Source organism: Poeciliopsis prolifica, unplaced genomic scaffold (assembly GCF_027474105.1).
Source record: "Poeciliopsis prolifica strain line A6 unplaced genomic scaffold, Auburn_PproV2 SCAFFOLD032, whole genome shotgun sequence".
In the NCBI taxonomy this organism is placed as follows: domain Eukaryota; kingdom Metazoa; phylum Chordata; class Actinopteri; order Cyprinodontiformes; family Poeciliidae; genus Poeciliopsis; species Poeciliopsis prolifica.
The window spans coordinates 6,477,751-6,549,839 of NW_026562407.1; the positions used below are offsets into that span (position 1 = coordinate 6,477,751).

Genomic DNA, 72,089 nt, shown 5'->3' on the forward strand with positions numbered 1-72,089 from the left:
CATGTAGATCTGACACTTGATTTGATTTTTTTATTTTCTTTATTCCACATGACTTCCAAACAATGGGCTATTGACTCATTCAGTTTCAATATTATGTTTTTCGGGACAAGCTTGCAAGACCAGTAATGCTAGTTGAATATTGACAATCCTTCACGCTGCTTGAACTGAACCCGAGAGAGAAAAATAAGTGATCCATGTGACTCCTCCTTGTTTTATCACAATCAGCATTTTTATTCGTTGCACAGATTTTCTCGGCAGAATAATTAAAAAGTAATATATAAGACGAAAAAAATATTGTTTCATCCTTGAATAATAATTTAATATTAAGGTGAGGATAATTTTCAAAAACACTAAAAAATTTGGCAACCTATAATATCAGTAGTTCTATCTTATTTGGGGGAGAGGAAGTAAACTAGTCTCCTTAAAAGATAAAAGATAATAATGAGCCCGGAAGGAAAAAAAAAATTAAGATGAGTGAATTGTGTTATGGCCAGTTGAATGTTTTAAATAAACCACCTATACAAATATTCAACTCAAAAAATACAGATTGTACTTAGTTAAAAAAATAAATCTGTTCATTTATACATATGAATGACATAATGACTTAATTTAGTCATGCTTTCATTAGCTTAGCTACTTCGTTGAAGTATCTCCATGTAACTCATTTGATGAAAGAAAAGGAACATGTAAAAACAAAAGTAACAGTAAATATTTTATTTAATAATATTATTTACTTTCTGTTTTTGAGGCGATTACGTTTTATGTTTATTGTTATGTGTCCAAAAATGTGATCAAGACAGAATTGGGATGACAAAATACTTTACTTAAAATACTTGTAAAAAATATCAAAAGAAAATGGATTTAATAAAAAGGGTCAGTTACTACAAAAGAATTATGGATATGACATTGAAAATTGATTAACACAGATTTTTTTAAGTTGCAGAAGAAAGATCAGAAAAGGATGGGGGTTGGAAACGTAATACCACTCCTAATAATCCTAGCAGGTAAGTAAGATTAGACAAAATAAGGTTCATGGTGGGAAGACACCATCCTTAACTTGTATTTTAGGACCAGATGAGCTGCACTAAATGACTTAAATGTCAATACAGAATTAGCATTTAACCCTGTATGTGATAAATGATAGTGATGAATGATCTGTTTTCTTGACTCAGCGGCAGAAATTAAAGCTCAGGCAACCACAGTTCCTCCATCCGCAACTACGGCAACTACAATCACAACCACAGCTTCTACAACCACAACCACAACAGCTCCAACCACAACTACAGCTTCCCCAACCACAACAACAGCTGCTCCAACTACAACAACAACTGCTCCAACCACAACAACAGCTGCTCCAACTACAACAACAGTTCCTCCAACCACAACTACGGCAACTACAACCACAACAGCTGATCCCACTACAACAACAACTGCTCCAACTACAACAACAGCTGCTCCAACCACAACAGCTGCTCCAACTACAACAACAACTGCTCCAACCACAACAACAACTGCTCCAACTACAACAACAGCAGCTCCAACCACAACAGCTGCTCCAACGACAACAACAGCTGCTCCAACAACAACTACGGCAACTACAACCACAACAGCTGATCCAACTACAACAACAGCAGCTCCAACCACAACAACAGCTGGTCCAACCACAACTACGGCAACTACAACCACAACAGCTGATCCAACTACAACAACAGTAGCTCCAACCACAACAACAGCTGCTCCAACCACAACAACAGCAGCTGAAACCACAACCATAGTTCCTACAACCACAACTACGGCAACTACAACCACAACAGCTGATCAAACTACAACAACAGTAGCTCCAACCACAACAACAGCTGCTCCAACCACAACAACAGCAGCTGAAACCACAACCATAGTTCCTCCAACCACAACTACGGCAACTACAACCACAACAGCTGATCCAACTACAACAACAACTGTTCCAACCACAACAACAGCTGCTCCAACTACAACAACAGCTGCTCCAACCACAACTACGGCAACTACAACCACAACAGCTGATCCAACTACAACAACAGCAGCTCCAACCACAACAACAGCTGCTCCAACCACAACTACGGCAACTACAACCACAACAGCTGATCCAACTACAACAACAGTAGCTCCAACTACAACAACAGTAGCTCCAACCACAACAACAGCTGCTCCAACCACAACAACAGCAGCTGAAACCACAACCATAGTTCCTACAACCACAACTACGGCAACTACAACCACAACAGCTGATCAAACTACAACAACAGTAGCTCCAACCACAACAACAGCTGCTCCAACCACAACAACAGCAGCTGAAACCACAACCATAGTTCCTCCAACCACAACTACGGCAACTACAACCACAACAGCTGATCCAACTACAACAACAACTGTTCCAACCACAACAACAGCTGCTCCAACTACAACAACAGCTGCTCCAACCACAACTACGGCAACTACAACCACAACAGCTGATCCAACTACAACAACAGCAGCTCCAACCACAACAACAGCTGGTCCAACCACAACTACAGCAACTACAACCACAACAGCTGATCCAACTACAACAACAGTAGCTCCAACCACAACAACAGCTGCTCCAACCACAACAACAGCAGCTGAAACCACAACCATAGTTCCTCCAACCACAACTACGGCAACTACAACCACAACAGCTGATCCAACTACAACAACAACTGCTCCAACCACAACAACAGCTGCTCCAACCACAACTACGGCAACTACAACCACAACAGCTAATCCAACTACAACCACAGCAGCTCCAACCACAACAGCTGCTCCAACGACAACAACAGCTGCTCCAACAACAACTACGGCAACTACAACCACAACAGCTGATCCAACTACAACAACAGCAGCTCCAACCACAACAACAGCTGCTCCAACCACAACTACGGCAACTACAACCACAACAGCTGATCCAACTACAACAACAGTAGCTCCAACCACAACAACAGCTGCTCCAACCACAACTATGGCAACTACAACCACAACAACTGATCCAACTACAACAACAGCAGCTCCAACCACAACAACAGCTGGTCCAACCACAACTACGGCAACTACAACCACAACAGCTGATCCAACTACAACAACAGTAGCTCCAACCACAACAACAGCTGCTCCAACCACAACAACAGCAGCTGAAACCACAACCATAGTTCCTCCAACCACAACTACGGCAACTACAACCACAACAGCTGATCCAACTACAACAACAACTGCTCCAACCACAACAACAGCTGCTCCAACTACAACAACAGCTGCTCCAACCACAACTACGGCAACTACAACCACAACAGCTGATCCAACTACAACAACAGTAGCTCCAACCACAACAACAGCTGCTCCAACCACAACTACGGCAACTACAACCACAACAGCTGATCCAACTACAACAACAGCAGCTCCAACCACAACAACAGCTGGTCCAACCACAACTACAGCAACTACAACCACAACAGCTGATCCAACTACAACAACAGTAGCTCCAACCACAACAACAGCTGCTCCAACCACAACAACAGCAGCTGAAACCACAACCATAGTTCCTCCAACCACAACTACGGCAACTACAACCACAACAGCTGATCCAACTACAACAACAACTGCTCCAACCACAACAACAGCTGCTCCAACCACAACTACGGCAACTACAACCACAACAGCTAATCCAACTACAACCACAGCAGCTCCAACCACAACAGCTGCTCCAACGACAACAACAGCTGCTCCAACAACAACTACGGCAACTACAACCACAACAGCTGATCCAGCTACAACAACAGCAGCTCCAACCACAACAACAGCTGCTCCAACCACAACTACGGCAACTACAACCACAACAGCTGATCCAACTACAACAACAGTAGCTCCAACCACAACAGCTGCTCCAACCACAACTACGGCAACTACAACCACAACAACTGATCCAACTACAACAACAGCAGCTCCAACCATAACAACAGCTGCTCCAACCACAACTACGGCAACTACAACCACAACAGCTGATCCAACTACAACAACAGTAGCTCCAACCACAACAACAGCTGCTCCAACCACAACAACAGCAGCTGAAACCACAACCATAGTTCCTCCAACCACAACTACGGCAACTACAACCACAACAGCTGATCCAACTACAACAACAACTGCTCCAACCACAACAACAGCTGCTCCAACTACAACAACAGCTGCTCCAACCACAACTACGGCAACTACAACCACAACAGCTGATCCAACTACAACAACAGCAGCTCCAACCACAACAACAGCTGCTCCAACCACAACTACGGCAACTACAACCACAACAGCTGATCCAACTACAACAACAGTAGCTCCAACCACAACAACAGCTGCTCCAACCACAACAACAGCTGCTCCAACCACAACTATGGCAACTACAACCACAACAGCTGATCCAACTACAACAACAGCAGCTCCAACCACAACAACAGCTGGTCCAACCACAACTATGGCAACTACAACCACAACAGCTGATCCAACTACAACAACAACTGCTCCAACCACAACAACAGCTGCTCCAACTACAACAACAGCTGCTCCAACCACAACTACGGCAACTACAACCACAACAGCTGATCCAACTACAACAACAGCAGCTCCAACCACAACAACAGCTGCTCCAACCACAACTACGGCAACTACAACCACAACAGCTGATCCAACTACAACAACAGTAGCTCCAACCACAACAACAGCTGCTCCAACCACAACAACAGCTGCTCCAACCACAACTATGGCAACTACAACCACAACAGCTGATCCAACTACAACAACAGCAGCTCCACACAACAACAGCTGGTCCAACCACAACTATGGCAACTACAACCACAACAGCTGATCCAACTACAACAACAGTAGCTCCAACCTCAACAACAGCAGCTGAAACCACAACCATAGTTCCTCCAACCACAACTACGGCAACTACAACCACAACAGCTGATCCAACTACAACAACAACTGTTCCAACCACAACAACAGCTGCTCCAACTACAACAACAGCTGCTCCAACCACAACTACGGCAACTACAACCACAACAGCTGATCCAACTACAACAACAGCAGCTCCAACCACAACAACAGCTGGTCCAACCACAACTACAGCAACAACAACCACAACAGCTGATCCAACTACAACAACAGTAGCTCCAACCACAACAACAGCTGCTCCAACCACAACAACAGCAGCTGAAACCACAACCATAGTTCCTCCAACCACAACTACGGCAACTACAACCACAACAGCTGATCCAACTACAACAACAACTGCTCCAACCACAACAACAGCTGCTCCAACCACAACTACGGCAACTACAACCACAACAGCTAATCCAACTACAACCACAGCAGCTCCAACCACAACAGCTGCTCCAACGACAACAACAGCTGCTCCAACAACAACTACGGCAACTATAACCACAACAGCTGATCCAACTACAACAACAGCAGCTCCAACCACAACAACAGCTGCTCCAACCACAACTACGGCAACTACAACCACAACAGCTGATCCAACTACAACAACAGTAGCTCCAACCACAACAACAGCTGCTCCAACCACAACTACGGCAACTACAACCACAACAACTGATCCAACTACAACAACAGCAGCTCCAACCACAACAACAGCTGCTCCAACCACAACTACGGCAACTACAACCACAACCACAGTTCCTCCAACCACAACAGCTTCTCCAACCACAACAACAACTGCTCCAACCACAACTACGGCAACTACAACCACAACAGCTGCTCCAACTACAACAACTGCTGTTCAAACCACAACTACGGCAACTACAACCACAACATCTGATCCAACTACAACAACAGCAGCTCAAACCACAACAACAGCTGCTCCAACCACAACCACAGCAGCTGCAACCACAACCACAGTTCCTCCAACCACAACAGCTTCTCCAACCACAACAACAGCTGCTCCAACCACAACAACAGCTGCTACAACCACGACCACAACTGCTCCAACTACAACAACAGCTGCTCCAACTACAACTACAGCTGCTCTAACTACAACAGCTGCTCCAACTACAACAACAGCAGCTCCAACCACAACCACAGCTTCTCCAACAACAACAGCTGCTGCAACCACAACAACTGCTCCAACCACAACAACTTCTCCAACCACAACCACAGCTTCTCAAACCACAACCACAACAACTACAACTACAACCACATCTTCCCCAACCACAACAGCTGCTCCAACTACAACCACCGCGTCTCCAACCACAACCACAGCTTCTCCAACCACAACAACAGCTACTCCAACCACAACAACAGCTGCTCCAACCACAACCACAGCTTCTCCAACCACAACAACAGCTGCTCCAACCACAACTACGGCAACTACAACCACAACAGCTGATCCAACTACAACAACAGTAGCTCCAACCACAACAACAGCTGCTCCAACCACAACTACGGCAACTACAACCACAACAACTGATCCAACTACAACAACAGCAGCTCCAACCACAACAACAGCTGGTCCAACCACAACTACGGCAACTACAACCACAACAGCTGATCCAACTACAACAACAGTAGCTCCAACCACAACAACAGCTGCTCCAACCACAACAACAGCAGCTGAAACCACAACCATAGTTCCTCCAACCACAACTACGGCAACTACAACCACAACAGCTGATCCAACTACAACAACAGCTGCTCCAACTACAACCACAGCTTCTCCAACCACAACTACAGCTGCTCCAACTACAACCACAGCTTCTCCAACTACAACAACAGCAGCTCCAACCACAACCACAGCTGCTCCAACCACGACCACAGCTGCTCCAACTACAACAGCTGCTCCAACTACAACCACAGCTTCTCCAACCACAACTACAGCTGCTCCAACTACAACCACAGCTTCTCCAACTACAACAACAGCAGCTCCAACCACAACCACCGCTTCTCCAACAACAACAGCTGCTCCAACCACAACAACTTCTCCAACCACAACCACATCTTGTCAAACCACAACCACAACAGCTCCAACAACAACCACAGCTTCCCCAACAACAACAGCTGCTCCAACTACAACAGTGGCTCCAACCACAACCAAAGCTTCTCCAACCACAACAACAGCTGCTCCAACAACAACTACAGCTGCTCCAACCATGACCACAACTGCTCTAACTACAACAACATCTGCTCCAACCACGACAACAGCTGCTCCAACTACAACATCAGCTGCTCCAACCACGACCACAGCTGCTCCAACTACAACAACAGCAGCTCCAACCACAACCACAGCTGCTCCAACCACGACCACAGCTGCTCCAACTACAACAGCTGCTCCAACTACAACCACAGCTTCTCCAACCACAACTACAGCTGCTCCAACTACAACCACAGCTTCTCCAACTACAACAACAGCAGCTCCAACCACTACCACAGCTTCTCCAACAACAACAGCTGCTCCAACCACAACAACTTCTCCAACCACAACCACATCTTGTCAAACCACAACCACAACAGCTCCAACCACAACCACAGCTTCCCCAACAACAACAACAGCTGCTCCAACTACAACAGTGGCTCTAACCACAACCACAGCTGCTCCAACCACAACAACAGCAGCTCAAACCACAACCACAGTTCCTCCAACCACAACTACGGCAACTACAACCACAACAGCTGATCCAACTACAACAACAACTGCTCCAACCACAACAACAGCTGCTCCAACTACAACAACAGCTGCTCCAACCACAACTACGGCAACTACAACCACAACAGCTGATCCAACTACAACAACAGTAGCTCCAACCACAACAACAGCTGCTCCAACCACAACTACGGCAACTACAACCACAACAACAGCTGCTCCAACCACAACAACAGCAGCTGAAACCACAACCATAGTTCCTCCAACCACAACTACGGCAACTACAACCACAACAGCTGATCCAACTACAACAACAACTGCTCCAACCACAACAACAGCTGCTCCAACCACAACAACAGCAGCTGAAACCACAACCATAGTTCCTCCAACCACAACTACGGCAACTACAACCACAACAGCTGATCCAACTACAACAACAACTGCTCCAACCACAACAACAGCTGCTCCAACCACAACTACGGCAACTACAACCACAACAGCTAATCCAACTACAACCACAGCAGCTCCAACCACAACAGCTGCTCCAACGACAACAACAGCTGCTCCAACAACAACTACGGCAACTACAACCACAACAGCTGATCCAACTACAACAACAGCAGCTCCAACCACAACAACAGCTGCGCCAACCACAACTACGGCAACTACAACCACAACAGCTGATCCAACTACAACAACAGTAGCTCCAACCACAACAACAGCTGCTCCAACCACTACGGCAACTACAACCACAAACAACTGATCCAACTACAACAACAGCAGCTCCAACCACAACAACAGCTGGTCCAACCACAACTACGGCAACTACAACCACAACAGCTGATCCAACTACAACAACAGTAGCTCCAACCACAACAACAGCTGCTCCAACCACAACTACGGCAACTACAACCACAACCACAGTTCCTCCAACCACAACAGCTTCTCCAACCACAACAACAACTGCTCCAACCACAACTACGGCAACTACAACCACAACAGCTGCTCCAACTACAACAACTGCTGTTCAAACCACAACTACGGCAACTACAACCACAACAGCTGATCCAACTACAACAACAACTGCTCCAACCACAACAACAGCTGCTCCAACTACAACAACAGCTGCTCCAACCACAACTACGGCAACTACAACCACAACAGCTGATCCAACTACAACAACAGTAGCTCCAACCATAACAACAGCTGCTCCAACCACAACTACGGCAACTACAACCACAACAGCTGATCCAACTACAACAACAGCAGCTCCAACCACAACAACAGCTGCTCCAACCACAACTACGGCAACTACAACCACAACCACAGTTCCTCCAACCACAACAGCTTCTCCAACCACAACAACAACTGCTCCAACCACAACAACAGCTGCTCCAACCACAACCACAACTGCTCCAACTACAACAACAGCTGCTCCAACTACAACTACAGCTGCTCTAACTACAACAGCTGCTCCAACTACAACAACAGCAGCTCCAACCACAACCACAGCTTCTCCAACAACAACAGCTGCTGCAACCACAACAACTGCTCCAACCACAACAACGTCTCCAACCACAACCACAGCTTCTCAAACCACAACCACAACAACTACAACTACAACCACATCTTCCCCAACCACAACAGCTGCTCCAACTACAACCACCGCGTCTCCAACCACAACCACAGCTTCTCCAACCACAACAACAGCTACTCCAACCACAACAACAGCTGCTCCAACCACAACCACAGCTTCTCCAACCACAACAACAGCTGCTCCAACCACAACAGCTGCTCCAACTACAACCACAGCAGCTGCAACTACAACCACAGCTGCTCAAACCACAACAACAGCAGCTCCAACAACAACAACAGCTGCTCCAACTACAACATCAGCTGCTCCAACCACGACCACAGCTTCTCCAACTACAACAACAGCAGCTCCAACCACAACCACAGCTGCTCCAACCACGACCACAGCTGCTCCAACTACAACAGCTGCTCCAACTACAACCACAGCTTCTCCAACCACAACTACAGCTGCTCCAACTACAACCACAGCTTCTCCAACTACAACAACAGCAGCTCCAACCACAACCACAGCTGCTCCAACCACGACCACAGCTGCTCCAACTACAACAGCTGCTCCAACTACAACCACAGCTTCTCCAACCACAACTACAGCTGCTCCAACTACAACCACAGCTTCTCCAACTACAACAACAGCAGCTCCAACCACAACCACCGCTTCTCCAACAACAACAGCTGCTCCAACCACAACAACTTCTCCAACCACAACCACATCTTGTCAAACCACAACACAGCTCCAACCACAACCACAGCTTCCCCAACAACAGCTGCTCCAACTACAACAGTGGCTCCAACCACAACCAAAGCTTCTCCAACCACAACAACAGCTGCTCCAACAACAACTACAGCTGCTCCAACCATGACCACAACTGCTCTAACTACAACAACAGCTGCTCCAACCACGACAACAGCTGCTCCAACTACAACATCAGCTGCTCCAACCACGACCACAGCTGCTCCAACTACAACAACAGCAGCTCCAACCACAACCACAGCTGCTCCAACCACGACCACAGCTGCTCCAACTACAACAGCTGCTCCAACTACAACCACAGCTTCTCCAACCACAACTACAGCTGCTCCAACTACAACCACAGCTTCTCCAACTACAACAACAGCAGCTCCAACCACAACCACAGCTTCTCCAACAACAACAGCTGCTCCAACCACAACAACTTCTCCAACCACAACCACATCTTGTCAAACCACAACCACAACAGCTCCAACCACAACCACAGCTTCCCCAACAACAACAACAGCTGCTCCAACTACAACAGTGGCTCTAACCACAACCACAGCTTCTCCAACCACAACAACAGCTGCTCCAACAACAACTACAGCTGCTCCAACCAGGACCACAACTGCTCTAACTACAACAGCTGCTCCAAACACGACAACAGCTGTTCCAACTACAACAACAGCTGCTCCAACTACAACTACAGCTGCTCCAACCACGACCACATCTGCTCCAACTACAACAGCTGCTCCAACTACAACAACAGCTGCTCCAACCACAACCACAGCTTCTCCAACCACAACTACAGCTGCTCCAACTACAACCACAGAATCTCCAACCACAACAGCTGCTTCAACCACAACAACAGCTGCTCCAACTACAACAACAGCTGCTCCAACTACAACAGCAGCTCCAACCACAACCACAGCTTCTGCAACAACAACAGCAGCTGCTCCAACTACAACAACAGCTGCTCCAACCACAACCACAGCTTCTCCAACCACAACTACAGCTGCTCCAACTACAACCACAGCTTCTCCAACCACAACAACAACTGCTCCAACCACAACAACAGCTGCACCAACTACAACATCAGCTGCTCCAACCACGAACACAGCTGCTCCAACTACAACAACAGCAGCTCCAACCACAACCACAGCTGCTCCAACCACGACCACAGCTGCTCCAACTACAACATCTGCTCCAACTACAACCACAGCTTCTCCAACCACAACTACAGCTGCTCCAACTACAACCACAGCTTCTCCAACTACAACAACAGCAGCTCCAACCACAACCACAGCTTCTCCAACAACAACAGCTGCTCCAACCACAACAACTGTTCCAACCACAACAACTTCTCCAACCACAGCTTCCCCAACAACAACAGCTGCTCCAACTACAGCAGTGGCTCCAACCACAACCACAGCTTCTCCAACCACAACAACAGCTGCTCCAACCACAACAGCTGCTCCAACTACAACCACCGCGTCTCCAACCACAACTACAGCTGCTCCAGCCACGACCACAGCTGCTCCAACAACAACAACAAATGCTCCAACTACAACCACAGCAGCTGCAACCACAACCACAGCTTCTCAGACCACAACAACAGCTGCTACAACAACAACTACAGCTGCTCCAACCACGACCACAACTTCTCCAACTACAACAACAGCTGCTCCAACCACGACAACAGCTGCTCCAACTACAACAGTGGCTCCAACCACGACAACAGCTGCTCCAACTACAACAACAGCTGCTCCAACTACAACTACAGCTGCTCCAACCACGACAACAGCTGCTCCAACTACAACAGTGGCTCCAACCACAACCACAGCTTCTCCAACCACAACAACAGCTGCTCCAACCACAACAACTGCTCCACCTACAACAACAGCTGCTCCAACTACAACAACAGCTGCTCCAACTACAACAGCTGCTCCAACCACAACCACAACTTCTCCAACCACAACTACAGCTGCTCCAACTACAACCACAGCTTCTCCAACCACAACAACAGCTGCTCCAACTACAACCACAGCTTCTGCAACAACAACAACTGCTCCAACTACAACAACAGCAGCTCTAACCACAACCACAGCTTCTCCAACAACAACCACAGCTTCTGCAACTACAACAACAGCTGCTCCAACTACAACAACAGCTGCTCCAACTACAACAACAGCAGCTCCAACCACAACCACAGCTGCTCCAACCACGACGACAGCTGCTCCAACCACAACCACAGCTTCTCCAACCACAACTACAGCTGCTCCAACTACAACCACAGCTTCTCCAACCACAACAACTTCTCCAACCACAACAACAGCAGCTCCAACCACAACCACAGCTGCTCCAACAACAACCACAGCTTCTGCAACAACAACAGCTGCTCCAACCACGACAACAGCTGCTCCAACTACAACAACAGCTGCTCCAACCACGACCACAGCTGCTCCAACTACAACAACAGCTGCTCCAACCACGACAACAGCTGTTCCAACTACAACAGCTGCTCCAACTACAACTACAGCTGCTCCAACCACGACCATAGCTGCTCCAACTACAACAACAGCTGCTCCAACTACAACAACAGCTGCTCCAACCACAACCACAGCTTCTTCAACCACAACTACAGCTTCTCCAACCACAACAACAGCTGCTCCAACCACAACAACAGCTGCTCCAACTACAACAACAGCTGCTCCAACCACGACAACAGCTGCTCCAACTACAACAGCTGCTCCAACCACAACAACAGCTGCTCCAACTACAACAACAGCTGCTCCAACTACAACAACAGCAGCTCCAACCACAACAACAGCTGCTTCAACCACAACCACAGCTGCTCCAACTACAACAACAGCAGCTCCAACCACAACCACAGCTTCTCCAACAACAACCACAGCTTCTCCAACAACTACAGCTGCTCCAACTACAACCACAGCTTCTCCAACCACAACAACAGCTGCTTCAACCACAACAGCTGCTCCAACTACAACAACAGCTGCTCCAACTACAACAACAGCAGCTCCAACCACAACCACAGCTTCTCCAACAACAACAGCTGCTCCAACTACAACCACAGCATCTTCAACCACAACCACAGCTTCTCCAACAACAACCACAGCTTCTGCAACAACAACAGCTGCTCCAACTACAACAACAGCTGCTCCAACTACAACAACAGCAGCTCTAACCACCACCACCACAGCTTCTCCAACAACAACCACAGCTTCTGCAACTACAACAACAGCTGCTCCAACTACAACAACTGCTGCTCCAACTACAACAACACCAGCTCCATCTACAACCACAGCTGCTCCAACCACGACGACAGCTACTCCAACTACAACCACAGCTGCTCCAACCACGACGACAGCTACTCCAACTACAACCACAGCTTCTCCAACCACAACAACAACTTCTCCAACCACAACAACAGCTGCTCCAACTACAACATCACCTGCTCCAACCACGACCACAGCTGCTCCAACTACAACAACAGCAGCTCCAACCACAACCACAGCTGCTCCAACAACCACAGCTTCTGCAACAACAACAGCTGCTCCAACTACAACCGCAGCAGCTGAAACCACAACCACAGCTTCTCAGACCACAACAACAGCTGCTCCAACAACAACTACAGCTGCTCCAACCACGACAACAGCTGTTCCATCTACAACAGCTGCTCCAACTACAATTACAGCTGCTCCAACCACGACCATATCTGCTCCAACTACAACAACAGCTGCTCCAACTACAACCACAGCTTCTCCAACCACAACAACAGCTGCTCCAACCACAACAACAGATGCTCCAACCACAACCACAGCTTCTCCAACCACAACTACAGCTGCTCCAACCACAACCACAGCTGCTCCAACCACGGCCACAGCTGCTCCAACTACAACAACAGCTGCTCCAACCACAACCACAGCTTCTCCAACCACAACTACAGCTGCTCCAACTACAACAACAGCTGCTCCAACCACAAACGCAACCACACAACAGCTGCTCCAAGTACAACAACAGCAGCTCCAACTACAACAGCTGCTCCAACCACAACCACAGCTTCTTCAACCACAACTACAGCTTCTCCAACCACAACAACAGCTGCTCCAACACGACCACAGCTGCTCCAACTACAACAACAGCTGCTCCACCACGACAACAGCTGTTCCAACTACAACAGCTGCTCCAACTACAACTACAGCTGCTCCAACCACGACCATATCTGCTCCAACTACAACAACAGCTGCTCCAACTACAACAACAGCTGCTCCAACCACAACCACAGCTTCTTCAACCACAACTACAGCTGCTCCAACTACAACCACAGCTTCTCCAACCACAACAACAGCTGCTCCAACCACAACAACAGATGCTCCAACCACAACCACAGCTTCTCCAACCACAACTACAGCTGCTCCAACCACAACCACAGCTGCTCCAACCACGGCCACAGCTGCTCCAACAACAACAGCTGCTCCAACCACAACCACAGCTTCTCCAACCACAACTACAGCTGCTCCAACTACAAAACAGATGCTCCAACCACAACAGCTGCTCCAACCACAACAACAGCTGCTCCAAGTACAACAACAGCAGCTCCAACCACATCCACAGCTGCTCCAACCACAACAACAGTTTCTCCAACCACAACAACAGCTGCTCCAACCACAACCACAGCTTCTCCAACCACAACTACAGCTGCTCCAACTACAACAACAGATGCTCCAACCACAACAGCTGCTCCAACCACAACAACAGCTGCTCCAAGTACAACAACAGCAGCTCCAACTACAACAGCTGCTCCAACCACAACCACAGCTTCTTCAACCACAACTACAGCTTCTCCAACCACAACAACAGCTGCTCCAACCACGACCACAGCTGCTCCAACTACAACAACAGCTGCTCCAACCACGACAACAGCTGTTCCAACTACAACAGCTGCTCCAACTACAACTACAGCTGCTCCAACCACGACCATATCTGCTCCAACTACAACAACAGCTGCTCCAACTACAACAACAGCTGCTCCAACCACAACCACAGCTTCTTCAACCACAACTACAGCTGCTCCACCTACAACCACAGCTTCTCAACCACAACAACAGCTGCTCCAACCACAACAACAGATGCTCCAACCACAACCACAGCTTCTCCAACCACAACTACAGCTGCTCCAACCACAACCACAGCTGCTCCAACCACGGCCACAGCTGCTCCAACTACAACAACAGCTGCTCCAACCACAACCACAGCTTCTCCAACCACAACTACAGCTGCTCCAACTACAACAACAGATGCTCCAACCACAACAGCTGCTCCAACCACAACAACAGCTGCTCCAAGTACAACAACAGCAGCTCCAACCACATCCACAGCTGCTCCAACCACAACAACAGTTTCTCCAACCACAACAACAGCTGCTCCAACCACAACAGCTTCTCCAACTACAACAACAGTTGCTCCAACCACAACAACAGCTGCTGCAACTACAACTGCTCCAACTACAACAACAGCTGCTCCAACCACAACGACAGCTTCCCCAACCACAACAACAGCTGCTCCTACCACAACAACAGCTGCTGCAACTACAACTGCTCCAACTACAACAACAGCTGCCCCAGCTACAACCACAGCTGCTCCAACCACAACTACATCGGCTCCAACCACAACAACAGTGGCTCCAACCACATCTACATCAGCTCCAACCACAACCAGTCCAGTTCCTGCACTAACAAGGCTGCTGATTTTTAAGTCTAATGAAAATTTCAGCCCAGAGTTGGCAGACTCATCAACATCAGCATTTCAAACACGTTCTGGACATATAAGGAATCGTGTATGTTTACCCTTCTTACTCACGTAACAATTTCAATTTTATTTTTTAAAATTGAATTGATGTAGATAAATAAAGTTAAATGCGGTCTTAAACATATTCAAGCATCACATCATAAAATTTAGATTTTCATTTAAAGGAATATCTATATTTTCTAATTCAACCAATAAAAACCATATATATTCAGTGTTCAACTGTGTTTTTAGCGACATTCTAGGAAATACATTTTCAAAAACTGTATTCTTAACTGGTTTTCTTATTTTAATGTAGCTTGAACCACGTTTCAGAAAAGTGTTCACTTTATTCTTAAGGATTGGAGCTATAAAATTCAGGTAATTAGTCTGGAGTTTGGCCAGGAATAAACACCTTTGTCAGAACTTTGCAGATGTTGACTAAGTATTCTACTCTTTTCCAGTGCGGGATCAATCATCAACTCCGTGGACCTTGAATTTGAGTCATCATCAACTCCTAATGATACACTTATCTCAGACACGTTGGTTACTGAGGCTTCAAATATTACAGAATTTAACATAGATGTTACGACCATCTCTGTCAGCGACCCAGGTAAGAAAAAATTAATATGTTCAAAAAAAAGAAATACTTGCAAAAAAATCCAAAACACACAAACAGAAAAGTTCATGAAAATATTTTTAAAAACGGCAGATCCAACAACAACAGCGGCTCCAACCACAACATCTGTTCCAATTACAACCACCGCAGCTCCAACAACAACCACCGCAGCTCCAAATACAACCACCGCAGCTCCAAATACAACCACCGCAGCTCCAAATACAACCACCGCAGCTCCAAATACAACAGCAGCACCAACCACAACCACATCAGCTCCAACAACAACCACCGCAGCTCCAACAACAACCACCGCAGCTCCAACCACAACCACCGCAGCTCCAAATACAACCACCGCAGCTCCAAATACAACCACTGCAGGTCCAAATACAACAGCAGCTTCAACCACAACAACATCTGTTCCAATTACAACCACCGCAGCTCCAAATACAACAGCAGCACCAACCACAACCACATCAGCTCCAACCACAACCACAGCAGCTTCAACCACAACAACATCTGTTCCAATTACAACCACCGCAGCTCCAAATACAACCACCGCAGCTCCAAATATAACCACCGCAGCTCCAACAACAACCACCGCAGCTCCAACCACAACCACCGCAGCTCCAAATACAACCACCGCAGCTCCAAATACAACAGCAGCACCAACCACAACCACATCAGCTCCAACAACAACCACCGCAGCTCCAACAACAACCACGGCAGCTCCAAATACAACAGCAACTTCAACCACAACATCTGTTCCAATTACAACCACCGCAGCTCCAAATACAACAGCAGCACCAACCACAACCACATCAGCTCCAACCACAACCACAGCAGCTTCAACCACAACAACATCTGTTCCAATTACAACCACCGCAGCTCCAAATACAACCACCGCAGCTCCAAATACAACCACCGCAGCTCCAAATACAACAGCAGCACCAACCACAACCACATCAGCTCCAACCACAACCACAGCAGCTTCAACCACAACATCTGTTCCAATTACAACCACCGCAGCTCCAAATACAACCAACGCAGCTCCAAATACAACCAACGCAGCTCCAAATACAACCAACGCAGCTCCAAGTACAACCACTGCAGCTCCAAATACAACCACCGCAGCTCCAAATACAACCACCGAAGCTCCAACAACAACCACCACAGCTCCAAATACAACCACCGCAGCTCCAAATACAACCACCGCAGCTCCAAATACAACCACCGCAGCTCCAAATACAACCACCGCAGCTCCAAATACAACCACCGCAGCTCCAAATACAACCACCGCAGCTCCAACAACAACCACCGCAGCTCCAAATACAACCACCGCAGCTCCAAATACAACCACCGCAGCTCCAAATACAACCACCGCAGCTCCAAATACAACCACCGCAGCTTCAAATACAACCACCGCAGCTCCAAATACAACCACCGCAGCTCCAACAACAACCACCGCAGCTCCAAATACAACCACGGCAGCTCCAACAACAACCACCGCAGCTCCAAATACAACCACCGCAGCTCCAAATACCACCACCGCAGCTCCAAATACAACCACCGCAGCTCCAACAACAACCACCGCAGCTCCAACAACAACCACCGCAGCTCCAAATACAACCACCTCAGCTCCAAATACAACCACCTCAGCTCCAAATACAACCACCGCAGCTCCAAATACAACCACCTCAGCTCCAAATACAACCACCGCAGCTCCAACAACAACAGCAGCACCAACCACAACCACATCAGCTCCAACAACCACCGCAGCTCCAACAACAACCACCGCAGCTCCAAATACAACCACCGCAGCTCCAAATACAACCACCGCAGCTCCAAATACAACCACCGCAGCTCCAACAACAACAGCAGCACCAACCACAACAAGATCTGCTTCAACCACAACAACAGCAGCTTCAACCACAACAACTCCAACCACAGTTGCTCCCACCTCAACCACAACAGCTCTAACCATAAACACAACTCCAACCACTACAATAGCATCTCCAACCACAACAGTGGCTACATCCACAACCACAGATGCTCCAACCAAACCAACGACTACTCCAACAACACCAACAACTCCTGTGACTACTACAACTACAACAACTCCAGCTCCTCCTCCAGTGTTTGTTGTCGCAGCAACTGTGGTTGAACCATTTGTTGAAGAGTTTAATGACAGATTTAGCGTGCAATTCAAAGCTCTTGAAGTAAAAGTGGTAGCAGTGGTGAGTGGTTCATCCAAAATCTATTGTTATTTAATTTGTTTCATCTGAGGATTATTTTGCTGTGACATTTAACATGTTTTCTCTTTTCCAGTATGATGTTATCTACAGAGCAAGATATGGAATTTTCTTCATCCGGAGTTTTGTCATTGCCTTCAGGTTTGTTTGCTTCTTTTCTTCATTAGTCAAGTCAGTCTACTTGTATATTTTATTCACATTTATAGTGGTATTGACCAACTGGGAACAAAGTGATTTGAAAGACATATTACACCTAATTGATTATTTCCACTACATACGTAGAATTTTAATATTTGAAATCAGGTTGAGCGTTGATCTTTTTTTTTCAGACCTGCCGTCACCAGGTTACGAATGAATGGTACTCAAGCAGAGGTGGGCGTAGAGTTCAATATAACCACACCAGCTGAGACAATCCCAAAGGCTGAAGAGGTTCAACAAACACTAAAGGAGGCCGTGAATAACCCCAACATCACTTTGAATGTCACATTCGACGCGGCTTCCATTCAAATCATACGTAAGAACAAAATGTCAGAAACACATAAATCCAAATATTTAGAGTTACTCAAGTAATCTTACTTTATACTTATATTTTTAATTAGCCTAATTCTCTGCGGAGTAGCATGACTCTAAGTATCTTTAATTTTGTAATTAGGCACATGATTGCTGTAAAGAGTTTATTTCCTACTATAAAAATTTTTGTTTCAAGACCCGAATCCCTTCAAATTCAAATTTTCTGAAGGTCTGATACTGCTATCATTTACGTTTGATCAAAATCATGATATATTGGTAAAATGATCATTTTCGGCACATTTTTGGTCATTACAAATTTTTTTTTTAGGAATCATCTCTGAAAAACATATTTAAGTGTTTATTTCACTCTCAAACTAAAAATACTACAAAATAAATTTGGGGTTATTAAATGTGAACATTTTAATAATTTTCTTGTTTTATATTTTCGGCAATGAAACAGTGAATTTATTGTCAAAAGGAAAAGACAGAAGTTTGAAAACATTGGATTTGACTTTACCAAGTTGCCGACAATTGGCCGTGACGTGTGTAATGCGTCAGTTCAAACTTGAACAGAATCTACACCTGTAAACAATCATCACTCAATAGCCGGGGGACCAGACCTTCTGTATGAAGTGAGAGTACAGAACAGGGGACTGATTTTACCAAGCTATCCTCCAGTGGAACATGACTGGAAAACTTCCAAGCGGAGTGAGAAATTCTGAGGATCTTTGTCATCGCTAATTGTCTTTTAAAATATGATTTCAAAACAATTATTTCATTCATTGTTATTTTTATCACTATGAAGAAAAAGCCGTTGACTTTCAGGTTAATTTTGAAACAACAAATCAAGCAATTCCTCTCTTTATTTATCAGCACAATAGTAACTGAAAAAAGAGTTCAAAGAGAATTAATTCTGTGCAAAATATGCACAGAATGATTTAAAAAAAACACTCACACACTAACTACATAGTTTAATTTCATTATAATAAATTTTAAGTTGATTACTTATTGCTTTCACTTTAACAAAAAATGATTAGTTCATGTCTTGTAATGGTAAAGAAAAATGATACATTTTACATTTCACTTTTTTGTTATTTTTCTGGAAACTAATATGTTGCTTTCAATGCTTGTGTTTATTTGGCAGGTGTACCTGCAACTGCAGCCCCGGTAGTTTTGCAAAACACAACAATTACAACAAATGAAACTGCTGCAAACATCACTACCGGAGCAGCAACAACAAATCCTGGAACATCAGCTGCCAGCAATGCAACAAATGAGACTGTTGCAAACATCACTACCGGAGCAGCAACAACAAATCCTGGAACATCAGCTGCCAGCAATGCAACAACTGTAGCACTTACTACAGTTACAACCACTACAACAACAACCACAACTGTGGTGCAAACACTAAGGCAGCTGACCTTTAGGTCTCCCGGAGAGACCTTTACAACTGATTTGCTCGACTCAACCTCAACAGCATTTAAAAACCGAGCTGCACTTTTAAAGTCCACTGTGAGTAATTTTCTTTTAACTTTGTAACATCTAACTGATCACAACATATTTGCTACATACAGTATATTGAGCAATGTGGAAAGAGACTTTCAAAAAAATGTAAAATTAAAGTATATTTTTATTGCGATTCTACTGAAATATATTCCTCATTCTGTATATTTTGTATGAATAATTTCAATAATGTTCTAAATAACACAACTTTGTTTAGTTGTGTTATTTACACATCGAGCATCGCGATTTGATTCGAACTTTCTTCTTTCTTCAGCTTGAACCATTCTACAGGCGATCATTTTCTTCATTCAGTGATCTAACAGTGAAGTCTTTCAGGTAATTTGTTTACAGTATTCTAATTATTATTTTCTTTTAGTTCTTTTAACTCACATCATATGTTTTTTGTTGTATAGAAACGGCTCTATCATCAATGAAATGGAGCTTCGATTTGCATCTGCATCTGCTCCTACTGGCTCCGAAATTGCACAAGTTTTGGTGAACGCAGCTTCAAACATCACTGCCTTCACCATTGATACTACTAGCATTTCTGTCGACGGAACACGTAAGCTAAAATAAATGATCAAGATAATTATCTACATAAGCCGTTTTGATATCGAACATTTGGTTGACATCGTGTTTTGCTTTCTCAATGTTTACAGAAGTGTCAAGTGGAGCAAGCCACAAGATCAGCCTCATCATGGCTTTCTGCGTGGTCCTGTTGTCATGGATGTTGTCAAGTCAACACTAACATCTCTGCTAATTTCTAGTGGATGATCTGCTTAAAAAATAGAAACAACCCAAGACATCACGAGAGGGCATTTTGTTAAGAGATACAATTAGTCAACATTTTCCAAGCATGTTTCAGCAAATCATCAGTCAAAACCTTTAATACTGCTAAAACCACATTTATTATTTGTTCTACTTGTGAGGATGTTATTAGGATCTTGTTACTTTGGCAGCAAAATCCTGGATCTAGTCTATGAAGAAAAAACTTAATGTATTTCCTGCTTCTATTGAAAGAGTCATTTATGTTGTCTAAAGAAGTGATGTAAGATTTAAAGCTTTTTCTCTCAAAGTAACTACTTTATTCTTACACAAAGTTTAATTATTGTGTTCATTATTTATATATGTATATTTGAAATACTATTTAAGGAATTGCCTGAATAGCTGATTAGTAGGTGATAATTTATGCAAGAATTCTCCATAAATGAATGCTGTGGGATGAAAGAAAAGAAGAACATCTGAAACTTTTGTGATTATTTAGTTTTTCTTTTCAATATAAACTTGTAAATGAGATCGGTTGTTTCTGTATGCAGTATTCCCTTAAGTGTTATGCAATCATATTTACATGTAACTAATGAAGAAATTTAAGAACAGGCACTATCAACATTAAATTACACTCATATGAGATTATTGCAATATTTATCTTTTGGGTGAAAGATGTGTTGAAGGGTATAAAATCAATGTAGCTGTTTCCAATAAAGAAATTGATATGTAAAAGTATTGCTTCTATTCTATTCTGAACAACAAATACGCCACCGAGTCATTGGGCTTGGACATAGCTGAAAAAAAAAAGAAAAGTCAGATTTTTTAAATACTAAATCTGATGTCTGATTTAAAATTTTCTTTTTTTTCTGTTTTTTTAGAAAAGTACAAATCACATGAAGCATTTTCAAAGACATGCTTTTTCTTTCAATCATCCCCTCTTGAAATTTATATGAATTCAAAGTCCAAATAAATACAATCTGTAAACCATGTTTATAAAACAAGATGGCAGGCCTTGGATGGGCTGAAGTGTGGGAGACCAAAGAAATCAAAAATTTAAAATGTCTCCAAAACTATCAATGCATTGATAACATTGCTTTATTGTCAACCCTAGTTCTCTCTATCTCTTTGATACAGATAAAAAGAACATTTTCTTTTTTATGCCTAAAAATGCACCATAAGTAGTTAAAAAATAACCTGTACTCTTTTGAATATGTAACATACATCCCACGAACATCAAATATTTACATCATGTTGCAAGAACTGTAATTCAATTTTTTACTTTTGATATGAGCTTATCACCAGAGCCACAGCTACATCATTTCATTTGTCATTTTTGTGCCATAATCAAACAGTTCATTTAAAATGGTCTGATTTCAAATTGCTTTTCCTTCATTACACTGTTAATACTTTCAATAATATTTTTACACATCCCTACTAGCGGCACCAATAAGCTTAAACATTACTGTAGTTGTGCAGAACTTGTTTTCCTTTCATTTGGTGCATGCCTTGACCAAAAAAGGAGTTTCATGAGACATACCTTCGCAAAAGTAAGCAATTCTAAAACAACACTGATTTTCACAATGTCTCAACTTTTCTTTGGGGCTTTCATGTCAACTTCGTGAGCAATATTTTAAACTAGCTGGTTTAAAATATCAAATTTATACATCGCTTTGTATTTATGAATGACAGACACCATATTTAAGTGTTAAATAAAATGATTGATCAGGTTCTCAGAACTTGAGTAACCCTTTAAAGACTTATTAAAGACTAAGATCATCAGCCACCATGATGTAGAACACAGTAAAGTACCAAATGTCACAGCAGGAGAAGCAGGTAGAAAATCAGAATAACAAAGTTTGTGCACAAACAATAAGTCTCACTTCATCTTAGGCGTGTCTGTCCCTCATGCATTTTTTGTTTTTGTTTTGTTTTCCTTCACTCCTCACAGTGGGTATCCAGAAATTTTACTCCAGCAAGAGTTTTGATATCTTATAGAAGATAATGTTTAACTAATCTTCATAAAATGTGTGGGGGGGGGTACCACAAAGCAGGGTGCTTATGAGACACAAGTGGATCTGGGTTGACATTATTTGGCCCTGCAGTCTGGTTCCGCGTCAATCTTTCCATGACCAGAGGACAGATTCTTAACAAAATACTTTCTTACTCTTGCTTGAGTATTTTTTGGATAGTTACGTGTTAACTCCATGTAAAGTTATGCTTTCTCTTTCTTTTTTTTCTTCTTCTGTCAACTTTCAAGCATTCAGTTTATTTACCGTAAAATAACCTGAATGCTTCATCAGGCTGACCCTGTTCTGCATGGGACATTTCTGGGGACATTTCTGGAGCCTCTCAAGGTCATCGCGGAAAGGAAAAGTGCTTCACAAACAAAAAACGAAAACCAAAGCAAATACAAGGTGTCTTCAACCTACTTCTAAGCTTCTGTTAAAATACAGAATATTAAATAAATGTTTGCTTTGTTTTTTTTTTTAATTATTATTCAAATCTAATCTTTGGACATTGAATGAAGTAATAAAACAATCCTTAGAAAATGTCTATATTCTGGCATTAAAGGAATAAAAACACAATTATTTTTGTATCCGTCAAGTCAAATTATGAGAGAAAGAATTATCATGTTTTTAAAAAAAGTAAATTTAAAACTTCCAATGTCAAACAAAAGACTCTTTCAGTTGTAGGGTTTTCTTTTCTGAGTCAGTTTTGAGAAAATCATGAAGGCCTCCAATAGGGAATGCCACCTTTTACTCGGCTTTTCTGACCACAGGAATCCTTTGTTTGCTGCTGACGTAGTTCATGCACTCAAGCAAATACAATATAAATCTCCTTAATACCAATACTGAAAACATACTTGTGTATTTATGGAATTTCAGCTGATGTTAACACAAGCAAGCTGCTGTCTTGTTTATGATCTTTCTTGCGGCATGTTTGTGGTGGTTTGGCCAGTTTTGCTGCTATTTATATATCAGGATGAAGAGTTTTCCCAAAAACAATTTCTGTGTTCTTAAATAATAGTTGAAAAAACAACAAAAAACTTCCAAATATGTTTGATTTCAAATAGATTTTATATCAAAGATTGGTATGTAATGTTGCATGGTTTTGGATTTAAAGTGTACGGATACTGCTGGTTAAATTTTTCATATTAGTATTAGAGAAAAGAAGTAGATAGTATTATTATTATTGTATTTTAACCACTACACATATCTTAACAACATGGGGCATCTGTATACGTTATATTAAAAGTTGGGAAATATAATATCTTTATAAAATTTTATTCATTCGTTTTTGTATTTGTTTTTTTACTTTTACTCTCACATTGTCAAAAGGACGAATAAAAACGACTGAAAGGCTTTCAAAAGGTTAAGTGGTTTGTGTAACTCTTCAAATATTGTGGAAAATGTAAAATTTAGAACATTTTGAACAGTGAATTTCTGTTTCTTTTTGAACCAGCTGACTTAAAACTGCAATAGCTCAAAAAAATCTAATGTAGCAAAAACTTTTGTTTTAAACTTGAGAAATCTCTTAGTGACATCTACAACAGAAACATCTCTGATTTACTGTACATTTTATTGTCATACTCTTAAACTGACTTAACACATTATTTGTTGTTGAATATAAAGTTTATTCCATTTAACAAGTTTGTGCCAATATAAATTAATGTTACAGTGTTTGAAAAAATTAAACATGACGTCTTAATGATGTATTTGTATACAATGAAGTGTTGGATGTGAGAGAAACACGTCACAGCCACACCTTTGCATTCTTGCCCTTATGAATACTATTCACACAACACACATGCAGTTTAAAAGCTTTTCATCTATGAGAAAAGGTCTGTCTAAATGGAACTAGAACCTATAATTAGTTTTTGAATACATCAGAAACTTTGTCTGTAACTTAAAACTTTGCACAAAACAATCTGTTCAGCTTTATAAAATTCTAGATTTCATAGCATCTGTGCTAAAAAAGACACATATCAGTGTCTTTGAAAAAAAAAGAATAAGAACCTATGGGGAAAATTAAAGTGTAAATTACTAAAACAACCAAGTAATTTGGTAAAACGCCTTATGTAACTATGAAACCCTCTGTCATTAGAAGGTGTCACACCTCTTTGCATAAACAGGACAAGATAATGACGTCTGGTTTGTTCACTTTGAACAAACCAGATTTGACAATAGGAATGCAAACCAAATTACCATTGTGGCTTTTTTTCATTCTTCTGACACCAACAATTCAAAAAAAATTTTTTTCAACCTGCGTCAAACTTGCAATAGACAGGTAATATATAAGGTTCAGCAGCAGATTGGTTGACCAAGAGTTAGAGGAGAAGCAGGAGAGAGTTAGAGGAACTTTTGAAATCAGCTACTACTTTGGGTAAGTACATTTCATAGTCTAATAATGTAAGGTTTTGTAATTCACATGTGCATAAAAATTCAAGGCTTTAGCTCTTCTTTGAGAAAATGATTTTGATGCGATTTGTGTTTAAGTTTCTCGCTGTCATTGTTTAGCTGTAATTTACCCCCCCCTCAAGACAACATTGATAAACAAAAAAGCCTGCTGTGTGAAGTTGCCAATAAATTTCCTAGATATTGATAAAGCTGTAATTTCCATTTAATGCAAATGTGAATTGGAATGAATGACCGGACTTACGTGTATTTATGAGTCTTCAGTATTGGCAAAATGACTAAATATGTAACATTATGTAACAATATGTAACCTGTGGGGTTTAACAACTTTTAATTAACAATAAAGTGTAGATTATCACTGGGAACAAAATTTTGATGACAAAATATAATCTACAGAATACCTTGGCAAACCGTTAAATGACTGTAACATATTTAAAGTTTTTTTAACTACATCAATATGGAAATATGTACTGCTTTTTTTTTAAATGTTTTAATTTTTAAAAGTTTTAATTATTTTAATTTCCAATCATGAAAGAACATTTTTTGTTAACAACCTTAAAAACCTAAAGAAGACATTGAATATGAATAAATACATTTGATGCGTGTTATATTTTGATAATTGTTTGATGATCGACTGACAGATACTCACAAAATGTGTTGAAATTTTTCATTGTCTTCTGGTGAGGCCAGTTGAAGGCTGCTTTATTTTGTCTGTGTTTATTTAAACAGTTTAGAATTTGTTACAGTTGATTATTTACAATTTAAACAATTTATTAAAATTTAGTTATAATATATTGTTTACAATTAACCAAAATAAATATCAGTTATGTTCTTTTTGTTTTTAAAATGGCTGTTTAGAAGAAAATTGAATTTATCTATTTAGTTGGTGGAAGAAATTATTGTCTGTAAAGTTACAAGTGTTGATGTGTTAAAACATTTTAGGACACAGATTGAAAATGGGGCCTAAAGGAATCTGGATGATACTACTAATACTAAATGGTAAGTTCACAGGAGTAAATCCTTAAAACAACTGTGTAAAAATGTAGTAGCAAAATAACAGTGTAATATAATAAAAACACTTTTCCAACATAAACCAACCGACAGCAAGTACAACGCTGATGGTTGCACAGCTTGCAATCACATCTGCACCAACCACGACAACAGCTGCTCCAACCACAACTACAGAAGCTCCAACCACAACTACAGAAACTCCAACCACAACCACAGCTGCTCCAACCACAACAACAGCTGCCACAACCATGACAACAGCTGCTCCAACCACGACAACAGCTACTCCAACCACAACAACAGCAGCTTCAACCACAACAACAGCTGCTCCAACCACAAGCACAGCTCCTCCAACCACAACAACAGCAGCTCCAACCACAACAACAGCAGCTCCAACCACAACCACATCAGCTCCAACGACTACAACAGCTGCTCCAACCACAACTACAGAAGCTCCAACCACAATCACAGCTGCTCCAACCACAACAGCTGCTCCAACCACAACAGCAGCTCCAACCACAACAACAGTGTCTACAACCACAACTACAACAGCACCAACCACAACAGCTGCTCCAACTACAACAACAGCTGCTCCAACCACAACTACAGCTTCTCCAACCACAACAACAGCTGCTCCAACCACAACAGCAGCTCCAACTACAACCACAACAGCTGCTCCAACTACAACAGTTGCTCCAACCACAACCACAGCTTCTCCAACCACAACTACAGCTTCTCCAACCACAACAACACCTGCTCCAACTACAACCACAGCTGCTCCAACCACAACAACAGCTTCTCCAACCACGACAACAGTGTCTCCAACCACAACCACAACAGCACCAACAGCAACAGCTTCAACCACAACAACAGCGGCTCCAACCACAATTACAGCGGCTCCAACCACAACAGAAGTTCCAACCACAACAGCAGGTCCAACCACAACTACGGCGGCTCCAACCACAACTACAGCAGCTTCAACCACGACCTCAGATTCTCCAACCAGAACTACAGCTGCTCCAACCGCAATTACAGCGGCTCCAACCACAACAGCAGCTCCAACCACAACAACAGCGGCTCCAACCACGACCACAGATGCTCCAACTACAACCATAGCCGTTCCAAAATTAATAAGACAACTGAGTTTCACGTCTAATGAAAATTTTACTCCTGATTTGGGTGACCCATCATCAGAAGCATTCAGAGCACGCTCTGACAAAATTAAAAAGACAGTATGTATACAATTCTTTCTCACAGTTTCCCTTGTCATTTTGAAAAACAATTTTTGCTGCATAATTTAATAACATTTTCAGCATAAGTGATGTTTTGTTTTTCTGCACAAACTAACAATGGGCCTTTTTTTACAATTTAAATAAAGACAAACAATGTCTTGAAGACTATAAAACTTATAGCATATCTAGAATATTGTCTCAATATTTGCATCACACCAAATCATTTGAATTATTAAAGAAACCTTTTGTGACGTCTTCGTAAAACAATTAAACAAAATGCTTTAACTATATTAATGTGTAGTAAGTCATATTCTGAAAAAAACCCAACTGCCTTCAATCTGACTTATTTTGAATTCTTTTTTATGTAGCTCGAACCAGTCTTCAAACGAACACTCCATGCCTTTTAGGGGTGGGACGCATTATGTTCAGGTAATTTCTTTGTAGTTTGCCCATCAAATCATGAACATCATCATAAGACACTTGTAGACTTTAAAAAAACTGTTCTACTCTTTTCCAGTGCGGGATCAATCATCACCTCAGTGGACCTTGAATTTGAGTCATCATCAACTCCTAATGATACACTTATCTCAGAAACGATGGTTACTGAGGCTTCAAATATTACAGAATTTAATGTGGATGTTACAACCATCTCTGTCAGCAATCCAGGTAAGAATAAATTAATACGTTCAAGAAAACCAAAGCTGCAAAACAAATAAAAAAACACTAACAGAAAATTTCATGAAAATATGTTTAAAAACGGCAGATCCAACAACAACCACAGCTGCTCCAACCACCACCACTGCTGCTCCAACCACAACAACAGCTGCTCCAACAACAACCACATCAGCTCCAACCACAACCAGCTGATCCAACTACAACAACAGTGGCTCCAACCACAACTACAGCTCCTCCAACCAGCACTACAGCAGCTCCAACAACAACAGCAGATCCAACCACCACCACAGCTGCTCCAACCACAACCACTGCTACTCCAACCACAACCACAGCTGCTCCAACCACAACCACAGCTGCCCCAACGACAACCACAGCTGCTCCAACAACTACAGCTGCTCCAACCACAACCACATCAGCTCCAACCACAACCACTGCTGCTCCAACCACAACCACATCAGCTCCAACCACAACCACTGCTGCTCCAACCACAACCACTGCTGCTCCAACCACAACCACTGCTGCTCCAACCACAACCACATCAGCTCCAACCACAACCACTGCTGCTCCAACCACAACCACTGCTTCTGCAGTGACCACCACAGCAGCTTTAACCAAAACTACAGCAGCTCCAACCACAACACAGTGGCTCCAACCACAACTACAGCTCCTCCAACCAGCACTACAGCAGCTCCAACAACAACAGCAGATCCAACCACCACCACTGCTGCCCCAACCACAACCACAGCTGCCCCAACTACAACCACATCTGCTCCAACCACAACCATATCTGCCAACCACAACCACATCAGCTCCCACCACAACCTCTGCAGCTCCAACCACAACCACATCAGCTCCAACCACCACCACTGCAGCTCCAACCACCACCACTGCTGCTCCAACAACAACTGCTGTTCCAACCACAACCTCAGCAGCTCCAACCACAACCACAGCAGCTCCAACCACAACAACAGTTGCTCCAACCACAACTACAGCAACTCCAACGACAACCTCAGCAGATCCAACCACCACCACAGCTGCTCCAACCACCACCACTGCGTCTCCAATCACCACTACTGCTGCTCCAACCACAACCACAGCTGCCTCAACGACAACCACAGCTGCTCCAACCACAACGACAGTTGCTCCAACTACAACAACAGCTGCTCCAACAACTACATCTGCTCCAACCACAACCATATCTGCTCCAACCACAACCACATCAGCTCCAACCACATCAGCTCCCACCACAACCTCTGCAGCTCCAACCACAACCACATCAGCTCCAACCACCACCACTGCAGCTCCAACCACCACCACTGCTGCTCCAACAACAACTGCTGCTCCAACCACAACTCAGCAGCTCCAACCACAACCACAGCAGCTCCAACCACAACAACAGTTGCTCCAACCACAACTACAGCAACTCCAACGACAACCACAGCAGCTCCAACCACAACCACAGCAGCTCCAACCACAACAACAGTTGCTCCAACCACAACTACAGCAACTCCAACGACAACCACAGCTGCTCCAACCACAACGACAGTTGCTCCAACTACAACAACAGCTGCTCCAACAACTACATCTGCTCCAACCACCACCACTGCTGCTCCAACCACCACCACTGCTGCTCCAACCACCACTACTGCTGCTCCAACAACAACTGCTGTTCCAACCACAACCACAGCAGCTCCAACCACAACCTCAGCAGCTCCAACCACCACCACAGCTGCTCCAACCACCACCACTGCTTCTCCAACCACCACCACTGCTGCTCCAACAACAACTGCTGTTCCAACCACAACCACAGCAGCTCCAACCACAACCACAGCAGCTCCAACCACAACCACAGCAACTCCAACGACAACCTCAGATGCTCCAACCACCACCACTGCTGCTACAACCACCACCACTACTGCTCCAACAACAACCACTGCTGCTCCAACCACCACCACTTCAGCTCCAACCACAACCACTGCTGCTCCAACCACCACCACTTCAGCTCCAACCACAACCACTGCTGCTCCAACCACAACCACAGCAGCTCCAACCACAACCACAGCAGCTTCAACCACAACAACAGTGGCTCCAACCACAACTACAGCAGCTCCAACAACTACCTCAAAAGCTCCAACCACAACCACATCAGATCCAACCACCACCACTGCTGCTCCAACCACAACCACTTCAGCTTCAACCACCACCACTGCTTTTCCAACCACAACCACTGCTGCTGCAACGACCACCACAGCTGCTCCAAGCACAACCACCTCTACTCCAACCAGCACATCAGCTGCTCCAACCACCACTACTGCTGCTCCAACAACAACCACTTCATTTCCAACCAATACTACAGCAGCTCCAACTACAACAACTACATCTCCACCATTAATAAGGCTGCTGATTTTTAAGTCTGATCAAGTATTTGACTCAAATTTGGGAGACCCATCAACATCTGCATTCAAAACACGTTCTGCAAACATCCGGAATCGTGTATGTTACTATTTCTTACACACATTACAATTTACATTCTACATTTTAAAAATTAATCCTACATGAATTTCTACTTTATTGTATGATTATGAAAGATATTTTTTGTTTCTCTTCAAACTAAAAAGGTGAATTATGTTTTCTTCTAAATTAAAGATCTTTTAATGATTAAAATTATTATAAATCCTCCTGCTTACCTACAATGTGTCTAAAGTTTCTCAAGTATAAAAACATATAATTTAATTTGTCTATATAAACCAATGTAACAAAATGTATTCATTGTACCAATGTTTTTAGTAAGAAATATTCGGAGAAGTATATTTTCAAATTTTGTAAACTTAATTTTTTTTAATCCATGTAGCTTGACCCACTGTTCAGAAGAGCTCTGCCCTCATTCCTAAAGACTGGAGCAATAAGATTCATGTAAGTCTTTGTAGTTTGCTCAAGAAATTACAACTTTCTTATGAAACACTTTTTGACATTCTACTACATTACAGGTCAGGATCAATTATCAACTCTGTGGACCTTGAATTTGAATCATCACCTACTCCTTATGATATACAAATTAGAGAGGTTTTGGTGAACGATGATTCAAGCATCACAGAATTCAACATATTACAAGAAACGGTTGCTATTAGTGACCCAGGTAAGAAGAAAATTTAGATTTAAGAAAATTTTACATTTATGAAAATAATGAGACAAAGAAAGCAATGACCACACTCTATGAAAAATAAATATATCAACACAAAATTAATGGAAAACTTGTTTGAAAATGAGCTGATTACATTTTTTAAATTAATTACAATAAAGCAACCACAACAGAAGCTCCAACCACCACCACTGCTACTCTAACAACAACCACAACAGCTCCAACCACAACCACAAAAGATCCAACAACCAGCACTGCTGCTCCAACCACAACCACTGCTGCTCCATCCACCACCAAAGCAGCTCCAACCACAACCACTGCTGCTCCAACCACAACAACATCAGATCCAACAACCAGCACTGCTGCTCCAACCACCACCACTGCTGCTCCAACAACAACCACAACAGCTCCAACCACAACCACATCAGATCCAACAACCAGCACTGCTGCTCCAACCACAACCACTGCTGCTCCATCCACCACCACAGCGGCTCCAACCACAACCACTGCTGCTCCAACCACAACAACATCAGATCCAACAACAGCACTGGCTCTAACCACAACCACATCATCTCCAATCACAACCACTGCTTCTCCAACCGCCACCACTTCAGCTCCAACCACCACTGCTTCTCCAACCGCCACCACTTCAGCTCCAACCACCACTGCTGTTCCAACCACAACCACAGGAGCTCCAACCACCACCACATCTGCTCCATCTACCACCACAGCTGCACCAACCACCACTGCTGCTCCAACCACCACCACAGCAGCTCCAACAACAACCACAGCAGCTCCAACCACAACCACTGCTGCTACAACCACAACCACTGCTGCTCCAACCACAACCACAGCAGCTCCAACCACATCCACTGCTGCTCCAACCACAACCACATCAGATTCAACCACAACCACATCAGCTCCAACCACCACCACAGCGGCTCCAACCACCACCACTGCTGCTCCAACCACAACCACATCAGATTCAACCACAACCACAGCAGCTCCAACCACTACCACTGCTGCTCCAACCACTACCTCTGCTGCTCCAACAACAACCACATCAGCTCCAACCACAACCATTGCTGCTCCAACCACAACCACATCAGCTCCAACGACTACCACTGCTGCTCCAACCACATCCACTGCTGCTCCAACCACAACCACAACAGCTCAAACAACAACCACATCAGCTCCAACCACAACCACTGCTGCTACAACCACCACCACTGCTGCTCCTACCACAACCACAACCACATCAGCTCCAACAGCAACCACATCAGCTCACACCACCACTGCTACTCCAACCACAACCACATCTGCTCCAACCACAACCACATCTGTTCTGACAACAACCACATCAGCTCCAATCACAACCACATCTGCTCCAACCACCACCACAGCTGCTCCAACCACAACCACATCAGCTCCAACCACAACCACATCTGCTCCAACCACCACAACTGCTGCTCCAACCACCACCACAGCGGCTCCAACCACCACCACTGCTGCACCAACCACAACATCAACTCCAACCACAACCACAGGAGCTCCAACCACCACCACATCTGTTCCATCCACCACCACAGCTGCACCAACCACCACTGCTGCTCCAACCACCACCACAGCAGCTCCAACAACAACCACATCAGCTCCAACCACAACCACTGCTGCTACAACCACCACCACTGCTGCTCCTACCACAACCACAACCACATCAGCTCCAACCACAACCACAGCAGCTCCAACCACATCCACTGCTGCTCCAACCACAACCACATCAGATTCAACCACAACCACATCAGCTCCAACCACCACCACTGCTGCTCCAACCACAACCACATCAGATTTAACCACAACCACATCAGCTCCAACCACTACCACTGCTGCTCCAACCACTACCACTGCTGCTCCAACAACAACCACATCAGCTCCAACCACAACCATTGCTGCTCCAACCACAACCACATCAGCTCCAACGACTACCACTGCTGCTCCAACCACATCCACTGCTGCTCCAACCACAACCACAACAGCTCCAACAACAACCACATCAGCTCCAACCACAACCACTGCTGCTACAAACCACCACCACTGCTGCTCCTACCACAACCACAACCACATCAGCTCCAACAGCAACCACATCAGCTCACACCACCACTGCTACTCCAACCACAACCACATCTGCTCCAACCACAACCACATCTGTTCTGACAACAACCACATCAGCTCCAATCACAACCACATCTGCTCCAACCACCACAACTGCTGCTCCAACCACCACAACATCAGCTCCAACCACCACCACAGCTGCTCCAACCACAACCACATCAGCTCCAACCACAACCACATCTGCCAACCACCACAACTGCTGCTCCAACCACCACAACATCAGCTCCAACCACCACCACAGCTGCTCCAACCACAACCACATCAGCTCCAACCACAACCACATCTGCTCCAACCACCACAACTGCTGCTCCAACCACCACCACAGCGGCTCCAACCACCACCACTGCTGCACCAACCACAACATCAACTCCAACCACCACCACATCTGTTCCATCCACCACCACAGCTGCACCAACCACCACTGCTGCTCCAACCACCACCACAGCAGCTCCAACAACAACCACAGCAGCTCCAACCACAACCACTGCTGCTACAACCACCACCACTGCAGCTCCTACCACAACCACAACCACATCAGCTCCAACAACAACCACATCAGCTCCAACCACAACCACTGCTGCTCCAACCACAACCACATCAGATCCAACCACCACCGCTGCTGCTCCAACCACAACCACATCTGCTCCAACCACAACCACTGCTCCTCCAACCACAACAACAGTGGCTCCAACCACAACTACAGCAGCTCCAACTACAACCACATCAGATTCAACCACAACCACATCAGCTCCAACCACCACCACTGCTGCTCCAACCACAACCACGTCAGATTCAACCACAACCACATCAGCTCCAACCACTACCACTGCTGCTCCAACCACAACCATTGCTGCTCCAACCACAACCATAGCAGCTCCAACCACAACCACATCAGATCCAACCACCACCGCTGCTGCTCCAACCACAACCACATCTGCTCCAACCACAACCACTGCTCCTCCAACCACAACAACAGTGGCTCCAACCACAACTACAGCAGCTCCAACTACAACCACATCAGATTCAACCACAACCACATCAGCTCCAACCACCACCACAGCGGCTCCAACCACCACCACAGCGGCTCCAACCACCACCACTGCTGCTCCAACCACAACCACATCAGCTCCAACCACTACCACTGCTGCTCCAACAACAACCACATCAGCTCCAACCACAACCATTGCTGCTCCAACCACAACCACATCAGCTCCAACGACAACCACAGCAGCTCCACCCACAACCACTGCTTCTCCAACCACAACAGCAGCTCCAACCACAACAACTACATCTCCACCATTAATAAGGCTGCTGATTTTTAAGTCTGATCAAGTATTTGACTCAAATTTGGGAGAACATCATCTGCATTCAAAACACGTTCGGCAAACATACGGAGTCATGTATGTTACTATTTTTTACAAACATTACAATTTACATTCTACATTCTAAAAATTAATTCTTCTACATGAATTTCTACTTTATTGTATGATTATGAAAGATATTTTTTGTTTCCCTTCAAACTAAAAAGGTGAATTATGTTTTCTTCTAAATTAAAGATCTTTAAATGATTATAAATTATTATAAATCCTCCTGCTTACCTACAATGTGTCTAAAGTTTCTCAAACATAACATTTATTTAAGTTGTCTATATAAACCAATGTAACAAAATGTATTCATTGTACCAATGTTTTTAGTAAGAAATATTCGGAGAATTATATTTTCAAATTTTGTAAACTTAATTTTTTTTTAATCCATGTAGCTTGACCCACTGTTCAGAAGAGCTCTGCCCTCATTCCTAAAGACTGGAGCAATAAGATTCATGTAAGTTCTTTGTAGTTTGCTCAAGAAATTACAAACTTTCTTGTGAAACACTTTTTGACATTATCTAATTCTACTACATTTACAGGTCAGGATCAATTATCAACTCTGTGGACCTTGAATTTGAATCATCATCTACTCCTAATGATACACAAATTATAGAGGTTTTGGTGAACGATAATTCAAGCGTCACAGAATTCAAGATACTACAAGAAACGATTGTTATTGGTGACCCAGGTAAGAAGAAAATTTAAATTTAAGAAAATTTTACATTTATGAAAATAATGAGACAAAGAAAAATAAATATATCAACACAAAATTAATGGAAAACTTGTTTGAAAATTAGCTGATTATATTTTTTGAATTTAAATTACCAATAAAGCAACCACAACAGAAGCTCCAACCACCACCACAGTGGCTCCAACCACAACCACTGCTGCTCCAACCACAACAACAGCGACTCCATCTACAACCACATCAGCTCCAACTTCAACAACAGCTGCTTCAACCACAACAGGTGTTCCAACCACAACAGCTGCTTCAACCACAACAGCTGCTTCAACCGCAATAGTTGCTTCAACCACAACAGAGACCCCATCCACCACAGCTGCTTCAACCACAACAGCTGCTTCAACTGCAACAGCACCTTCCACCACAACTACAACAGCTCCAACCACAACAACAGCGACTCCAATCACGACCACATCAGCTCCAATCACAACCACATCAGCTCCAACTTCAACAACAGCTGTTCCAACCACTACAGCAACTCCATCCACCACAGCTGCTTCAACAACAACAGCTGCTTCAAACCACAACAGCTGCTTCAACCACAACAGTTGCTTCAACCACAACAGCGACTCCATCCACAACAGCTGCTTCAACCACAACAGCGACTCCATCCACCACAGCTGCTTCAACCACAACAGCTGCTTCAACCACAACAGCGACTCCATCCACCACAGTTGCTTCAACCACAACAGCGACTCCATCCACAACAGCTGTTTCAACCACAACAGCGATTCCATCCACCACAGCTGCTTCAACCACAACAGGTGTTCCAACCACAACAGCTGCTTCAACCACAACAGCAGCTCCAACCACAACTACTGCTCCAACTTCAACAACAGCTGCTTCAACCACAACAGCTGCTTCAACCGCAACAGTTGCTTCAACCACAACAACGACTCCATCCACAACAGCTGTTCCAACCACAACAGCAACTCCATCCACCACAGCTGCTTCAACCACAACAGCTGCTCCAGACGCAACAGCTGCTTCAACCACAACAGCGACTCCATCCACCACAGCTGCTTCAACCACAACAGCTGCTTCAACCGCAACAGCTGCTTCAACCACAACAGCAACTCCAACCACAACAGCTGCTTCAACCACAACAGCTGCTTCAACCACAACAGCTGCTTCAACCGCAACAGTTGCTTCAACCACAACAGCGACACAATCCACAACAGCTGCTTCAACCACAACAGCTGCTTCAACCACAACAGCTGCTTCAACCACAACAGCGACTCCATCCACCGCTGCTTCAACCACAACAGCTGCTTCAACTGCAACAGCGACTCCATCCACAACAGCTGTTCCAACCACAACAGCAGCTCCAACCACAACTACTGCTCTTCCAACCACAACACAGCGACTCCATCTACAACCACATCTGCTTCAACTGCAACAGCACCTTCCACCACAACTACAACAGCTCCAACCACATCTGCTCCAACCACAACAACAGCTGCTCCAACCACAACCACATCAGCTCCAACCACAACCACATCAGCTCCAACTTCAACAACAGCTGCTTCAACCACAACAGCTGCTTCAATCACAACAGCTGCTTCAACCACAACAGCTGCTTCAACCACAACAGCTGCTTCAACCACAACAGCGACCCCATCCATAACAGCTGCTTCAACCACAACAGCTGCTTCAACCGCAATAGTTGCTTCAACCACAACAGCGACCCCATCCACCACCGCTGCTTCAACCCACAACAGCTGCTCCAGCCGCAACAGCTGCTTCAACCACAACAGCGACTCCATCCACCACAGCTGCTTCAACCACAACAGCTGCTTCAACCACAACAGCGACTCCATCCACCACAGCTGCTTCAACCACAACAGCTGCTTCAACCGCAACAGCTGCTCCAGCCGCTACAGTGACTCCATCTGCAACAGCTGCTCCAGCCGCAACAGCTGCTTCAACCACAACAGCGACCAACCACAACTACTACTGCTCCAACCACAACCACAGCAGCTCCAACCACAACTACAGCTCCAACCACAACCGGAGCTTCAACCACAACAGTCGTTTCAACCACAACATTTGCTTCAACCACCACAGCTGCTTCAACCACCACAGCTGCTTCAACCACAACAGCTGCTTCAACCGCAACAGCTGCTCCAGCCGCAACAGTGACTCCATCTGCAACAGCTGCTCCAGCCGCAACAGCTGCTTCAACCACAACAGCGACTCCAACCACAACTACTACTGCTCCAACCACAACCACAGCAGCTCCAACCACAACTACAGCTCCAACCACAACCGGAGCTTCAACCACAACAGTCGTTTCAACCACAACATTTGCTTCAACCACCACAGCTGCTTCAACCACCACAGGTGCTTCAACCACAACAGCTGCGTCAACCGCAACAGTTGCTTCAACCGCAACAGCTGCTCCAACCACATCAGCTGCTTCAACCACCACAGGTGCTTCAACCGCAACAGTTGCTTCAACCACAACAGCTGCTTCAACCACAACAGCTGCTTCAACCGCAACAGCTGCTCCAACCACATCAGCTGCTTCAACCACAACTACAGCGGTTCCAACCACACAGCAGCTCCAACCACAACTACGGCAACTCCAACCACAACTACGGCAACTCACACAACAGTGGCTCCAACCACAACTACGGCAACTCCAACAACAGTGGCTCCAACCACAACTACAGCTGCTCCAACCACAACTACGGCAGCTCCAACCACCACCACAGCAGCTCAACCACAACTACGGCAGCTCCAACCACAACTACAGCGGCTCCAACCACAACCACATCAGATCCAACCACAACTACAGCTGCTCCAACCACAACCACATCAGATCCAACCACAACAACAGTGGCTCCAACCACAACCACAGCAGCTCCAACCACAACTACAGTAGCTCCAACCACCACCACAGAAGCTCCAACCACAACTACGGCAGCTTCAACCACAACTACAGCGGCTCCAACCACAACCACATCAGATCCAAACACAACTACAGCGGCTCCAACGACAACCACATCAGCTCCAACCACCACCACAGCAGCTCCAACCACAAATACGGCAGCTCCAACCACAACTACAGCGGCTCCAACCACCACCACAGCAGCTCCAAAAACAACAACACCTGCTAAACCACACACAACTACAGCTGCTCCAACCACAACTACAGCAGCTCCAGCCACCACCACAGCAGCTCCAACCACAACTACGGCAGCTCAACCACAACTACAGCGGTTCCAACCACCACAGCAGCTCCAACCACAACTACGGCAACTCCAACCACAACAACGGCAACTCACACAACAGTGGCTCCAACCACAACTACAGCAACTCCAACAACAGTGGCTCCAACCACAACTACAGCTGCTCCAACCACAACTACGGCAGCTCCAACCACAACAACAGTGGCTCCAACCACATCTACGGCAGCTCCAACCACAACAACAGTGGCTCCAACCACAACTACATCAGCTCCTACCACATCCAGTCCAGTTCCTGCACTAATAAGGCTGCTGATTTTTAAGTCTAATGAAAATTTCAGCCTGATTTGGCAGACTCATCAACATCAGCATTCCAAACACGTTCAGGAAGAATAAGGAATCGTGTATGTTTACCCTTCTTACTCATGTAACAATTTCACTTTTATTTTTTTAAATTTATTATTATAGACAAGTTAAATGTTTTCTTAAAAAGCCTAATGAGTCACAACATATGATTTAGATTTTTACATTTTAAGGAAGATCTATGTTTTCTACTTTAACCAATAAATACCAAATGTATTCATTGTACAACTGTGTTTGATAACACATTCTGAGAAATCAATGCTCTAAAATTTCATACTTAACTTTTCTTCTTGTTTTTATTGTAGCTTGAACCACTTTTCAAAGAGTGTTCACTTTATTCCGAAGGATTGGAATTATAAAATTCAGGTAATTTCTCTTGAATTTGGCCATGAATAAAATTGTTTAGAAGACATTAGCAGATGTAATATAACTGTTCTACTCTTTTCCAGTGCGGGATCAATCATCAACTCTGTGGACCTTGAATTTGAGTCATCATCAACTCCTAATGATACACTTATCTCAGAAACGTTGGTTACTGAGGCATCAAATATTACAGAATTTAATGTGGATGTTACGTCCATCTCTGTCAGCAACCCAGGTAAGAAAAAATTAATACGTTCAAGAAAATCTAATAATTTCAAACAAATCCCAAAACACACTAATAGAAATGTTCATAAAAATATTTTTAAAAACATCAGATCCATCAACAACCACAGCTGCTCCATTCACCACCACAGCTGCTCCATCCACAACTACGGTAGCTTCAACCACAACTACAACCACAGCTGCTCCAACAACAACCACAGTTGTACCAACAACAACCACAGCTGCTCCAACAACAACCACAGCATCTCCAACCACAACCACAGCAACTCCAACCACAACAATATCTGCTCCAACCACAACCGAACCTTCAACAACAACAGCTGCTACATCCGCAACAGCTGCTCCAACCACAACAGTCGTTTCAACAGCGACTCCATCAGCAACAGCTGCTTCAACCACAACAGTCGCTTCAACCGCAACAGTTGCTTCAACCATGACAGCGACCCCATCCGCAACAGCTGCTTCAACCACAACAGTTGCTTCAACCACAACAGCGACCCCATCCACCACAGCTGCTTCAACCACAATAGTTGCTTCAACCGCAACAGCTGCTCCAACCACAACAGTCGTTTCAACAGCGACTCCATCCGCAACAACTGCTTCAACCACCACAGTCGCTTCAACCGCAACAGTTGCTTCAACCATGACAGCGACCCCATCCGCAGCAGCTGCTTCAACCACAACAGGTGCTTCAACCACAACAGCTGCTCCAACCACAACAGTCGTTTCAACAGCGACTCCATCAGCAACAGCTGCTTCAACCACAACAGTCGCTTCAACCGCAACAGTTGCTTCAACCATGACAGCGACCCCATCCGCAACAGCTGCTTCAACCACAACAGTTGCTTCAACCACAACAGCGACCATCCACCACAGCTGCTTCAACCACAATAGTTGCTTCAACCGCAACAGCTGCTCCAACCACAACAGTCGTTTCAACAGCGACTCCATCCGCAACAACTGCTTCAACCACCACAGTCGCTTCAACCGCAACAGTTGCTTCAACCACAACAGCGACACAATCCACAACAGCTGCTTCAACCACAACAGCTGCTTCAACCACAACAGCTGCTTCAACCACAACAGCTGCTTCAACCACAACAGCGACTCCATCCACAACAGCTGCTTCAACCACAACAGTTGCTTCAACCACAACAGCAACTCCATCCGCAACAGCTGCTTCAACCACCACAGCTGCTTCAACCGCAACAGTTACTTCAACCACAACAGCGACCCCATCCGCAACAGCTGTTTCAACCGCAACAGCAACTCCATCCACAACAGCTACTTCAACCACAACATTTGCTTCAACCACAACAGCTGCTTCAACCGCAACAGCTGCTCCAACCACATCAGCTGCTTCAACCACCACAGGTGCTTCAACCACAACAGCTGCTTCAACTGCAACAGCTGCTTCAACCACAACAGCTGCTTCAACCACAACAGTTGCTTCAACCGCAACAGCTGCTCCAACCACATCAGCTGCTTCAACCACCACAGGTGCTTCAACCACAACAGCTGCTTCAACCACAACAGCGACCCCATCCGCAACAGCTGCTTCAACCGCAACAGCTGCTTCAACCACCACAGGTGCTTCAACCACAACAGCTGCTTCAACCGCAACAGTTGCTTCAACCACAACAGATGCTTCAACCGCAACAGTTGCTTCAACCGCAACAGCTGCTCCAACCACATCAGCTGCTTCAACCACCACAGCTGCTTCAACCACAACAGCTGCTTCAACCACAACAGCGACCCCATCCACAACAGCTGCTTCAACCGCAACAGCTGCTTCAACCACAACAGCAACTCCAACCAGTACAGCTGCTTCAACCGCAACAGCTGCTTCAACCGCAACAGCAACTCCATCCACAACAGCTACTTCAACCACAACATTTGCTTCAACCACAACAGCGACCCCATCCGCAACAGCTGCTTCAACCGCAACAGCTGCTTCAACCACAACAGCTGCTTCAACCACAACAGCTGCTTCAACCACAACAGCTGCTTCAACCACAACAGCTGCTTCAACTGCAACAGTTGCTTCAACCGCAACAGCTGCTCCAACCACATCAGCTGCTTCAACCACAACAGCTGCTTCAACTGCAACAGTTGCTTCATCCGCAACAGCTGCTTCAACCACAACAGCAACTCCATCCACAACAACTGCTTCACACAACAGTTGCTTCAACCACAACAGCAACTCCATCCGCAACAGCTGCTTCAACCACAACAGTAACTCCATCCACAACAGCTGCTTCAACCACAACAGCAGCTTCAACCACAACTACTACTGCTCCAACTTCAACCACAACCAGAGCAGCTCCAACTACAACCACAGCAGCCCCATTTGTACCAAGTACATCTACAACTGAGCCTCCTGCTCCGGTGTATGCTCTTGTAGCAACCATCATTGAACCATTTGATGAACAACTCACTAACAAATCCAGCGAATTGTTTGTAGATCTTGAGAAAAGAGTCACAGCAACAGTAAGTACCAAACTAAATTTTGTATTTATATTTTCAACATTACAGTCTATTTGAATTATTGAAATTTATACTTCATTCTCATGGCGGCACTCAACGTTATTTCTTACAGTATGACATAATCTACAAAAAGAAGTTTGGAATCCTCTTCATTCGTAGTTGTTATTGCATTTAGGTAAGATTCAAATTGTACTTCTCTTTCCACAAGCATATTTAAGATTTGAATGATGATTTAAGTTATTTGTCGAAAAAATCCAAAATACTGTAGGTTTTTTATTTTCAGTTTTTTCTTTACTTACTGTATTGGTGGTTATGTTGCAGAGCTTCCACACGATTTGCACAACGAATGAATAATACTGAAGCAGAAGTGGGGTTGGAGTTTAATATAAACTACATCTTCTGAAAATCTCCCAAAGAATGAAGTTGTTCAAGCAACCTTACTCGAGGCAATAAACAGCACCACTTTCAACGTTACATTCATTCCTGGCACCGTTACTCTAACACGTAAGTGAAAGAGTTGTAACACTACACAAGAACAGAGCAGTGAAGCTCTTTTTAGAAGCATTGATATTTGTATTTTTGACCAGTTTATGTGTCTGTTTAATTTCATGAAAACCTACAGTGACTCAATTTGTGAGTAATGGCTAATTTGTTATTTATTATCCTGGTAGGCACACCTTTGGCAACCTCTGCTCCCACGACAGATACTACAAATACTACAACAACTCCACCAACCACCATCACAACTGCTACTACAACTCCACCAACCACCACAATAACCACAACAGCAACTACAACTGTGGAGTCAACTGTGAAACGGCGACTGACTTTTAGATCTGCGGGAGAGATATTCACCACCGAGTTGCTGGACACATCATCTACAGCTTTCAGAAATCGAGCTGCACTTTTGAAGACCAATGTAAGTTTCATTTGAGATGGTTGTAAAATATTTGCATAAGTAATTAGTTCCTAAAACAACTTACCTAAAAGAATTAATACAAGTTTTCTTTCTTCATATCTGTGTTTTTTGGCACCAAATATAACATTTCCAGGCAATGTCACACAGTAAAAAACATGTTTATTTTTACTTAATTTTTTTGCATGAATCAAAAAAAAATTATGAAAATTAGAAAAAAAAAAAAAAACAATGGATCTGACATGTTTTATCAAGCCAATATTAAGAGATTGCAATATCACAGGATAAATTGACCTGGATAGATTTGAATTCCCTTTACTGCTTTTTACAAGCTTCAAATTTGATTGCTGCAATTATATTTTTAATTATCCAATGTTAAAATTCACCATTAATGGAAAACTCACATTCTTTGTCTTTTTGTAGCTTGAACCACTCTACCAGGCAGCGTTCTCTTCTTACCGCAGTTTCAATGTGATTTCATTCAGGTATGAGTTGCATATAAATTCTGAAGACTGTTAATATGAATGTGCACAGATTAACTGAAATGTTGTTATCTCTGCAGAAATGGATCAATCATCAACAACATTGACATTGAATTTTTAACACAATCTCAACCTACTAGCGCCCAAATCACAAATGTTTTGGTGAAAAGCAAATTCAACCGTCACAGCTTCAACATTGACATCAATTCAATTTTTGTGGATGGCGCACGTAAGTTAAATTACATTCAAACTATAGAAAATATAGATTAACATATTAATCATACATGATCAATGAACTCACAAAGGAGTTAGTTGAAGTAAGTAGTTTTTTTTGTCTTCTTTTACACAGAAACGTCGAACGGAGCAAGCCATGCCATCAGCCTCATCACTGCATTCAGCATGGCCCTGCTGTCTTGGCTTCTTTCAACTCAGCAGTAACGTCTCTGCTGTCTTCCACAGGAAAATCTGCATGAAAATGTCAATTATTGCTTGTGTGAACAAGAATGTTGTTCTAATTCAAGACCAAGATTCACTTAGAATTTCAAAGCATTTATTGAAACTTAATAATTTCCTCTTGTCAATGTTTTATTTATTTATACAAAACTAATTATTCTGTGTCGTTGAATTAATTTATCCTCTTTGTCATGAAGGTATTTCTTGAAGGATTATGTCGTTTGGTGAAGATTTTTCTCTCAATAAATATTGTAGGGTTTACCAAAAATAAGCTGTCTGAGCAACCTCCTGTATGATTGTCCAGTTTTTCTTTTCATTTTGGACTAGATTAATTTATAACAGAAATAATTTTGTAAAGAATATACCTGTCAGTTTAATAAAAGATCAGGAAAACACAACAATGCAATGGAATATTTTAAATGATCTCCTTTTCTCCTCCCTGTCTGAAGTTACAAACCAAACTTTCCTTGTTTTAGCTTAGTTACAATTACCAACATTTTCTATTTTTATTTACTAAACTATATGATTTGTGTCAAGCCTTTGGGGGTTTTACACAATATTTTGCTCAAGTTCTGGGTCCATTTTGTAGGTTGCCTCACTTGCACACACCTTTTCATATCTGATTGTCAAGATGGCCAAACTAAAACACTGACTTTGTGGTCCTTTAGCTACTTTGTAACCAATTTGGCTGTAAGCTGATGGTTGGTGTCCATTTGGAAGACCTATCTGAGCTCAAGTTGTAAAGTCTTTTCTGATGTTTCTATGTTGTTTCAATATTTCCAGCTCTTTATAATGCATCTATTTTATGCAGTGGCGGAGCTAGACTTTTTTTCAAGGGGTGGCCAAAGGGTGAGCAAGGCTTTATCAGAGGGGTCCATATACAAATGGACCGTTCCACGGAACGAAAGGAAAAAATATATTTGTTTCCTTTCGTTCAAAATTAATTAATATAATTAGTTAGGTTATAATTCAAAGCTTTCATATGACATAGCCTACTTACATTTCAGTCATTATAAAACTTAATGGTTTTTCACATATTCTTACCACACATTTCAAGCAAGACCTGGGAGATATAAAACATTAGAGGGCAGCATGTCACTAAAACATATGTTAAAAGATTCTGTCTAAAACACGACCTACCAACACTAGCATGGCTAATATAATAAACGAGGCACTACGCAGCGGTGCACAACCATTTTTTTTCTTTTTAGAAATGTATGACAAGTGCCGCCTCTCCTTAGGAAGGTAACAGCGGTTACCGCTGAGCGGTAAAATGTCGTAAATACCTGCAAAACTCCTGGACCGTGTAACTCCAAAACGCGGATGTGTTTTGGATCAAGCAGGAACCACATGTCAGTTTAACCAATGAACAGCGTCGGGCATCGAGCTGCCTTCAGGGACAGTCGAAGATTACAGTTTTCCTGGCAAATCTTTGCCGATCTCATATTATATTTTAAAATTACCATTTCCACTGGGGTGGCAAGGCTCTGTTGGGGGTGGCAAGTGCCACCCCGGCCACCCCTCTGGCTCCGCCACTGAATGAAGTGTGTCAGTTCTCATGCAGCAAAATAGCCTCAAATATGACCCTGGCCTGAAGATCTATGTGCCTGTATGCATTTGCAAACTGCAATATGGATTTTTATGTTTCTTTTGAACTTTTCTCCCTCGCTGAGTGGCATTTCAGCCAATGTTGGACAATGACACTGTAAAAAAACTCTGTAAATTTACAGTAAAAAATTGTAAAATACCAACAGTTACACATAGTAAAATCTTATATTACTGTCGAAAATACATGGCATTGCCGTAAGTCAACACTGCAAAAAAAAAAATTTAAAAACAGTTAATTTAAGGTAAAAAATGGTAAAATACGTGCAGTTGCTAACTGTATTTTACCACAGAAAATACATGGAATTATATTAACCCAATAAAGATAAATTTTTAGTGGTTTTGAGTCATGAAATGTAAAAAACACACAAATCTATTGTAAAAATCTAAGTTATTGTCAAATTCATAGAAAATTATTATATTTCTGGCAGTTAATTACCATAAAATTAACAGTATTAATTGGCCAAAATTGCAAATTTTGCTGATGTTTATCTCCATGATGTAATGGTTTTGGATTGAAAGTGTACCGGATATTGCTGATAAAAAAATTTTCTTGTCAGTATTAGAGAAAGCAAATGTTTTATTTTTAACACTAAACATATATTTATCACAACTATTATCATTATTTTTATGATATTTTAACCACTACACATATCTTAACAACATGAGGCATGTTAAGATATGTGTGTTATGCAATTCTTTCTCCATTTGTACTTAAGAATTGTTTAACTGTTGCAAACCCACAATATAAGCTTGTTTTAACGCTTGAAAAGTATCTTTTCCTGTGTAAAAAAAAAAAAAATCCTGCAGGTTATTTATTTATTTATTTATTTATTTATTTATTTGTCCTTTCAAAATGCCAAGCTACAATACAAAACGCTTCTGATTTTTTAAAGAAGAATAATAGAAACGTACACTTTATTGTAAATTACTTTAACAGCTGGTATACAGATGGAAACGAGTATTTTATTACTCAATCTAGATAGACTCACACAGAGAAAAATAGCAGTTAGAAGATTTAATGGTACAAAGTTCTTTGGCGCTCGAACCCGGTAGAAGACGACTGAGCTGAGGATCAACCGAGGGCAGGCGGTCGGCTCAGCGAAACTCAGGCAGTCTGAGCCGGGTTCGAATCCTGGTGATGGAGCCTTGAGGTGAAGGAATGCAGAGGGAGCCTGGAAGGTGTCTGCCGGCACGGAGGAGGAGATGGGAGGTGGCGGGTCGAAGCACGGCTCAAGAGCAGGAAGACCGAAGGCAGCGCTTCCTTGTTGGAGGGATCCGTGCACGGTGATTGGCTGGAACGGTGCAAGTCGCCAGACCTGATTGGCAGCGGAGGGGGCGTGGAGGATGGTGATGAGGATCAGCTGTGTTCCGTCTCCCAACTTGAATTTTCGCCTAGGCTTCAGATTAAAAGTTGGGAAATATAATATCTATATGAAATGTTATTAATTCGCTTTTGTATTTGTGTTTTTACTTTTACTCTCACATTGTCAAAAGGACGAATAAAAACGACTGAATGGCTTTCAAAAGGTTAAGTGGTTTGTGTAACTCTTCAAATATTGTGGAAAATGTAAAATTTAGAACATTTTGAACAGTGAATTTCTGTTTCTTTTTGAACCAGCTGACTTAAAACTGCAATAGCTCAAAATGAAATCTAATGTAGCAAAAACTTTTGTTTTAAACTTGAGAAATCTCTTAGTGACATCTACAACAGAAACATCTCTGATTATTACTGTACATTTTATTGTCATACTCTTAAGCTGACTTACAACATTATTTGTTGTTGAATATAAAGTTTATTCCATTTAACAAGTTCGTACCAATATAAACTAATTTTACAGTGTTTGAAAAAATTAAACATTGACGTCTTAATGATGTATTTGTATACAATGTTGGATGTGAGAGAAACACGTCACAGCCACACCTTTGCATTCTTGCCCTTATGAATACTATTCACACAAACACACATGCAGTTTAAAAGCTTTTCATCTTTAACAAAAGATCTATTAAAAGGCATTTATGTCTGAATTAGTTTTTGAATACGTCAGACACTTTATAACTTAAATCTTTGTACAAAACAGTCTGTTCAGCTTTATAGAATGTAGATTTCATAGCATCTGTGCTAAAAAAAAAAAAAAAAAACACATATCAGTGTTTGAAAAAAAAAAAAAGAACCTGTGGGGAAAATTAAAGTGTAAACTACTAAAACGACCAAGCCTTATGTAACTATGAAACCTTCTTTTATTAGAAGGTGTCACACCCTTTTGCATAAACAGGACAAGATAATGACGTCTGGTTTGTTCACTTTGATGGAATGATTCAACAATAGGAATGGAAACATAATTATCGATGCGAGTTGTTTTTATGTCACAGCAACAACAGTTTAAAAAAAAAAAAAACCTGCGTCATACTTGCAATAGTCAAGTGATATATAAGGTTCAGCAGCAGATTGTTTGACCAAGAGTTAGAAGAGAAGCAGGAGAGAGTTAGAGGAACTTTTGAAATCAGCTACTACTTTGGGTAAGTACACATTCAGAAATACATTTCCATTTAATGCAAATGTAAACTGGAATGAATGACTGGACTTAAGCGTATTTATGTATCTTTAATATTGGCAAGCTTATTAAAAATGTAACATTTTCCACACATGATAAAATGGGGACTGAAAAGGGAAATCAGACTTTTTCTCTCTTTCTTACCCCTCCAGGGGGCTTTTGTGGGCTCCAGTGTCTCCTATATGAAAGTAGGCTGACAGGAAAGGGAACATTCAGCAAATATTGTTGGGTCCGGGAATTGAACCCACGTCGAGGACTAAAGACCTCCAAATGTGGGTCATGTTATCACATATACCACCATTGCATGCCCAGGAAATCAGACATTAAGCTAGATTAAATATGTCAAAACAATTGAACAACTTAATTAACAATAAAGTGCAGATAATGATGGGAAACTAAATTTTGATCACAAAATATAATCTACAGAATACCTTGGCAAACCCTTACATGAAATATTAACACATTAAGTTCTTAATTTTTGAAAAAAATATATATATTTAAAGTTTTTTTTAACTACACAAATATGGAAATATGTACTGCTTATTTTAATTTCCAATAACAAAAGAACATAGTTTTTTGTAAAAACTAAAAACAAGACATTGCAGATAAATTTGGTGTGTGTTCGGTTTTGATAATTATTAGAGGATCAACTGTGAAATACTCACAGTGTGTTTTGAAAATTTTCTTTGTCTTTTTCTGTTCCTATAGTTGAAGGATGCTTTATTTTGTCTGTCTTTATTTAACTGGTTCATAATAATTTATAAATAACAATTTATATAATTCATTACAATTTAGTTACTATTCATTATTTACAATTGTGTTCTTGTTTATTTTTGTAAAATGGCTGTAAATCTGTAAACTTTTTCAGGACAAAGATTGAAAATGGGGGCAAAACACATCTTGATGATACTACTAGTATTAAATGGTAAGTTCATGAGTGTGAAATTGTAAAAACTTTGTATAAATATGAAGGTGTAAAATAACATTGAAATATAATAAAACTTTTCCAAAAAAACCCAACCGGCAGCAGGTACAATGCCGATGGTTGCACAGATAGAAACTACAGCTGCACCAACCACAACTACAGCTGCACCAACTACAACAGATGTTCCAACCACGACTACAGCTGCTCCAACTACAACAACAGCTGCTCCAACTACAAACACAGCTGCTCCAACTACAACAGATGTTCCAACCACGACTACAGCTGCTCCAACTACAACAACAGCTGCTCCAACAACTACTGCCGCTCCAACCACAACCACAGCTGCCTCAACCACAACCAGAGCTGCCCCAACCACAACCACAGCGTCCCCAACCACAACCACAGCTACCCAAACTACAACCACAGCTGCTCCAACCACAACCACAGCTGATCCAACTACAACAACAGCTGCTCCAACCACAACTACTGCTGCCCCAACCACAACCACAGTTGCCCCAACTACAACCACAGCTGCTCCAACCACAACTACCACTACTCCAACTACAACAACAGCTGCTCCAACTACAACCACAGGTGCTCCACCTACAACAACAGCTGCACCAACCACAAACACAGCTGCTCCAACTACACCAACAGCTACTCCAAATACAACCACAGCTGCCCCAACTACAACAACAGCTGCTCCAACCACAACAACAGCTGCTCCAACCACAACTACTGCTGCTCCAACCACAACCACATCTGCCCCAACCACATCCACAGCTGCTCCAACTACACCAACAGCTCCTCCAACCACAACCACAGCTGCTCCAACTACAACAGCGGCCCCAACTACAACCATAGCTGCTCCAACCACAACCACAGCTGCTCCAACTACACCAACAGCTGCTCCAACCACAACAACAGCTCCTCCAACCACAACAACAGCTGATCCAATTACAACTACAGCTTCTCCAACCACAACCACAGGTCCTCTAACTACAACCACAGCTGCTCCAACTACAACCACAGGTGCTCCAACTACAACCACAGGTGCTCCAACTACAACCACAGCTGCTCCAACTACATCAACAGCTGCTCCAACCACAACAACAGCTCCTCCAACCACAACAACAGCTGATCCAATTACAATCACAGCTTCTCCAACCACAACCACAGGTGCTCCAACAACAACCACAGCTGCTCCAACCACAACCACAGGTGCTCCAACTACAACCACAGCTGCTCCAACTACAACAACAGCTGCTCCAACCACAACTGCTGCTGCTCCAACCACAACCACAGGTGCTCCAACCACAACCACAGCTGCTTCAACTACAACCACAGCTGCTCCAACCACAACTACAACTGCTCCAACTACAACAACAGCTGCCCCAACTACAACTACAGCTGCTCCAACCACCACCACAGCAGCTCCAACCACAACTACGGCAGCTCCAACCACAACTACAGCAGCTCCAACCACCACCACAGCAGCTCCAACCACAACTACGGCAGCTCCAACCACAACTACAGCAGCTCCAACCACAACCACATCAGATCCAACCACAACTACAGCTGCTCCAACCACAACCACATCAGATCCAACCACAACAACAGTGGCTCCAACCACAACCACAGAAGCTCCAACCACAACTACGGCAGCTTCAACCACAACTACAGCGGCTCCAACCACAACCACATCAGATCCAACCACAACTACAGCGGCTCCAACGACAACCACATCAGCTCCAACCACAACCACAGCAGCTCCAACCACAACAACAGTAGCTCCAACCACAACTACAGCAGCTCCAACCACCACCACAGCAGCTCCAACCACAACAACAGTAGCTCCAACCACAACTACAGCAGCTCCAACCACCACCACAGCGGCTCCAACGACAACCACATCAGCTCCAACCACAACCACAGCAGCTCCAACCACAACAACAGTAGCTCCAACCACAACTACAGCGGCTCCAACCACCACCACAGCAGCTCCAGCCACCACCACAGCAGTTCCAACCACAACCACAGCTGCTCCAACCACAACTACAACTGCTCCAACTACAACAACAGCTGCCCCAACTACAACTACAGCTGCTCCAACCACCACCACAGCAGCTCCAACCACAACTACGGCAACTCCAACCACAACTACGGCAACTCACACAACAGTGGCTCCAACCACAACTACGGCAACTCCAACAACAGTGGCTCCAACCACAACTACAGCTGCTCCAACCACAACTACGGCAGCTCCAACCACCACCACAGCAGCTCCAACCACAACTACGGCAGCTCCAACCACAACTACAGCGGCTCCAACCACAACCACATCAGATCCAACCACAACTACAGCTGCTCCAACCACAACCACATCAGATCCAACACAACAACAGTGGCTCCAACCACAACCACAGCAGCTCCAACCACAACTACAGTAGCTCCAACCACCACCACAGAAGCTCCAACCACAACTACGGTAGCTTCAACCACAACTACAGCGGCTCCAAACCACACCACATCAGATCCAACCACAACTACAGCGGCTCCAACGACAACCACATCAGCTCCAACCACCACCACAGCAGCTCCAACCACAAATACGGCAGCTCCAACCACAACTACAGCGGCTCCAACCACCACCACAGCAGCTCCAACCACAACAACACCTGCTAACACCACAACTACAGCTGCTCCAACCACAACTACAGCAGCTCCAGCCACCACCACAGCAGTTCCAACCACAACTACGGCAGCTCCAACCACAACTACGGCAACTCCAACCTCAACTACCGCAACTCCAACTACAACAACGGCAACTCACACAACAGTGGCTCCAACCACAACTACAGCAACTCCAACAACAGTGGCTCCAACCACATCTACGGCAGCTCCAACCACAACAACAGTGGCTCCAACCACATCTACGGCAGCTCCAACCACAACAACAGTGGCTCCAACCACAACTACATCAGCTCCTACCACATCCAGTCCAGTTCCTGCACTAATAAGGCTGCTGATTTTTAAGTCTAATGAAAATTTCAGCCCAGAGTTGGCAGACTCATCAACATCAGCATTCCAAACACGTTCAGGAAGAATAAGGAATCGTGTATGTTTACCCTTCTTACTCATGTAACAATTTCACTATTATTTTTTTAAATTAATTCTTGTAGACAAGTTAAATGTTTTCTTAAAAAGCCTAATGAGTCACAACATATGATTTAGATTTTTACATTTTAAGGAAGATCTATGTTTTCTACTTTAACCAATAAATACCAAATGTATTCATTGTACAACTGTGTTTGATAACACATCCTGAGAAATCAATGCTCTAAAATTTCATACTTAACTTTTCTTCTTGTTTTTATTGTAGCTTGAACCACTTTTCAAAAGAGTGTTCACTTTATTCCGAAGGATTGGAATTATAAAATTCAGGTAATTTCTCTTGAATTTGGCCATGAATAAAATTGTTTAGAAGACATTAGCAGATGTTATCTAACTTTACTAAATTTTTTCAGAGCGGGATCAATCATCAACTCCGTGGACCTTGAATTTGAGTCATCATCAACTCCTAATGATACACTTATCTCAGAAACGTTGGTTACTGAGGCATCAAATATTACAGAATTTAATGTGGATGTTACGACCATCTCTGTCAGCAACCCAGGTAAGAAAAAATTAATACGTTCAAGAAAATCTAATAATTTCAAACAAATCCCAAAACACACTAATAGAAATGTTCATAAAAATATTTTTAAAAACATCAGATCCATCAACAACCACAGCTGCTCCATTCACCACCACAGCTGCTCCATCCACAACTACAGCAGTTCCAACTACAACTACAGCTGCTCCCACCACAACTACGGTAGCTTCAACCACAACTACCGCGGTTGCAACCACAACTACAACCACAGCTGCTCCAACAACAACCACAGCTGCTCCAACAACAACCACAGCATCTCCAACCACAACCACAGCAACTCCACCCACAACAATATCTGCTCCAACCACAACCGAAGCTTCAACAACAACAGCTGCTCCATCAGCAACAGCTGCTTCAACCACAACAGTCGCTTCAACCGCAACAGTTGCTTCAACCATGACAGCGACCCCATCCGCAACAGCCGCTTCAACCACAACAGCGACCCCATCCACCACAGCTGCTTCAACCACCACAGCTGCTTCAACCGCAACAGTTACTTCAACCATAACAGCGACCCCATCCGCAACAGCTGCTTCAACCGCAACAGCTGCTTCAACCACAACAGCAACTCCATCCACAACAGCTGCTTCAACCACCACAGCTGCTTCAACCACAACATTTGCTTCAACCACAACAGCGACCCCATCCGCAACAGCTGCTTCAACCGCAACAGCTGCTTCAACCACCACAGGTGCTTCAACCACAACAGCTGCTTCAACCGCAACAGCTGCTTCAACCACCACAGGTGCTTCAACCACAACAGCTGCTTCAACCGCAACAGTTGCTTCAACCACAACAGCTGCTTCAACCGCAACAGTTGCTTCAACCGCAACAGCTGCTTCAACCACCACAGGTGCTTCAACCACAACAGCTGCTTCAACCACAACAGCGACCCCATCCACAACAGCTGCTTCAACCACCACAGCTGCTTCAACCACAACATTTGCTTCAACCACAACAGCGACCCCATCCGCAACAGCTGCTTCAACCGCAACAGCTGCTTCAACCACCACAGGTGCTTCAACCACAACAGTTGCTTCAACCGCAACAGCTGCTTCAACCACCACAGGTGCTTCAACCACAACAGCTGCTTCAACCACAACAGCGACCCCATCCACAACAGCTGCTTCAACCGCAACAGCTGCTTCAACCACAACAGCAACTCCATCCACAACAGCTACTTCATCCACAACAGCTGCTTCAACCACAACAGCTGCTTCAACTGCAACAGCTGCTTCAACCACAACAGATGCTTCAACCACCACAGGTGCTTCAACCACAACAGCTGCTTCAACTGCAACAGTTGCTTCAACCACAACAGCAACTCCATCCACAACAGCTGCTTCAACCACAACAGTTGCTTCAACCACAACAGCAACTCCATCCGCAACAGCTGCTTCAACCACAACAGCAACTCCATCCACAACAGCTGCTTCAACCACAACAGCTGCTTCAACCACAACAGCAGCTTCAACCACAACTACTACTGCTCCAACTTCAACCACAACCAGAGCAGCTCCAACTACAACCACAGCAGCCCCATTTGTACCAAGTACATCTACAACTGAGCCTCCTGCTCCGGTGTATGCTCTTGTAGCAACCATCATTGAACCATTTGATGAACAACTCACTAACAAATCCAGCAAATTGTTTGTAGATCTTGAGAAAAGAGTCACAGCAACAGTAAGTACCAAACTAAATTTTGTATTTTATATTTTCAACATTACAGTTTATTTTGAATTATTGAAATTTATACTTCATTCTCATGGCGGCACTCAACATTATTTCTTACAGTATGACATAATCTACAAAAAGAAGTTTGGAATCCTCTTCATTCGTAGTTTTGTTATTGCATTTAGGTAAGATTCAAATTGTACTTCTCTTTCCACAAGCATATTTAAGATTTGAATGATGATTTAAGTTATTTGTCGAAAAAATCCAAAATACTGTAGGTTTTTTATTTTCAGTTTTTTTTCTTTACTTACTGTATTGGTGGTTATGTTGCAGAGCTTCCACACGATCTGCACAACGAATGAATAATACTGAAGCAGAAGTGGGGTTGGAGTTTAATAAAACTACATCTTCTGAAAATCTCCCAAAGAATGAAGTTGTTCAAGCAACCTTACTCGAGGCAATAAACAGCACCACTTTCAACGTTACATTCATTCCTGGCACCGTTACTCTAACACGTAAGTGAAAGAGTTGTAACACTACACAAGAACAGAGCAGTGAAGCTCTTTTTAGAAGCATTGATATTTGTATTTTTGACCAGTTTATGTGTCTGTTTAATTTTCATGAAAACCTACAGTGACTCAATTTGTGAGTAATGGCTAATTTTGTTATTTATTATCCTGGTAGGCACACCTTTGGCAACCTCTGCTCCCACGACAGATACTACAAATACTACAACAACTCCACCAACCACCATCACAACTGCTACTACAACTCCACCAACCACCACAATAACCACAACAGCAACTACAACTGTGGAGTCAACTGTGAAACGGCGACTGACTTTTAGATCTGCGGGAGAGATATTCACCACCGAGTTGCTGGACACATCATCTACAGCTTTCAGAAATCGAGCTGCACTTTTGAAGACCAATGTAAGTTTCATTTGAGATGGTTGTAAAATATTTGCATAAGTAATTAGTTCCTAAAACATCTTACCTAAAAGAATTAATACAAGTTTTCTTTCTTCATATCTGTGTTTTTTGGCAGCAAATATAACATTTCCAGGCAATGTCACACAGTCTAAAAAACATGTTTATTTTTTACTTAATTTTTTGCATGAATCGAAAAAAAATGATGAAAATTAGAAAAAAACAAAAACAATGGATCTGACATGTTTTATCAAGCCAATATTAAGAGATTGCAATATCACAGGATAAATTGACCTGGATAGATTTGAATTCCCTTTACTGCTTTTTTACAAGCTTCAAATTTGATTGCTGCAATTATATTTTTAATTATCCAATGTTAAAATTCACCATTAATGGAAAACTCACATTCTTTGTCTTTTTGTAGCTTGAACCACTCTACCAGGCAGCGTTCTCTTCTTACCGCAGTTTCAATGTGATTTCATTCAGGTATGAGTTGCATAAATTCTGAAGACTGTTTAATATGAATGTGCACAGATTAACTGAAATGTTGTTATCTCTGCAGCAATGGATCAATCATCAACAACATTGACATTGAATTTTAACACTATCTCAACCTACTAGCGCCCAAATCACAAATGTTTTGGTGAAAGCAAATTCAACCGTCACAGCTTTCAACATTGACATCAATTCAATTTTTGTGGATGGCGCACGTAAGTTAAATTACATTCAAACTATAGAAAATATAGATTAACATATTAATCATACATGATCAATGAACTCACAAAGGAGTTAGTTGAAGTAAGTATGTTTTTTTTGTCTTCTTTTACACAGAAACGTCGAACGGAGCAAGCCATGCCATCAGCCTCATCACTGCATTCAGCATGGTCCTGCTGTCTTGGCTTCTTTCAACTCAGCAGTAACGTCTCTGCTGTCTTCCACAGGAAAATCTGCATGAAAATGTCAATTATTCCTTGTGTGAACAAGAATGTTGTTCTAATTCCAGACCAAGATTCACTTAGAATTTCAAAGCATTTATTGAAACATAATAATTTCCTCTTGTCAATGTTTTATTTATTTATACAAAACTAATTATTCTGTGTCATTGATTTAATTTATTATCTTTAAAATTAAACATGAATGTATTTCTTCAAGGATTATTTTGGTTCTCTCTCAATAAATATTGTAGGATTTACCAAAAACTATGCTGTCTGAGCAACGTGCTGTATGATTGTCCAGTTTTTCTTTTCCTTTTAATTGTATTCTTACAGAAAGTATTCTGTAAAGCATATAGCTGTCAGTTTAACAAAAAATAATGACTAGGTTTTTGGTCCTCCATACAGTCATCATATGTTTATGACATAATGTAGAGCTGTGAATTGACATCAATTAAAAAGGTTCAAATTGAATAATAATGAGTGTATCTCATCTGTACAGACTGGTAGAACAGTTTCACACAAATTTTTTCTCAATAATTCACATGATCTAGAAGCCTGTAAGAGAAATATTTAATTTCAACAATAAAAAAAATACCAACAATAAAAAAATGAGTTACAATTGAATAAAAATGCATGTGCCTTATACTAAAGTGGCATACAGTTTAGTACAACAATTACACACTGATTTCTAGTTAATGTGGCACACAATAATCATGTTGAAGAAAACATTGTTTAATATTAAAATTATTTAAAATATTGAATATGACTTGACATTTTAATAGAGGCTGGTGTGTCTCATGCATAAGCATAAATTACCACTTTTTTGTATCAGTTGGTCACAAGGCAAGGCTTTTATTAACATTTGTTTGACTGGAGTGTTTGGTTTGGAAATTTGTTGACAGTCTCCAAGTGAACCTCCAAGCGCTTGAGAACGGCTGGCCGAAATTAGCGTTCATAAATCGGATCCAGTTTGAGCTATATTGCGGATATTGGGATATCCAATATCCAACTCAAAAGTAACCTCACTGCGGTCAGTAACATGCTAAAAACACCGGGATAAAGTTTTTTTGGTATGTGGCCTTTGAAGATACCAAGCAACTGCACCAGACATAAATGCCCCACTGGACATGGAGGGCAGCTCTCCTCATTAGCGTGAATGTGCACACAGAGAAGCAGAAAAAAAGACAAACAGAAAAAGGACAACAAGATCGAAAAAAGAACAAGCAGAAAAAGGAGAGGAGGCAATGACAAAAGGAGGAGGGATTGTATAAGGAATAGACAAAACAAAATATCTACTTTTCTTGAAAAGAAATATATTTTAGGGGAAATGAAAAAAAAAAAAATCTATATAAAAAATTCCCTTCTCACCCACCGCGGGTGGTTCTTATCCTCTGATAAGAAGGGTTTCTTGTGTTTCTTGATGGGAACTCGTGTAAGGATAAGGAAAAACTACATATATGTTTATGCTTTTATTTCTTATTATGTCAAGTTTTGTTCTTCCATTTACTTCACCCAGTCTTCTATTAGAAGTCTTCTGGCACCGCCTTGTGGTTCATGTTTGTATATTTTAGTGTAAATACACTGGAGAGCATTTCAAACACAATTCAGAGCTGATGTTGAATTTTCTTTTCTGTTTAATTCATAATTAATTAGAAATTTTAGAAGCACGTATGGTGCCAATATTAATCTTCTTATTCAATGTTGGATTTCAAGTCTCGGGAGTGAGGATATCGCCTAAGTTTCTTTGCCGTGTCAATGTCTTTGGCGTCCGTTCCTCATAACAATAGTGCCATCTAGTGTACATTTCTTGCACAACTCAATACAGAATGACATTCATATTTAATAAATTAGAATATTAAGAAAAAACATTTCAGTAACTCAGCTGACAAGTAAAACACATTATATAGTTTAATTACAAATAGACTGCTGTTTTCATTTCAAGCTTCAATTTCAGTTGATTATGATGATTTATTGTTTAAAGCTAATGGGAACATGACATTTCAAGATTAGAATATTACATCAGACCAATAAAAAAATCTTGTCTAATGTATGTCTAATGACAAATATGTTTAATTTCACAAACTAGACTAATCAGAATCCATATTCTAATTTTTTGAATATGACTAAATTTTATCCAGGCACATGATGTGCAATTAATTAATATAATTGATTCATTATCACACATTCACTTTGACTCTTCCCCTTAATGTAAGAATAGGTGAATCTTAAAACTTTTAAATGTCTTTTTGCTCCTCATTCTATCTGTTTATCACGTTTCTTTTTATTCTGTTAGCAGAAAAATCTTCTTAGTGATGAACAAACCGCTTCTTCTTGCGTTGTAGATGACCTTCAGTTCTGCTAATGTCAATTAACCGATTTATTTCAAATTAACCCGTTCTAATGTGAAGTCTTTATTAGTTTTTATCTTCAAAGTGTGTCTTAAGTCCATATGTTAAAGCTATTGCCAAAATCTCAAATTAGATGTTTCCATTTTCCGGAAATGGAAAAATTTCCGGAAAAGGAAAATTTAATTTCCATTTATTATAAAAAATAAAATTATTATTATAATTGTAATTATAATTATTATAATAATTATATAATTATTATTATAATAATTTGCTGTTATAATCATAATTATAATTATTATCATTATTATAATGATAATAATAATTACCATTATTATTATTATTAATAATAATAATAATAATAATATAATAATAATAATAATAATAATAATAATAATAATAATAATAATAATGATCATACAGACCTTTGGGCACTTAAATAACTTAGAAACATCATAATATGTAGGAGAAAACATAAGGGATCAACATTTTTGTTGATCTCTTCCACCAGCTGAAAACCTTCTGTTTGATTAAGAGGAAAATGAATTACCTCCTTGCTGGGGTTTAAGTATCTCCAGGCTCTTGTTCATGAATGAGGAGAAAAATGGAGGGGGTAATCGATAGGCTAAATTCTTCAGGGTCTGTGATGTGGACTGTACCGGTTTGTTGGGACGAAGAGGGAGCTGAGTCAAAAGGCCAAGCTCACACTTAACTGGTCAAATTACGGTCCAACCCTCCTCTGCAGTCATCAGCTGTGGGTAGGAAGCGAAAAAACGGGATCACATATAGTGGCAGCCAGAAAGAGTTTCATCCGCAGGGTGTCTGGACTCTCCTTTAGAGACAGAGTGAAGCTCGGTCATCCAGGAGGGACTCAGAGTAGAGCTGCTGCTTTTCCACATTGACAAGAGCCAGTGGCGGGAGGAGACCCAGAAGTCGACCCAAGACACGCTGGAGGGACTATGGGCCTCTGCTGGCCTCGAAACGCAGATAGAAGGATGGATGGATGGAAAATGAATTAGGAATGATTCACTGTACCTGACATACTTTTGAATGGGAACAACCAAAAACAACATCCCACTTCTGTTATTTATCATGCCAGTCATAGATCAAGTCATGTTAATCTGAGGCTCAGCTGTCTTTTTACTAAAAGCAGCAAACTGTGAAGTGGCCAGATTAGACCCGTCTGCCAATGACACATAGAGAAAGTATTTCAAAAGAAATCCAAGCAAATACTTATTTTAGTTTGCTCTTGAATTTTTCTTGTAGTTGAATGATTGTACTTGTTATAACATTTTTATAAGTAGTTAAATATCTAAATCAAACTCATGTGAATTGTAATTTCACACATTGTAATTAAAGAATTATACAGTAAAGTTTATTGTAAAACGTTTGAATGCAAATTTATTCAAGTGACATTGAAGACTTTAGCAACGGAACCATGTCGCTTTTTTGACTCTGCAATATTTTTAAAATAAATTTCAAATTGTTTTGAAATTCTCAAGTATGTTTTGTTAGTGTGGCTCCACAACAGACATTTCTTGCCATGTTATGACATAACATTTGTAAGACCATACACAAAAGGGCAAGTTCTCATTTAAGGATGACAAAATGTGGACTGCTTGTGATCCCTTTTGTGAACCTTTTGCAATACCTTTTGGTTTGCTTTGAACCTGATCCGACCTGTCAATTAAGAATTTCAAAAGTTCGTAATGGATTTCTGAACAGAGTGTGTCTATTCTAAATTTGGCTTCTCTAAAGCTTTCAGCGTTGCACAAAAGATGGTATTAGAGCCACACCTCAGGTATTTTCTCACTCACAATTCAATAATTGAACTCAATAAATTTGCCGTGCATCTTAGAAAAATGAAACTAAACCAAAAATATATTTTCACAGTTTTTATTCGCAACAAAGTCTGATCTTTATATTTTGACATACTTAAAACTGTAACACATCCACAAATGAAAGCAAAGTTATCTGGATTGTTTACTTGGGTGGAATGAAGAAATATCACTGAGCTGTGAATGTAGTATGGATGAAGGAAACTTAAAAAAAAAAAAAAAAAAGGGTAGTTGCACAGCCGGATTTTTAACCTCGCCATTCCAGAAATACCTATATTGTTTCAAAAGAAATTTCATATCTACGTCATTCTGGTAATAACTCAGAGTTAATATAAGGCTGAACAATCTCTAGAAAAACTAGTTTCAGAGGCAGCAAGAGAGATTTTAGGGACCTTTGCATTGATTTACTGCTCTGGGTAAGTACATTTCTGAGTATACCTTTAAGAGTTTAAGGTTTAAATACATTAAAACTTAAAAACTGACTTTTTTTTTAAATTTGTCTTTTATATCTGATTTATTTGTTTTTAGATATTGAGACATTAGTTTTAAATTGAGGAATTTGTAAACATTTAACACAAGCTCGCACTGATTCAAGGGCATTCCATATAATCAGTAAAACAGGCAAAATTATGTCAAATTTCCACCAGATTTAGGAATATCAAAACAGATTTTTACTTTTAGTTCTTTTTTTATATATATTATCAAAGTTAGATTGTTTTTTTTTTCTCACTTTTTTTTAATAAAAACTGCTTTTGTTTAGAAGTCATGAGTACATTTTCTCATTTTTGTTAAATTCTTACTTTAGCAGTCATTCTGAAAATAGATTTAAACTATTATTTTCTGCTTTGTGGATTTTACAATATTATCTGGGTTATTTAAAATAGATACTAAACATTTCGACAATATTATAATATATGGAGTTTATATTCACGTTTTAGTTCCGATTAATCCCAGAGTTCAGCCGTCTCTGATCTACACTGACCTGAATATGGATGTCAGGACAGTAGCAATTTTCAGATTGGCAAAAAAGTCTTTTATTTTTTATTTTTTGCAAGTTTCTGGGTCTGTTTTCTACGTCAACTTTAATTTGACCACTTAGGCGGGATTATTATCTGAGTTCTTCATCCCCTGGGAGAGATGACGAGGCACAGGCAGAATTACAGAGAACCAAAAATACTCTCTTCATTCTTGTTCATTCTCCTGGAACCATTTTAACACTTTTTGCGTTGGCATATTTAACGCCTCCATTTTTTAAGACAGATTTTTCAGACTGTTTCACAAAATACCCCATGAGTTTACTACAAATAATACTGATGGAAAACCACATAAGGAGATTATAAGTGCAGTTCAGAAATAAGCCAACCCAGAATAGCATCTTGTCATTCTTTATGGACAACTTTCAGATAATTAGCTGCTTGAGAAACTACTTTCTCTACTGACAGACACGATTCTAGCTCCAGCTGTGTAAAAACCCAATCAAAATTCATCTTTTGTCAAAAAAAGAGTTCTTACCTCTGAATCAGTTTTTTTCCGAAATAAAATTGGAACAGCACAGCTTTTGGCCCTAACATCCACCTGGTAGGTTTGATGTAGCACCACAAATTATAAATGATAGAATTGATGGTTTTGCAACTTGGAACGTACGTTGCAATCATTCCTGTTGCAGGAAAGATCTCCGTTGCCTGCAACAGGAAAAAAAATAATAATAATAATTAGAATGTAGTTCATTAGTATTTACTCATATAAGTGTACTTGCACTTTGAGATATGCATTTTTTTTCTCTCTAAAACACATGCAGGAAAGTGAAAAATACATTTTGTTAAATTTGCCTGCAGGGTTCCAGTCGTGTTTCCATATTCTGCTTTGTGTCCATTTCAGCTGCAATTGGCAATCTTGGTGGTGTGTGTGTGGTGAGGACATCCCTGAGTTTCGGCGGATTCCGTTTATTATGTTCAAAGTCTAATTCCATCTGGATGGGAATATATATTTACAGGACGCTGGAGAAGATGCACGATGCATTGTATTTCATGGCATTATTTAGGCTAACTGAAATGGCTTCATTAAAAACATCCCACTGTTGTTAAACAGTTTTAGCCCAAATGTCTTCAGTTATGTGACAACGTCCAATCTCCAGAGCATTACTTGTTGCATGGTTTAGCACTCTCAGAGCTTTTGTGTCTTTCTTGTGATTTGAACACTTGTTGTGACCTCGAGATCGTTGCTCAGGCCCACAACACTATTGTCGAAGACTGTTATTGGAAAAAAAATAATCAGGAATTTAAAACACTGCCTCAATGTGAGCTATAAATACTTACCGGCGCTAATCAAAAATGTTATTTTTACACACTTGCCACCCACCACAAACTAAGCAGAAATATAACTTTTTTTCTATTTTTTAACCATTTAAAGACATGATTCGTCCTTCTCTTTGGTCTTTCCAAGCAACTCAACACTTTGAATTATTTTAGTTTTCCTCTTTCAAACAGGTTGAACTTGACATTCCTGTTGTAGACTCCGAACGATGACAAATCCTAAGCATTAGTGAGTAATTAAATATAAGTTATAGACTCTGTGGTGAATTTAATAAAATTGGGATATCATAATTTGTTCAGAGATAATCATTTATTATTTCTAATTTTTAAATCTAATTTTGTTCTTTTCAAAGTACTAAGCTGACACTTGCGGCCGTCCATACATGAGGCTCTGGTTCAAATTATTAATATATTAGGCTTCTGTGTATGTGGCGTGTTGATTTGAGCTAGTTTTGAACTTTTCTCTCGCAGCTGAGGTTTTACAGCAGTCTCTACATTTCAATCATACCTATTTTAAGGTGCAGCTGTGAGGAGGAAACGGCTATCCGTGTCAAGCCAGAGCAAACTTTGAAACAGCGCAGCCATTAACGTTATCAATATACAAGCATTAACCATCAGATTCAGACCTCCTCTAATTATAACTTTCACAAGTAAATATGCACAGTAAATCTCTGGCAGAAATAGACGGGACAGAGGTAGTCTGTGGATTCGAGAGTGAACTCAGAGTGAAGGCTGTACAAGCAGCTTGAGGTTGTTTCTCAAGTGTTGTTTCTATATGTAGAAGCGATAGCTTCTACATATAGAAGCTATGACATACTGGCTGAAAAGTTGAAGCTGCTTATTTTTCCCTGTCTGCCTGTAGTGCAATCAGCATTTTAAAACGGCTCATTTATACACACACATATGTATATACAAACGTGGCTCTCTCTCTCTCTCTCTCTCTCTCTCTCTATATATATATATATATATATAAAAAAAAAAATTCCCTTCTCACCCACCGCGGGTGGTTTCTTATCCTCTGAGCTCGGGTCCTACCAGAGGCCTGGGAGCTTGAGGGTTCTGCGCAGTATCTTGGCTGTGCCAAGGACTGCACATTTCTGGACTGAGATGTCTGATGTTGTTCCTGGGATCTGTTGTAGCCACTGCCCCAGTTTGGGGGTTACTGCCCCGAGGGCCCCGATGACCACAGGCACCACTGTGGTCTTCACCTTCCAGGCCCTCTCCAGTTCTTCCCTGAGGCCCTGGTATTTCTCCAGTTTCTCATGCTCCTTTTTCCTGATGTTGCAATCACTTGGTATTGCTACATCAACACAACGGCTTTCCTCTGATGTTATCCACTACGACAATGTCTGGTTGGTTCGCCATTACCATTTTGTCTGTCTGGATCTGGAAGTCCCACAGGATCTTAGCTCTGGCGTTCTCCACCACCTTTGGGGGTGTTTCCCACTTTGATCTCGGGGTTTCCAGTCCATATTCTGCACAGATGTTTCTGTACACTATGCCTGCCACTTGGTTATGTCGCTCCATGTACGCTTTCCCTGCCAGTATCTTGCACCCTGCTGTGATGTGCTGGACTGTCTCAGGGGCCTCCTTGCACAACCTACACCTTGGGTCTTGTCTGGTGTGGTAGATCTGGGCCTCTATTGCTCTGGTGTTTAGGGCCTGTTCCTGGGCGGCCAGGATGAGGGCCTCTGTGCTGTCCTTGAGTCCAGCTTTTTCCAGCCATTGGTAGGATTTACTGATATCAGCCACTTGGGTTATTTGCTGGTGGTACATCCCATGTAGGGCTTGTCCTCCCATGATGGTATCTCTGGCACCTCAACCTCTGTTCCCTGTTGTCTGAGACATTCACTGAGCACATTGTCTGTTGAGGCTTTTGTCCCTGATGTATTTATGGATCTTAGTTGTTTCGTCCTGGACAGTGGTTCTCACACTCACTAGTCCTCTGCCTCCTTCCTTGCGGCTCGTGTACAGTCTCAGGGTGCTGGATTTGGGGTGGAACCCTCCATGCATGGTTAGTAGCTTTCTAGTCTTAATATCTGTGGCTTTTATCTCCTCCTTTGGCCAGCTAATTATTCCAGCAGGGTATCTGATTACTGGCAGGGCATAGCTGTTTATCGCACGGATTTGTTCTTGCCATTGAGCTGGCTTCTCAGGACTTGCCTTATTCGTTGGAGGTATTTAGCTGTGGTCCTTCCTTGTGGCCCATCGAGGTTGCCATTTGCTTGTGGTATACCAGGTACTTGTAACTGTCCTCTATGTCTGCTATTGTTCCTTGTGGGAGTGAGACTCCTCCTTCTCACCTTCCCCCTCTTTGTGATCAGCCGACCACACTTCTCTAGTCCGAATGACATCCCAATGTCAGTGCTGTAGATCCTGGTGGTGTGTGGATCAGTGAGTCGATGTCTCGCTCACTCTTGGCATACAGCTTGATGTCATCCATGTAGAGGAGGTGACTGATGTTGGCCCCATTTTTGAGTCGGTATCCGTAGCCAGTCTTGTTGATAATTTGGCTGAGGGGGTTCAGGCCTATGCAGAACAGTAGCGGGGACAGAGCATCTCCTTGGTATATGCCACATTTGATGGACACTTGTGCAAGTGTTTGCAGTTGGCTTCAAGCGTGGTTTTCCACAGCTTCATCGAGTTTGCAATGAAGGCTCTCAGAATCCTGTTGATGTTATACATCTCTAGGCATTCAATGATCCAAGTATGCGGCATTGAGTCATAGGCTTTCTTGTAATCGATCCAAGCCATGCACAGGTTGGTGTGTCGGGTTTTGCAGTCTCGGGCAACTGTGCGGTCTACGAGGAGTTGGTGTTTGGCTCCTCTGGTATTTACACCGATACCCTTCTGTGCCGTGCTCATGTGTTTATCCATGTGTTTGCTTATCTTGGCCGCTATGATGCCTGACATGAGCTTCCAGGTTGTGGAGAGGCAGGTTATTGGTCGGTAGTTGGGGGGACTGGACCCTTTGATGGATCCTTCTGGATTAGGATTGTCCGCCCTTCAGTTAACCATTCAGGGTGAGTCTCACTTTGTAGCAGCTGGTTCATTTGGGCTGCCAGTCGCTCATGGAGAGCAGTGAGTTTCTTTAGCCAGTAGGCATGGATCATGTCAGGCCCTGGTGCTGTCCAGTTTTGCCTGAGACTCTTTCTTGAACATCTGTCGCAGTGATGGTTACCGGGGCTTGCTCAGGGAGGTTGCTGTGTCCTCTCGTAGAGAGATCAGCCACTGTGCATTGCTGTTGTGGGACGCCTCCCTTTCCCATATGCCTTTCCAGTATTGTTCAGTCTCCAGCCTTGGTGGGTCTGCTCTGTTGTTATTACCCTGCCATTGAGAGTACACCTTAGCTGGTTGAGTGGAGAACTTCTATATATATATATATATATATATATATATATATATATATATATATATATATATATATATATATATATATATCTATATCTATAGATATAGATATATATATATATCTATATATATATAGAGAGAGAGAGATATATATATATATCTATATCTATATATATATATATCTATATATATATATATGTAGATAGATAGATAGATAGATAGATAGATAGATAGATAGATAGATAGATAGATAGATAGATAGATAGATAGATAGATAGATAGATAGATAGATAGATAGATAGATAGATAGATAGATAGATAGATAGATAGATAGATAGATAGATAGATAGATAGATAGATAGATAGATAGATAGATAGATAGATAGATAGATAGATAGATAGATAGATAGATAGATAGATAGATAGATAGATAGATAGATAGATATATAGATATATAGATATAGATATGACACATAGTGACATATTTCAAAATGTCAATATGTGAAATGATATTAAGTATTGATGAAATATTTATCTGATTCACTAATGAGTTGTTTCTTTTGCTTAAAATTATAGCATTTAGATTGAAGAGGTATGGGTCCTGAAAAACTGTTGCCGCTGTTAGTAATACTATCAGGTAAGTTTGATATTATGAATCCAGTGCCAAAATACAACAGCATCTGATGCAAATATTGATCATTTAAAATTATTCCACTCTTAAAACTAACAGCTCAGAAGATGATCACTGCACAGACAACAATAAATCCTCCAACCATTACAAGTGATAATTCAACGACAAACACAGTGACAACAGCTGCTCCAACCACAGCCAAGACTACTCCAGACACAACAACAGCTGTTGTTACCACAACAACGTCAGACACATCTACAGAACCTCCCTTAACAACGGTAATTCCAGAAACAACAGCTATTCCAGAGCAAACCACAGCTGTTCCTACCACAACTACAGAAGCTCCAACCACAACTACAGAAGCTCCAACCACAACAACAGCTGTTCCTACCACAACTACAGAAGCTCCAACCACAACTACAGAAGCTCCAACCACAACAACAGAAGCTACAACCACAACAGCTGCTCCTACCACAACTACAGAAGCTCCAACCACAACAACAGCTGTTCCTACCACAACTACGGAAGCTCCAACCACAACTACAGAAGCTCCAACCACAACAACAGCTGCTCCTACCACAACTACAGAAGCTCCAACCACAACTACAGAAGCTCCAACCACAACAACAGAAGCTACCACAACAGCTGCTCCTACCACAACTACAGAAGCTCCAACCACAACAACAGCTGTTCCTATCACAACTACAGAAGCTCCAACCACAACTACAGAAGCTCCAACCCCAACAACAGCTGCTCCTACCACAACAACAGCTGCTCCTGCCACAATTACAGAAGTTCCAACCACAACAGCTGTTCCTACCACAACTACAGAAGCTCCAACCACAACTACAGAAGCTCCAACCACAACAGAAGCTCCAACCACAACAACAGCTGCTCCTACCACAACAACAGAAGCTCCAACCACAACAACAGCTGTTCCTACCACAACTACAGAAGCTCCAACCACAACTACAGAAGCTCCAACCACAACAACAGAAGCTCCAACCACAACAACAGCTGCTCCTACCACAACTACAGAAGCTCCAACCACAACTACAGAAGCTCCAACCACAACAACAGCTGCTCCTACCACAACTACAGAAGCTCCAACCACAACTACAGAAGCTCCAACCACAACAACAGCTGCTCCTACTACAACTACAGCTGCTCCTACCACAACTACAGAAGCTCCAACCACAACTACAGAAGCTCCAACCACAACTACAGAAACTCCAACCACAACAACAGCTGCTCCTACCACAACTACAGAAGCTCCAACCACAACTACAGAAGCTACAACCACAACAACAGCTGCTCCTACCACAACAACAGCTGCTCCAACCACAACAACAGCTGCTCCAACCACAACAACAGCTGCTCCTAACACAACTACAGCTGCTCCTACCACAACTACAGAAGCTCCAACCACAACTACATCAGCTCCAACCACAACTACAGCTGCTCCTACCACAACTACAGAAGCTCCGACCACAACAACAGCTGTTCTAACTACAACCACAGCACCTCCAACCACAACCACATCTGCTCCAACCACAACCACATCGGCTCCAACCACAACAACAGAAACTCGATCCACCACACCAGCTCCAACCACAACTACAGCAGCTCCAACCACCGCCACAGCAGCTCCAACCACAAATACGGCAGCTCCAACCACAACTACAGCGGCTGCATCAACAACTACAGCTGCTCCGACCACAACTACAGCGGCTCCAACCACAACAACATCTGCTCCTACCACAACTACAGAAGCTCCAACAACTACAACAGCTGATCTAACTACAACCACAGCAGCTCCAACCACAACAAGAGCTGCTCTAACCACAACAGCTGCTCCAACCACCAATACAGAAGCTCCAACCACAACCACAGATGCTCCAACCACAACAACAGCTGCTCCAACTACAACCACATCAGCTCCAACCACAACAACAGATGCTCCAACCACAACAACAGCTGCTCCAACTACAACCACATCAGCTCCAACCACAACAACAGAAGCTCCAACCACAACAACAGAAGCTCCAACCACAACAACAGAAGCTCCAACAACAATAGCTGCTCCTACCACAACTACAGAAGCTCCAACCACAACAACAGCTGTTCCTACCACAACTACAGAAGCTCCAACCACAACTACAAAAGCTCCAACCACAACAACAGAACATCCAACCACAACAACAGCTGCTCCTACCACAACTACAGAAGCTCCAACCACAACAACAGCTGCTCCTACCACAACAACAGCTGCTCCTACCACAACTACAGAAGCTCCAACCACAACCACATCAGCTCCAACCACAACAACAGAAGCTCCAACCACAACAACAGCTGCTCCTACCACAACTACAGAAGCTCCAACCACAACAACACCTGCTCCTACCACAACTACAGAAGCTCCAACCACAACAACAGCTGTTCCTACCACAACTACAGAAGCTCCAACCACAACTACAGAAGCTCCAACCACAACAACAGCTGCTCCAACCACAACTACAGAAGCTCCAACCACAACAACAGAAGCTCCAACCACAACTACAGAAGCTCCAACCACAACAACAGCTGCTCCTACCACAACTACAGAAGCTCCAACCACAACAACAGCTGCTCCTACCACAACTACAGAAGCTCCAACCACAACTACAGAAGCTCCAACCACAACAACAGCTGCTCCTACCACAACTACAGCTTCTCCTACCACAACTACAGAAGCTCCAACCACAACGACATCAGCTCCAACCACAACAACAGCTGCTCCAACTACAACCACAACTGCTCCAACCACAACAACAGAAACTCCATCCACCACAGCAGCTCCAACCACAACTACAGCAGCTCCAACCACAACCACATCTGCTCCAACCACAACAACAGCTGCTCTAACCCAACAGATGCTCCAACCACAACTACAGAAGCTCCAACCACAACCACAGAAGCTCCAACCACAACAACAGCTGCTCCTACCACAACTACAGCTTCTCCTACCACAACTACAGAAGCTCCAACCACAACGACATCAGCTCCAACCACAACAACAGCTGCTCCAACTACAACCACAACTGCTCCAACCACAACAACAGAAACTCCATCCACCACAGCAGCTCCAACCACAACTACAGCAGCTCCAACCACAACCACATCTGCTCCAACCACAACAACAGCTGCTCTAACCCCAACAGATGCTCCAACCACAACTACAGAAGCTCCAACCACAACCACAGATGCTCCAACCACAACAACAGCTGCTCCAACTACAACCACATCAGCTCCAACCACAACAGAAGCTCCAACCACAACAACAGCTGCTCCTACCACAACTACAGAAGCTCCAACCACAACAACAGAAACTCCAACCACAACAACAGCTGCTCCTACCACAACTACAGAAGCTCCAACCACAACTACAGAAGCTCCAACCACAACTACAGAAACTCCAACCACAACAGAAGCTCCAACAACAACAGCTGCTCCTACCACAACTACAGAAGCTCCAACCACAACAACAGCTGTTCCTACCACAACTACAGAAGCTCCAACCACAACTACAGAAGCTCCAACCACAACAACACAAGCTCCAACCACAACAACAGCTGCTCCTACCACAACTACAGAAGCTCCAACCACAACAACAGCTGTTCCTACCACAACTACAGAAGCTCCAACCACAACTACAGAAGCTCCCACCACAACAACAGCTGCTCCTACCACAACATCAGCTGCTCCTGCCACAACTACAGAAGCTCCAACCACAACAACAGCTGTTCCTACCACAACTACAGAAGCTCCAACCACAACTACAGAAGCTCCAACCACAACAACAGAAGCTCCAACCACAACAACAGCTGCTCTAACCCCAACAGATGCTCCAACCACAACTACAGAAGCTCCAACCACAACCACAGATGCTCCAACCACAACAACAGCTGCTCCAACTACAACCACATCAGCTCCAACCACAACTACATCAGCTCCAACCACAACTACAGCTGCTCCTACCACAACTACAGAAGCTCCAACCACAACTACAGGAGCTCCAACCACAACAACAGCTGCTCCTACCACAATTACAGAAGTTCCAAACACAACTACTGAAGCTCCAACCACAACAACAGCTGCTCCTACCACAACTACAGAAGCTCCAACTACAATCACATCAGCTCCAACTACAACCACATCAGCTCCAACTACTACCACAACTGCTCCACTCACAACAACAGATGCTCCAATCACAACTACGGCAGCTCCAACCACAACTACAGAAGCTCCAACTACAACCAAATCAGCTCCAACCACAACAACAGAAACTCCATCCACCACAGCAGCTCCAACCACAACTACAGAAGCTCCAACCACAACAACAGTTGCTCTAACTACAACCACAGCAGCTCCAACCACAACCACATCTGCTCCAACCACAACAACAGCTGCTCCAACCACAACTACAGAAGCTCCAACCACAACCACAGCTGCTCCAACCACAACAACAGCTGCTCCAACTACAACCACAACTGCTCCAACCACAACAACAGATGCTC

General features: G+C 42.8%; 3 protein-coding genes and 2 long non-coding RNA genes across 5 annotated transcripts; all 5 read left to right on the top strand.

Moving 5' to 3' along the window:
* Positions 1-6,929: 6,929 nt before the first annotated feature.
* On the top strand, positions 6,930-8,381 carry LOC129373203 (mucin-2; the record flags this gene model as incomplete). Its single annotated transcript, XM_055050978.1, has 2 exons — positions 6,930-7,493; positions 7,842-8,381. Coding segments are annotated over 2 exons (1,104 nt in total), but the record flags the coding sequence as incomplete, so codon positions are not given.
* Positions 8,382-8,595: 214 nt separating this feature from the next.
* Positions 8,596-28,968, top strand: LOC129373205 (GATA zinc finger domain-containing protein 14-like; the record flags this gene model as incomplete). Its single annotated transcript, XM_055050979.1, has 11 exons — positions 8,596-9,159; positions 16,427-16,434; positions 18,388-18,574; positions 18,766-18,830; positions 19,019-19,216; positions 21,116-21,264; positions 21,362-21,414; positions 26,946-28,125; positions 28,494-28,554; positions 28,643-28,791; positions 28,889-28,968. Coding segments are annotated over 8 exons (2,328 nt in total), but the record flags the coding sequence as incomplete, so codon positions are not given.
* Positions 28,969-35,467: 6,499 nt separating this feature from the next.
* LOC129373269 (uncharacterized) lies at positions 35,468-36,387 on the top strand. Its single transcript, XR_008607338.1, has 4 exons — positions 35,468-35,511; positions 35,871-35,932; positions 36,018-36,166; positions 36,312-36,387. It is a non-coding gene; the product is annotated as an uncharacterized LOC129373269 (long non-coding RNA).
* Positions 36,388-39,985: 3,598 nt separating this feature from the next.
* On the top strand, positions 39,986-43,009 carry LOC129373206 (probable serine/threonine-protein kinase clkA). The gene is made up of 4 exons (XM_055050980.1): positions 39,986-39,996; positions 40,701-41,066; positions 41,257-42,870; positions 42,980-43,009. Exons 1-3 carry the CDS (start codon positions 39,986-39,988, stop codon positions 42,617-42,619), a joined length of 1,740 nt encoding a protein of 579 aa, XP_054906955.1. The 3' UTR covers positions 42,620-42,870; positions 42,980-43,009.
* An 18,592-nt stretch (positions 43,010-61,601) lies between these two features.
* On the top strand, positions 61,602-67,784 carry LOC129373295 (uncharacterized). Its single transcript, XR_008607341.1, has 3 exons — positions 61,602-61,655; positions 67,479-67,539; positions 67,633-67,784. It is a non-coding gene; the product is annotated as an uncharacterized LOC129373295 (long non-coding RNA).
* The last annotated feature ends 4,305 nt before the right edge of the window (positions 67,785-72,089 follow it).

Bases quoted from the DNA above. Each gene is read 5' to 3' on its own strand.
- LOC129373206 (XM_055050980.1), top strand. The intron at 41,067-41,256 runs GTGCTTCAACCA...CATCCACCACAG, and splicing joins AGCTGCTTCAACCACAACAG to CTGCTTCAACCACAATAGTT.